Source organism: Vipera berus (assembly GCF_964194415.1).
Source record: "Vipera berus genome assembly, chromosome: 1".
In the NCBI taxonomy this organism is placed as follows: Eukaryota; Metazoa; Chordata; class Lepidosauria; order Squamata; family Viperidae; genus Vipera; species Vipera berus.
The window spans coordinates 272,113,638-272,174,585 of record NC_138202.1 but is presented as its reverse complement, the minus strand read 5'-3'; the positions used below and the strand labels follow the sequence as shown (position 1 = coordinate 272,174,585).

Here is a 60,948-nt window from a genome sequence, read left to right as displayed (position 1 = left end):
TGGAGGGTGTGTTGTCACTGTGTGTTGTGGGGAGAGAGCAGGGGGGGGGAAGGGGAGGCTCAGCTAATCTCAATGTACACATGTTGTACTTTGACAATAAAGGTTTATTATTATTATTCAGGGATCGAACGGAGAGCAAAAGAGCGAAGACAAGACGCGACAGCGTCTCTCTGCCGGCCAAGTCACGTGGCCTTCACCGGCCAATCCCGTCCACCTTCTCCCTATTCGCTCGCTAGAACGTGGCGGCGGCCGGTGACGTCACGGGCACCCCGCAGTCGAACGGGGATCTCCCTGAGCGCGTCCCTCCCTTCTTCTCTTGCCCCCCTCCCCCTCCGCTCCCCCCGTCCCAGGGTCTTTGCTCTCCGTCTCCTTTGCTCCGAGGACGCCCATGCTGCTTCGCTTCGGCGTGATTCTTCCCGCCCGTCTGGCTGAAGGCGGGACGGTGCTTTGCGTGTCGGGGTCACGGCCGGAGTTGGGTCAATGGGACCCCAAGCGGGCGCTGGCCATGAAGCCCAGCCGGCCGCTGGCTCCCTTGCCTGCTCAAGAACCAGTCTTGTGGCTCGGCGAGGTGGCGCTGCCCGAGGAAGAGGCCGCGAACACCTTTTGGTACAAATTCCTCAGGCGGCTCGAGACCGGAGACGCCGTCTGGGAAGGTAACACGCGCTCCAAATCCCGTGCGCTCCTTCTCGGCGGTGCCCAGTGACGTGCGCGCGCGCGCGCCCCCGCTTGCGGGCTAGAATCGAGGCCGCGGCCGCGTCCCCGCATTCGAACGAACCTTTATTGCCAAAAGTACAACTATGTGTACGTTGAGAGTAGCATTACCTTCTCTTGGCTCTTTCCCTCTTACTAAGAAGAGGAACGGGAACCACCTTACGCACTGCTTTTTTTGGTTTTGGTTTTTGCAACAGGGAAGGCGTCCCACCCCAGTAAGCGGTGAACGGCCGTTCTTCCTCCACTCCCGGCTCGTTTAGCGCGAGCTGACAAGAAATAGGCAAAGGAGGGATTTGGGGATTTGGGAAGTGTGCGAAAGAGAAAGCTTCCTCTACCAAGTAGAGCTGTGCCAAAGATAGCGAGCTCTGCTTCTGCCTTTTGCACAGCTTCGCGGGGCGCTGCAGTAGGAAAAACTGAGGTGTCAGTGCTCACTGGAGAGAAAAAACAGCAACTGCTCTCCTTGCTACCTGTGGCTTCTCTTTGAAGGAGCTGGTGGTGAGACCCAGAGAAGTTACAGTAGGAGGTGTCACTGCTGTCCTGCAATGGCAGGTGGCCTCAGATTTATCTATCTATCTATCTATCTATCTATCTATCTATCTATCTATCTATCTATCTATCTATCTATCTATCTATCATCTATCTATCTATCTATCTTATCTATCTATCACATTTACATAACCACCCATTTCACATACATGACATACGATGCCCTCGGAAGAGGCCCAGAGAAATTATCAAGTGATAATCTGAATAGTCACTGCTGTCCCGTACTGGCAGGTGGCCCCAGATGCCCCCAGAAGTGTATGTTCCACAGCTGCAGCTGTTTTCAAACCATGAGCAGGATGTTTTGTCTCCCATGATTATTTGTTCTGTACCCTGCCTTTCTTCCAGGAACCCATGGGGGTGGTATAGATGTCCATATATGGTATACTTCTAAAACAGCCTGCTGGATAGGTTGGTGGAGAAGGAGTTATTAACCCATCTTCATCCAGTGACTTTCCATGCCTGAAGGGTAGACTTGAACCTCTGTCTCCTGGGTCTGGGACCAACATCTTCACCATTACCCCACGCTTGGTTACCTGTCCTTCCTTTCAGGAATGTTGCACTTAGAGTATGCCCCATATCCCTTTGTGCAATACAGGAGGGAGAATTACTTATTACAATGTGCTTGTGAGCAGTTGATAGCATGCTACAATTAATAGGAGCTAGCATGTATTTTTGTAATACCATCCCACATTGTTATTTCCTTCTTTGATGGAATTACTAGCATAGTAAATCTGGAGAATTATGTAGACAGATTGTAATTGGACTCAACAAAGCCTTGGATGGAGTGCTAATTATATTCCCTTACACAAAATGCTAAAATATAAGCTAGATGATAGACTCGTATTGGGTGAACCACCACACCAAAGAATGCTCATTAATGTTTCCAGCTTCAGAGGGGATTATACCTAATGAAGGGCCAGAGGACTTTGCTGTTCAACATTTTTTTTATCAGTAGCAGCTGGGGATGCTGAAGCAATATAGACAGTCCCTGATTTATATAATGAAGTTTGGTCATAAGTCAATATTATGTCATGAATCTTGTGACCAACAAAGTTTGCAATCTTTTTTGTGGCCATCATTAAACAAACATAGCAATTGTTAAGCAAACCAATGGTTCGCTATGGATGCAGTTTTGCAGAAAACAGTAAATTCTGGGTTTTGGCAAAACCATTGTAAAACACAGTCACATGGTTGCAGGATGCTGCAAATGCCACAAATGTGATCCAGTTGCCGAGCAGTGGAAGTTTGGTCATATGACGATTGGGGAGGGGGGGTTACTGTCAGAACTTTAAATCCAGGTTGTAACTAGCCCTAAGGTAGCTTCATTATAACTTTGATCAGTCTCCAAGGAGTGATAGTAGATCAAGGGCTATCTGTATTTAAAAAGTCTGCAGATGGCCCAAAGCTGAGTGGGTTGCTAATACTTCAGATAGAAAACTGAGAAGTGAGCTGAAATGAATAGGATGGAATTTAGCAGGGAGAATGATAAAAGTTCTGAACTTGGGCAGCCTCTAGAAAACAGGAGTGAGTTGGCAGGGATCCCTGTATGTATAACACTAAATAGCACCATGGACTAAATTGACCCGGTCTGATTTTAGGCTAGGGATGGGGAGATAAGAAAAAGTACTTTCCCTAACTTAAGGCAATCTGTAGTCTTTGATCTAAATTTTAAAATCCTGTTCAATCAATCATTCGAGACATCTGGTAAGATCACTATATTCATGTCTGCTATTTAGGGAGTTGACTCAGGAAAAAGGAATTGTACGTTGTGTCTTTTGAGGCAGATGTGCTGGGTCACTGTTAGCCAGCATCATATCTTTCCATGGTTCACACTCAGTTTTCAAAGCTTCTCCTCATTGATATTAGAAAGAAAGATGCAGTTTCACAGCAAGATGGAGGAGATTGTTTCATCTGCATCATCTGGCTCTTTCCTTTGCTTGGTATATATTCACCCTTTTTCCCCCCTGGCGAGTAAGTTGAGAAACCGCAGAAGATAATGCCTTGCTTCACATCTTAAACCTTTAAAGGTAAAGGTAAAGGTTCCCCCGCACATGCGTGCTAGTCGTTTCTGACTCTAGGGGCCAGTGCTCATCTCCGTTTCAAAGCCGAAGAGCCAGCGCTTGTCCGAGGACGACGTCTCCATGGTCATGTGGCCGGCATGACTAGACGCCAAAGGCGCACGGAACGCTGTTACCTTCCCACTGTAGTGGTCCCTATTTTTCTACTTGCATTTTTATGTGCTTTCGAACTGCTAGGTGGGCAGAAGCTGGGACGAGTAACAGGCGCTCACTCTGCTACGCGGCACTCGGGATTCGACCCGCCAAACTGCTGACCTTCTGATCGACAAGCTCAGCGTCCTAACTCACTGAGCCACTGTGTCCCTCTTAAACCTTTAAAAAGGCCTAAAGCCGGGCATTGCTTCCTAGTAAGAAATATTGCTTCTCTTACCACAACCCCATGCAAAGGAAAAGAGTATGCCGGGTAGGAGAGCAAACTAACAGGTGTGCTTCACCTACCCCAAAACCATAAAAAAACTTGCTTGCTTCAGCCTTCACCATTACTCCCTCCCCCCAATACACAGAAAAGAGGGGCAAGTGTCCCAACAGGCTGAAGGAGACACATTTCCTTTGTTTTCCCCAGGCCTGCTCATTGGTCTGTTTGTTCTTTTATAACCTGTGGGGAGTGTTGCCTCTCATTCATGCCTCCAAAAAAAAAAGTATAATTATTACAGTTGGGTTGGCCAGGATACTTCACTTAGAATTTTACCCCTAAAAGGAAATCCCTCAAAAAGTGAGTTTCCTAAATACAGATATATTTAAAGCTGTCATCGTACCTTTTCTTGAATGCCCCCCTTTCCATTTTCCATTTCTCTGTTTCTTTTTCTTCCCTTTCTTATATAAGGAAATAGTCAGGAAATAAAAATTAATATCTCCTAAATCCACTAAGTGTCACTGTTCTACCAGAATTGAAAATCTCAGTTTCTCTAGTCTACAGTATATAGTGGGCCCAGCACTTGATCATTTTTGAAGAGCATTGTTATGGTGAATAGTAAAAGATAAAGATGCTTTTTCTTTTGCCTCCTTCAAATATTTATAAGAAATAAAGGGAAGCAATATATTTATAATCTGTTGTAACTTTATACTGCTGTAATTCCAAGCAAAACTGCCAGTGGAGTCACATAAAACTGATATATAAAACAGATAAAATTAAGAATTAAAACAATTATAGTAAGCATAGCCATGACCACACTATTCCATCAATGCTTTTTGGATAACTCATTGTTTAATCATTTCCTGAAGGCCAACAGTAAGGACCGTCCACCCCCACTGCAGGCACTGCAAAGAGACTCTACCCTCAAAATCAACAGAACAAGAGTCTGAAGGAGGAGAGCAGCCCTGAAGCTACCTAAAGGAAATTATACATTAACATTCCATTGGACTCGGAAGTATGTTGGCAGTCAAGTTACTACAAAATAGGATTTAAATGACTGTAGCAACTCTGCTTCACTGGACTGCTGCTTCAAAGGCAGCCCCATGGACAACAGGGGAGAGACCTTATCTTCCACACTGCTATCAGCTGGGACTCTGGTCTGGAAGGAATGGAACCACTGGAGCATAGAGTCTGCAATTCCCAACCCTTGCAGGAAGTCCAGGATGATACACTAGTCACTCCCTCCAATTGAGAACCTTACAAAAGTCATTGAACCAAATGTCCAATGCCGTTTCTCAGTGTAATTTCTCACTGTTCTTATTCCTACAGTGGAGGCTTGAATATAATGTTCCCTCTTCCTCCATTTGTGCTCCAGGTATCTCTTCTACAGCTTCATCTTCTAGAAGTTCTCATAAGCCCCAAATTAGCCCACAAATAGAAAGCAATCATGAATTTCCGAATTCCAGATACCTAGCAAAATCGCTTGCCAGTTGTTAGGGAAACTCCCCAAGTGTCTTTTGAAATCCTCTAGATCAGGGGTGTCAAACTGTCCCTTGAATGTCCCTTGAACATTCATCTCTAAGCAAGTTATCTAAATAGATGACAGAATATGGCTTCTCTCTGGTTTCACTCCGGCTCAATTTCTAAAGAGCAGTCATGTGAGAAGGAAACGTAATACTGTTGTCCATGTTCTAACTTTAGCCTGTACAAAGTAACTGGGGGAATTCCAGTACCAGCCAAGAAATCAGGTCCAGGAACTCAGGAAGAGTTGCTGCGAGGCAGCATGGTGTCTAGAATGTAAACAGACCACCAACTGTGGAGAGTGAGGCAAATCTCCTGATGTAGTCTGGAATCTTTTTAAGTTTGTGGAACTGGAGCAAATAGATAGCCTTTTCTTTACCATTTGTCAGTTTAATCCATGTCTGTCTTGGTTCCTGCAGGCTGCTAAGTAATTGGGTACGGGTAGGGTGTAGTGATACCCACTTTAAAGGTATTTGACCAATTTCCCCTGGTCTCCAATCTCCTTTAAGGAGCTGTTCCATCTATTGTGATGGAATGTAGTGTGGACTTCCAGGATGGAGGGAATGCATTCAGGAACAAGAGACAATTCAGGTTGTGTAAGAGAAAGAGGAGCAGATGGCTCTTCCCTAATAATTCCCAGAGTATATGCTTTATGAGGCTGGCAATTTGCTTTTGGATTCTGTCTATGGGTGAGGAGCAATAAAGAAATCTGCTTAGAAGAATGACACGTATCTTTCTTGGTTTTTGCAGCCTGATATTTATAGATGCCTTTAGAAAATATAGATTATATATTTGAGGGGTGTTGGCAGAGGCGACTTGGTTTGTGGTGAGCTGGTGGTGGTCAGCCGGTCACACCAAGCTGGCTGTGGTGAATTATTCTGGCTGACTACTGTCTATTTGGGCTAAGATCCTACGATGGGCAGTTTTAAGAAAGTTTGAGTTGTGTTTATTAAATTTAATCACTTACCAAATACATGTATTTATTTAGCATGTGCCACATACCAAATATAAAAGTTCAACCAACTATTAATTGCCTAATAACATATAAATAGCTAAATTTAACTTCAACTATTTGTGTTGATGAAAAGGTTTAGAGGTTTTTTTATATTTTATGTTTGTGAGTCATGTTTGTGTAATGAACAGCTATATAAATATGATAAAGAGACTTATATAAGACTTCTTGTCTTGGGTGATCAGAAAAACATTTTATATATATATATATATATATAATGTGTATATTTTATGTATTCAGAGAACATTGTAAAATTAAAACATTGCAAGTGCTACATTGCAAGTGCTAAAATCTTTAATGAATCAGTTTACTGATACAACTTGAAATTCGTCCTCATGATTACCCTACTCATAGTCAGGGGCAAAAGTGCATGTGTGTATGCCCAATGGACAGAAAGAGTTGGGGGATTAAAGGTTCCCTGCTGAGGCTGTAGCTTAAAATATTTTTAAAAAGAGGACACATTCGATATAAAAAAGACTAGGAGAAAGACTAAATCAAACACTTATATTTATTTTAAAAAAGGGTTATAAATTAGTTTGAAATTACACATGTTATTGTATAATCACTGATGTAGATGGAGTTCTTTCATCCCACATAAGAAAATATAGACAAGAAAAAAACAAAAGAGCCATATTTTTTTAATACAAAGATACACCAGGGTAATAGTACGGAAATTTATGTAATGTATGTAATCAATATATATAATCAATACAGGAATGTTCAGGTTGATTCTACGGTAATGCCCCGCCCCCCCCAACTTTTGTGCATTAGGAATGGGTTCTATGGAGATACGTTTTTCCACTGACCGGAGGGGGCATGGTTTCATGTGTTGCCTCCATCCCGTGGATGGCGCTTCGCTTGCTTGCACTGCCTAGCTTCTGGCATGCCATGGACTGGTGCCAGTCCATGGACTGGGGTTTGCGAACCCCTGTCCTAGGGAAAAATTTCTAACTATATAAGAGATTGAGAGGCAAGGCACACATGCTGTTTGAGAGATAACTCAATGATTATTTTTCAAACAGTATGTAAGTATCTGCCTCAACTAGGTCTCCCAAGAAAGCAGAACTCTTGAAACAGGCATCGGTTCAAAAGGAACCTTTATTGAGAGTTAGTGATAGCAGTAGAACAAAGCAAGGTCTGAAGAATTTGCATGGAAAAGGTTACATCATAATGCCCATTCAAGACTCCTCCCCACAGTGTCCAACCATCCAGTTGAAATCCAGCCAATCCATAGGTGCTAGATTGTTTTGAGAACCTGGATTTAGCGCCCAACTCAAGGTATCTCCCGCTTTTGTTTCTCAATGGTCCCAGGCTCCATTGTCTGGAGAAAAGGCAGATGTTTTCAGGCCACATTCCTTTTTCATGAGGGAGGACATTTCAAAGAGGACATAGCATAGCAAGGCAAATACATTCCCCAGTCAGCAGCTCCCTTCCCACCAGAATGGCCGACCCGAAAAGAATATACAGGTGAAGGAAAAATAAGCAGGCAAATACATTGGAGGGGTCTGACACAGTAGCTATGACCAAGGCAAAAGAATGGGCAGAACCATGGCAAAAATGAAATTCGATTTACCTGTATTAAAATGAAAAATTAATCAAATTCACCTTAAGGTGGCCTCATGACTATTGCAGTGTGCTGTACGTGGAGCTGTTGAGGAAGTTCCTATGTCCATTTGATACCTGAGAAGCTGCTTATTTCCAATGGTTTTCACCCACTGCATATATTTGAGCAGGGACTGGGTGCACTCCAAGTCTCCTCTATTAAATGTGGTCATCCTATGGCACCAAGGAAGCATGCCTTCTGGGCTGTGGCTCCACCTTCTGGAACACCATCTCTGCAGACATAGGGACAGCACTCTTTCTTCTGAGGTTCTGGAAAGCCTCAAAACCTCACTCAGGCCTGGGGTTAATATACTGTGGAGCCTCTGTTATGACTCTTTGTTATTGTGATGGTCAGTGCTTTTTTTGTAAAAGAAAAAGGTGCCGGAACTCACACATGTCATACAACCCTCCTTGCCTAACCTACAAGGTTCCATCCAAAAACGGTGCTGGAACTCTGTTCAGAGCATTCTATGAGAAAAAAAGCCCTGGTGATGGTTATTTTAGTTCAGGCTGTTCATGTTGTCGTATGCTCTTTAACAGCTTATAGCATTTTTAGATTTTTGTAAGCCATCCTGAGTTTATCAGAGTGGGCAGCTATAATGAATCTAAACAAATGACTATAATACCTTATGGATTTAATAATATTCCCTTTCTGCCACATTAAAGAATTCAGTTCAGTGGAAATGTTTGCAGGATTTCTAGCAGTGCACCCAGGCTTTCAGAGATTTCAACCGCTCCTGCTTTATAGGTTGTCTGTACCTCTACTCAGATGGAAACATTATTCTCCGGCTTTTCCCCAACAGAGCCTTAAACATGCAATGGTATTTTAGCAAAGTTTGCTAAGAAGTTGCGTTGTTGTGCTCCCAGTCAAAAGGGAGAGTGCCAGATTGGATGCCTAAAGTATTTTCATAGGGAGACCTGTTTTTTGAGTGCTATTTGGTATACCAGATGGTGTCACTAAAGATACCTCGTTGACACTGATTATACCCACTTGCTACAGATGCTTTCTTTGTCAGTTGAAAAGCTTCTGAGATTTAACACTATCAGAACAGTGTTAATCTAACCCAAAGTGATCTAGTAGAAAGGTGGGGAAAGGAAATTTGGATGTCTTATCTTGTGTGAGCCCAAGCACTTGCTTTTGCAAAGCGCCATTGGATTATAAAACTGATTAGCAGCAGAGCAATGCTGCTTCACATCATCCATGCTTAATTTTGGTAATTCTTCATTGTCACAAGATATGGTAATAGAGTTAAGTTAAATTAAATGCTATTAAATTTAAATTAAAAAGAGAAGTAGACAAGTTATATGGTGGACAGTTTTCTCAATGGAATTAGCTATTGTAGATAAAGATCTCTCTCTCTCTCTTTCTCTCTCTCCCAGCAAAACAATGCTGTGCGTGAGTTGTATAAGTCAAGTAGGTTCATTGTCAAGTGGTTTAAACTGTGTTAGTTCTGTACTAACAATCACTATTCAGCCGTGCTTCAATTGAAATAGACACTTTTCTAAGTAATTTGAAAGTGAATCTCGGTCAAAGTTAGACAGGTATCTATAAAAGACTCAAATACCAGTATAGAAGACAAATATTTAAAACAGCTAAAAATAATACAAGAAATGAAAATGGGTCCTTACTTAGCATTGTATGTCCCTTCATTATTATAATATTAGATAAGGAAAAGGGGGACACAACAAAAAATCTTGGGCTGTATCATGTGGTGGCTTTACTTCAGTGGAAAATGTTTCTCTGCAATTAAATTGGCCATCTGATCATTGCCAGTTTTCCCTCACTAACCATAATATTTCACATCATCTCTTATTTTATTTTGGAGGGCTCCCTGTTGCACAGGAGCTTTTCAGAGGAGAAAGAATTTTGAGTAGGTAAGATAAACACAGAGCATAAAATCACCAGGGTGGAAGGGACCACAGAGGTCTTCTAGTCCAACCCCCTGCTCCAGGCAATATACCATCCTGGTCAAATGGCTGTCTAGGTTATTTTTAAAATCTCCAGGATTGGAGCACCCACAATTCCAGGACGCAAGCCATTCTGCTCACTAGCAATAGCAATAGTAATAGCACTTAGACTTATATACTGCCCCATAATGCTTTACAGCTCTCTCTGGGTGGTTTAAATGTCAGCATATTTCCCCCAACTATCTGGGCCCTCATTAATGACCTTGGAAGGATAGAAGGCAGAGTCAACCTTGAGCCCCATCAGGATCGAAGTCTAGGCTGTAGGCAAAGTTTGCCTGTAATACTGCATCCTAACCAATGCATCATCAGGGCTCTTTAATCGTTCTCACTCTCAGAAAATTTCTCCTTACATCTAGGTTGGATTTCTGTTCAACCAGCTTCCATAAAAACAAAGTTTCTTTCAAGTTGAACTTAAATCCCAGTGTTGTTATGGTTGTACAGCAAAATCAAGATTCTTTTCTGATTCTGGGATTTCCAAGTGGTGTCCCACCCAAGTATTAACTAGGTATGACCCTGCTTGACTTTTCAAGATAAGTCATAATTGGCTGGGAAGGTTTGGAACATCAAAAATTGTGAGAAGTAAGGGAAACCAGTATTGGATTAGATGGGTTAACAAAGTTATAGCCTTCTCTGTAAGGCTCGTCATAGGTTTAGAATGAAAATAGCTGAATAGAATTGATTCTCGTCATTTATATTTGCAAATTTATCTTCTTGCTAAAATATATTTCTAATTACAAAATCAATACTCATGGAGCTTTCATGGTCATTCACAGATATGCAGAGCGGCAAAAATTTGAGTTGCCCATTGCACATGTCCCCAACTGAGGGTTCAGTATTTGTGAATTCAATGTATACAGCAACTTCATAGAAGGTAACTACCATGAACAACAAGAATTGACTGTATTTTACTAAGCTTATTTGACTTATTTCGCACCTGACTTTATAGAGGCAAATGTTAGTAATCTCTGAAGAACTGTGCTATAAGGAAATTGAAAACTGGGTTATTCTGGGACGCCTGTGATATCCCACTTGGGAGAACATCATCTTCTAAAATGCCTCCTTTCCTTGGGAGTTTACATTACTTCTTTTTCCTTTGGAAATCCATAGAAATTCTGGTTGAGTTGTCTGGACTTTGACCCACACTAGAGTTAATAAGATTTCCTAAGGGATACATGCAGAAATGTGTTAGTAGAGGTGGGATTTGCATTAATGGGGCAGAATTAAAAAGAAAAAGTCCTGAAGTAAAGTGGCAGAAAGAATGCCAACTGGCAGAGAGTGAAAGGGAAATCCATTAAGGTGAAATAAATAAATAAATAAATGAAGGAGATGTGGATTAAGTAAAGCTTAGGGAAAGAGATGCAGAATTGGCCACATGTGGACTATATAATATGATAGAACAAATGGAAGCAAGGGAAAAGTGCCAATAAATTACTTTTAAGGAAAAAGTATATCAGAATGTAAGGAATGTATGGAACGTACCAAAATATAAGGAAAAGTATATCAGATAATAAGAGGGCAGTTAGCAGTTAAAAAGCTAAGCTTCAAGACCCGAATGCCGCGTGACAGAGCGAGCTCCTGTTCTTGCCTCCGCTCCTGCCCACCTAGCAGTTTGAAAGTAGGGAAATGCGAGTAGATAAATAGGTATCACTTTGATGGGAAGATAACATTGTACCATGTTTCACCACATGCTCTGTGCTGGAGCGTGATATCATGCTGGCCACATGACTGCGGAAATGTCTTCAGAGAATGTGGACTCCCTCAACTAAGAAACGGAGATGAGCATTACCCCCTAGAGTCAGACACGGCTGGAAGGAGAAACCTTTACCTTTTATATACTGTTATGTTATATTCTTGACCGAGTTTCTTTTGACTCCCAGCTCACCCACCACCATCATATGAGAACTTACATTCTTTTTCTATGATAGATTTTGGCTACCTTGGTTGAGTTTTTTGATCATATCTTTCTTGATACATTCATGTCTTCTTTTTCTCTCCTATACGAGCTACACATTGTTCAGAGATCCTTGTTTTAATCTGCTTTGCAATAAAGCCAGTGGCTTTTTTATATATACCAGCTTGATCATCTTTCTTACGCTTCAGCTATGACTATATGAGCAATCCTTAGGCACTAAAAAGAATGCTATTTGCAAAGATTGATCTGTAAGGCAGACTTTTGTGACTCCTTTGTTCTTTAACATGTTGCTCTGCAAGCAAATGACATAGAAGAACTTTTGAACATTAGTGGAATGACAATGAAAACTTTAAAAACCAATCTCAAATGTGATGTAACTTTTGCTTTCTAATGCTTTGCCACTTTTATTTTGATCTTTTTAGGCATAAAAATAACTCTCTGTATAAGACATCCACGCGGATATTGGATGTTATCTTTCATAAGTGAAATACAGTGTTTTTATAGACATAGTGTGCACTAAGTAGATTTTAGTTTGTAAATTTAATAGAAAGTCAGTTCAATAGCTGCAATAGCGGAAACTAAAAATATTTATTTTTACCATAAATATTTACAGAAAGTAGGATTCTTGACTAACATATTCCATACTGACACTTACACTGATAAACTACAATATTCTTATAAACATAAACCTGATGGATAGGGACCTTGATGCTGTTAGTGCAACCACCTTCCATTATTAGATCCTTGTCCCATCTGGTTGGTGAAAACCACCGAGATGGTGACTAGGAGGTGGGTTCAAGTAGTGATAAATTCCTCACTGCAGGCGGGGCATTCCCAGGGCCTTTTAAGGAGGTCCTGGTTCACCACCTCCTTTAAAAAAGATCACTTGATCCTACTTGTCTGGACACTTGTCATCTGGTGTCCCATCTACCCTTCTTAAGGAAGATGGTACAAAAGGTGGTTGCTTCAAAGGATCCTGGATGAAACAGATTAGCTGGACCTCTTCCAATCAGGATTCACTCTCGATTACAGGACAGAAGTGACATTGGTTGCACTAGTCCGTGATCGGTGGTGAGAGCAGGATGGGGGTACTGCAACTATCCTTGCTCTCCTTGATCTCTCAGCAGCCTTTGATATCATCAACCATGGTATCTCTTTGGGCCGGCTGCAGAGTTTCGGACTGGTTGATGGAATTTTGCACTGGGTTTGGCTTCTTTCTCCAAGGCTAATCCCAATCAGTGTTGATGGTCAGTGAGATGTACAGCCCAGAGCTGCTTTTTTGTGGCATGCTGCAGAGCTCAGTAGTCTCTCCATTCCTTCTTAACATCTATGTGAAGCCACTGGGTGAGATCATTCACCACCAGGGGTTGAGATATCATCAGTATGCTGATGATACTCAACTTTATATCTCCACCCCTGGTGGTCCAAGGCAGGAGTCCCCAACCTGTGGGCTGCAGCCTGGTAGCTGGTCAGTGAGCGCCACACCACTCGCACTAGCATCGCAGCTGCAGGGTGTGAAAATAGGATGCTGCGGCCGCAGGGTGCAAGAATGGGCTGCCGTGGCGCCTCAGGGCATGAAAACGGGCCAATGCTGTGCCGTGGGGCACAAAAATGTGACTCCACCACACTGTGGGGTGTGAAAATGGAGCGCTGCACCACACAAGAACGGAGCAGGGCTAGTGAGTATCACGCGGGCACTAGCCCCGCCCTGCTTGCATCTGCACACGTGCGCATGTGTGCATGTGAAATGCTTCCCCCTTCCTTTCCCTCTGGTCTGCCAACCGAGAAAGGTTGGTGACCTCTGATCCAAGGGATGCTGTTGCTGTCCTCACACAGTGCCTGGAGGCTTTGGGGCCTGGTTGAGGGATAACAGGTTTCAGCTGAATTCTGGCAAGACCAAATGGTTTTGGGTGCATGGAGCTTCAAGATCCAGGATTTAAACTAACTTAGTTCTTGAATGGGGTGGCACTACCCCAAACAGACTTGTGATTCCTGCTCAAAGAGCAGGTGAGAGTTGTGACTAGGACATGCTTTGTACAGCTATGTCTTGTGTGCCACTTGCGGCCTTTCCTGGATCGGGAGTCTTTGCACTCAGTCATTTAGTCCATAAAAAACTTCTTGAGCTTACAGTGCTTGTTTCAAGTACCCCATTGTTTATCTGTGATCTACAAAAGGGTTCCCATCTAAACCTAAGAGCATAGGCTATTCAGATACTTACTGTCATAAGTGACTGAGACTCAGAAGAAAACCCTAATGCCCATCCTATTTTGGATGTGTTGCAGATGTAGTAAGCTACTTTTAAAAGAATTGCATGACATAGGCTGGATATGCATCTACACAACAGACAAGAGGAAAAAGAAACAATGCAGAGGGTTTATAGTTTGTTGAGGGATGGGCATATAATGGCAAGAAAGGAGAACAAATGTATTCAATTTATATTCATTCGATAAACATTTCAGAAAAATGCAACAATAATGTTTAAGTTTAAACTTTGAACTATTTGCCCACTACTGTTGTATGCTATCTGGACTTGCATTTTTTCCAAGTTGGTCAGCTTAATCAATTAATCAATTAATTTTAGAGTGTAGCATAGTGATGTCAAAATTGCCATCAGATCACTGGACCAATGGAACAATTCCAGGTTTTTAATATTGGAACTTTCATCTTTCCCTGCTTTTCTCTGTGTTCATGTACAGCTTGCTACTAAACAGAATACCCCAATTACAAGAAGACGTTCAAAATCACTCTGCTTATATTTTTCCAAGTTGCAGTAAGGGGATCACACATTTTAAATCAAGGAAGCTTTGGTCAAAATAGTTTCATAAATCTCTAGGAAACTGAAAGGGTTTAATGGCTTCAGCAATAGAATTTAGCGGTAAGTTTCTTCTGAACAGTAAACTTAAAGCAAAATCTCTGTTTGAGCAGAGGGGAAATTAGAAAACTTTTTCTGATCTCAGCATAAGCTTTCACAGTCAAGCCTTGAAAAGGAGGAGAGCTTTGCGATTACCTGGCTACAAGAGTCTGTAGAAAACAGAGCAGTCACCAAATTCAGCTGCATGATTATTGATCTTTTGAGGTTGCTTGAAGATCTTAACTGTTCTGTACAAAGTAACCAGCCTACATAGTTAATCAGCCTGGGAGTGGTCATTCCTACCGGCGGGAATTCCTGGACACTGGGTTGGGTGCTTGAGGTAAGGCGGGAGATTCCTGCCAGGGGGTTGGCTAGCGTCCAGCGGCTGCTGGGCATATAAAGCTACCCTGGACTGGCCAGTCCCAGTTCTCTCCACGTGCAGTACAATAAACAATGTAACCATAATCTGTCTCCCTGTTAATGTCGCTGATCCGGACACAACATTAACAGTGCACATGGGAGTGGCTTTCTGCTCAGGATACCCCATATCGTTCCCTCTTTAAAAAATCCCCTAACAGCAAAAATGAATAATAAAAGTATCCATCACTACATCATTGGAAGGCCTCTTGTGTTCCTCCAGCTGATGGGAGAATAAATTGTTTGCCTAATCCAGGGGAAATTGCTCATCTCTGAGGTAAAACAAAGGGGTCAGTCACTGAATTTTTGCAGCTTGAAAGGGAACCTCAAGGTAGCTCTACTGATTTAAAGTCAGCTACCTAAGCATTCTAATACAGGCAGTCTTTGTTGAAAGAGCATTTAAAGTTATGATGGTACTGAATGAGTGGTACTTATGACCGGTCCTTAAAGTTCCTGCCATCCCAGTATCCCCCACAGTTATGCGATTGCAGCCTAGGCACTTGGCAATCAAGCTTGCAGTGTCCCATAGTCACATGATTACCATTTGCCAGCTTCTTACAAGCAAAGTCAATTTGAAATCTGACATGGAAGGTTGCAAATTGTTTCTGTCACTCGCACCCTTCTTTACCTGCCAACAGCCATCCCTGGCCCCTTCGTGCTCAGGCCACACCTCACATTGTATCTTAACTGCCTGCTGGCCCACTTGCAAACACCTGGGGTTTATTTAACAACCACGATTTTCACTTACTGATGGCAACAAGGATTTCCAGGATTGCCATTAGTAAGCAATGTAGTCACATGTTGTCGTACTTTACTATCACATTGCACAGTGATAGAAATTCCAGCCCCAATTACCACTGATAAGCAAGGATCAGCTATAAATATGATTCCGAAGTCGAGTAAATGGAGGTTCTTAGAATGGGGGAACACACATCTCTCTTTTGACTGGAAAGCCTTTTTATGCCAGTGAAAACATAATCGGTTGGGATGGAGTTTCAAAGGCTAGGAACAGCCAGGAGGAGACCATCCGTTTCTCCTTCCCCTCTTTTGCTCCATCTAGTTGGAGACTATAAGAACTGAATCTCAAATTTCTCCTTCCTGAAAAAAACAACTCAGCAGGGTTGAAGGTTTCTCTTGAAATGTGGAATGTGGCACAAGTCGCTGTTGGGGACTAGGTAGACTTTCTGACATTTACCCAAATCCATAATTGTGTGAGTGAAGTTAGATTAAATGATACCCTGATGGTTTATTTTAATAAATAAAATCCCATTTATGCTCGCATTTGTTGAAACTGAAAAGCTAAAGCTTTTAATAGAAATGTGTTTGTCAACTGCTTTGAGCCTGCTTTGTTTAACTATTGTTTTATTTACAATTTACAATTTCATTTATTATTTAGCTGTGGGGGAAGGTCTGGCAGAACCTGAGGGAGGATTTAAAAGATGAATCAGCCTAAAATCCCTACGTGGCCACAAGTGAACTATGTGCAACCACACTGGAATTCCGTTGACTCTTATCTAACTCCAAGCAGGTGCTAACCATTAGTTGAGAATATTCCTGTGCATAGGCATGAGTAGCAATAAGTTGGATCTTCACATGTGGACCTTATCCTTTGTGTCTGACATGTTTAAGAGAAAGTAGATGAAAAGTTTGATTGATTTTTGTGGTGGGTTTTTTTAAAAAAACTCCACAGCAATCAATCAAAATTTCTGTTTACTTTTTTTAAAACATGTCAGATGCAAAAAAAAAAAAATCCTTGTCAATGGAAGTAGAGAAAAATGTGGAAATTAAAGAAACATCTATTATGTACATTTTTAAGAGTGCATGTTCAATATGTTTAAAGGGACAGAATACCTAATCATTTATCATTGATTGATCACATTAAATTTTATTTTCATGTCTTCTGAAACAAGATGTAGGAATGGGTTGGATCCATGAATAATTGGATCCATAGCTTGTGTCTAATAACAGCAGGTTTAGTATTTATTTATAGTAATCAAGGTGTACATTTTTGTCATTTTGAATTGTTATGGAGTTGGTAAATGAATTAATAATTAAATCAGAGAAGCAACTCTAACTGACTTTAGTTTTGGTAGCGACTGCCATTCTCTCGTTTGAGAATAACTAATTTTTCCTTCATTAATTGTTAGATTTTACATTTATCATTCCCTTAGTTATAATTCCTCTTATTAAAATGTACTCTAATTAAAGCTATTCCCTATAAAAAGCTGGATGCTTCAATTTGTGCAAAATGTAGGAATAGGTATTCAGATCACATAATGGTAATACTGAAAGATCTGTAGAGGTCATCAGTGGCTTAACAGGTGCAATTCTAGATGTTGGCATTAACCTTTAAAAATTTAAAATAGCTTAAGGCCTCACAGTCTGAGGGACTGCATCTGATAATCCTGATAACCTGTCTGACAATTGTGATCTGCAAGACAAACTCTTCTGAAGATGCTCTCAATATCAAAAACTTAAGCTATAGACTGAACACCCTAGGGCAGGGGTAGGCAACCTTGGCTCTTTTATGACCCGTGGACTTCAACTCCCAGAATTCCTGAGCCAGAATTCTGGGAGTTGAATTCCCCGAGTCATAAAAGAGCCAAGGTTGCCTACCCCTGCCCTAGGGATTTTATATTTGGCCTTATTGCTCACTATTAATTGTAAATATGTATCTTTTTTAATAATAATAACAATAACAATAACAAGAAGAAGAAGAAGAAGAAGAAGAAGAAGAAGAAGAAGAAGAAGAAGAAGAAGAAGAAGAAGAAGAAGAAGAAGAAGTAGTAGTTGGAAGGGACCTTGGAGGTCATCTAGTCCAACCCCCTGCTCAGGCAGGAAACCCTATACCATTTCAGGCAAATGGATGTTCAGTCTCTTCTTAAAAACTTCCAGTGTTGGAGTATTCACCACTTCTGGAGGCAGGTTGTTCCACTGGTTAATTGTTCTAACTGTCAGGAAGTTTCTCCTTAGTTCTAGGTTGCTTCTCTCCTTGACTAGTTTCCATCTGTTGCTTCTTGTCCTGCTTTCAGGTGCTTTGGAGAATAGCTTGACTCCCTCTTCTTTGTGGCAGCCCCTGAGATATTGGAACACTGCTATCATGTCACCCCTCACCCTTCTCTTTGTTAAACTATACATACCCAATTCCAGCAACCGTTCCCTATATGTTTTAGCCTCCAGTCCCCCAATCATCTTTGTTGCTCTTCTCTGTACCCTTTCTAGAGTCTCGACATCTTTTTTACATCGTGGTGACCAAAACTGGATGCAGTGTTCCAGGTGTGGCCTTTCCAAAGCATTGTAAAGTGGTATTAGTACTTCACTTGATCTTGATTCTATCCCTCTGTTAATGCAGCCTAGCACTGTGTTGGCTTTTTTGGCAGCTGCAGCACACTGCTGGCTCATATTGAAGTGATTGTCTACTAAGACTCCGAGATCCCTCTCACAGTTACTACTATTGAGCAAGGTACCACCTATACTATAGCTATGCATTTGATTTTTCCTGCCTAAATGTAGAACCTTACTTTTTTCACCATTGAATTTCATTTTGTTAGATAGTGCCCAGTGTTCGAGTCTGTCCAGATCCTTCTGTATCTTAAGCCTATCTTCTGGAGTATTGGCTATTCCTGCCAGCTTGGTGTCGTCTGCAAATTTGATGAGTTCCCCATCTATCCCCTCACCTAAATCATTAATGAAGATATTGAAGAGCACTGGGCCCAGAACAGAGCCCTGGGGCACCCCACTACACACTTCCTTCCATGTAGATGCAGTTCCATTGAGGACCGCACGCTGAGTACGGCCTGTCAGCCAGCTACAAATCCATCTGGTGGTGATGCTATCTAACCCACATTTTTCTATCTTATCAAGTAGTAGGTTGTGATCTACTTTATCAAATGCCTTACTGAAGTCCAAGTAAATTATATCTACAGCATTCCTCTGGTCCACTAAATTTGTCACTTAGTCAAAGAATGTAATAAGATTTGTCTGGCATGATCTGTTTTTGACAAACCCATGTTGACTTTTAGTGATGACTTTGTTTGCATCAAGGTGTTCGCTGATTTGTTGTTTGATTATCTTTTCCAGAATCCTCCCAGGTATTAAGGTCAGGCTGATAGGTCTGTAGTTTCCAGGATCTATTTTTTTCCCTTTTTTGAAGATGGGAACTACATCAGCTGTCTTCCAGTCCTCTGGTAGTTCCCCAGTGCTCCAGGATCTTTGAAAAATATAGTTCAGTGATTCTGAGATCACGTCTGCCAGTTCCTTGAGAACTTTGGGGTGTAATCCATCTGGTCCTGGTGATTTGAACTCGTCTGGGCTGGACAGGTGCTCACTTACCATTTTCTTGCCTATCTTAACTTGCGTTTCTATTCTGTTTTTTATGGCACTGGTTTTGGTAGGTTGGACTGTTTTTTCCCTTTGTGTAAAGACAGATGCAAAAAACGAGTTAAATAGTTCTGCTTTCTCCCTATTGCTTGTCACCTTCTTACCACTTTCCCCCACTAATGGACCAATCATTTCCTTAACTTTTTTCTTGTTTTTTATATGTTGAAAGAAGCATTTTTTGTTATTTTTGACTTTGGTTGCAAGCCTTAGTTCATTTTTGTCCAGCTTTTTACTATTAATTAACTTTAATGATATTTTTGCTAATGTTTTTAGAAATTTTGTTAGCAGCCCTGAGTCATTACTTAAGTAGAAAGGCAAGATACATATTGAATAAATATTTTTAATATTGAAATGTATGTATTTATATTTATTTAGTTAATTTTTTTATTTGGTTTATATCCCATCCTTCCTCCAAGATCTCAAGGCAAGGTACATATTACCTTCTCTTCAAATTTTTCCCCACAACAAGTCAGCATTCAGTATTAACAGATTAACCCTACATCACCTAATCAGGTTCCATGATGGAGACAGGACTTTAGCCTATGTCCAGTATCCACTTATATACAATTCAATATCTAAAGCATTATATCTGGGAAAGGAAAAATGGAAATCTGTGTAGGAATGGTAGCCTGTCCACCAGCCTCTGAAGAGCCCTAGAATAACAGATCAGTCACAATGTTTAGTAGTATGATGATGCTCTCCAGGAATTTTGACCAACAATGACAAAATCTCCAAACTATAAATTAGATTACAGTTCCAAAAGATTTATGGAAAAGCATGTTGAAAGGTTTCTTAAAAGGAGAGCCTAATGAGCTCAGGCTTAATTCCTAAGTGAACACTGGGTGAGAGATGTATTCTGCAGCAAAAGAGATTATTACTGTATCATAAATGTTTCATCTGAATTTATATTCTGTTAACGGTCCTAGATATCCTTTGGTAATCATAAAAAATGTAAAGGTTATATTGTATCTCAATATGATTCCACTCTCTTTAATCTTTATGTGTCTTTGGGTTTGTAGCACTGACTTTTTTGTACAGAATTGTGGCACAGCCTGTTTAATTGACTTTGATATTAAATCTACCTTTCTGGTATAATTAGTCATTTTTGCTACATTGCAAAAACGCAATCTATATTTTTATTGAATCTCAGCTAGTCTGCTTGGAAATTATACAATATGATTTGTTAGACTTCTGAATTTAAAAACAATAGCTTCAAAAGTAAACTGTTCCAAATCATAGCATGCACCATTTTTCATACAGCAGATGGCACTGTGAATGCTCATAAGAAAGAAATCAAGGAAAAAAAATTATGCCTGTTTACTGTGTTAAAAATTCTGGGACTGAGTTAGTGTTAGTTGCCAAAATTCAAGTTACTTTAATTCAGAACATAATTTACCAGTTATCTGCTCTAACTATATCTACTTCTTCTGGCAATGGATTTAGAATAAGAAAAATAACAATATTAAAAATGTGATAAAACATTTTAAGATATAATAGTATGGCTTTTTAAAAAGTGTATAGTAAATAAGTTATTCAGAATGCAATTTTTAGCTTATAAACAAAAATATATAGTTAAAATAGATTTTGTTTTGTATCTTCTAAAAAATGTTAAATATTTATGTACAAAAACTGGTCCCAGTAAATGCTATTTTATCATTCAGTTAAACAATCTTAATCTGGTCTGTTGTGTGCAAACCTGGAAAAAAATGACCAGCGATATACTTTTAAAAAACACACATGATGCAAGGGTGTGTGTGTGTGTGTGTGTGTGTGTGTGTGTGTGTGTGTTGTGTGTGCAAGGGGTGGCAAAATTCTGTTTTCCAAATATAATTTGTTTAATGATTTCTACTGAATTGTGTATGTTTGTTTTCTTCTTGTTTTAGGTAATGGGCCCCACCATGATCGAACAAGCATTTATAACCCATGCAATTTAGTTGATGGAGTTTACTGCCTCCCAATAGGACACTGGATTGAGGTTTCTGGGCATACAGATGAAATGAAACATACAACTGATTTCTATTTTAATATTGCTGGACATCAAGCTATTCATTGCTCCAGGTAATAAACAAAAATGTGCTGCAGGGTGAATTAGATTTTAACAGAGATGAGGTGTGCCTTAGGTGGGGACTTACATAAAAAGATGCTAAGCAAGTATAGTCTCCAGCATTTCCTGCCAGAGAGCTGTTCATACTATCCATATAAACCTTTCTGCAGTTTATATTCCAACTTTTCCTCCATATTGGAGGAAAGAAAAAAAAGAAAACTTCAGATCTCTTTTTGATTGTTGTTTGGTTCACTGGTGTCAACCCTCTCTGGAGGGATATAGGACCCATTCAGCCAGCCCACCCCCTGGTGATCCACAGAACTAAAGAGTTTCCAGAGAGAGCTTGAGGTTGAGCTTGATGAGTTTTAGCAGCTAGAGTGCCAGAAGAAATGCTTGGAGTATTTTGGGTGAAGATTCAGAGTGAGTTTGACTGAGCATAGGTAATTTGAACTCTGATTAGACAAGTCCAGTTGAGATGCCTGGGGTCAGATCTTATGGTGCAATCTGGGGTGAGATTGAACCAGTGACTCCTGAGGAAGTGGACAGGGTTATCAGTTTGGCCATCTGTTTGTTGGATCAACCAGCATTCTGGACTCTGAAAGTGGCCAGGGCAGGAACCTGAGTTTGAGTTCATGCTATGGTGTCAACCTTTTTGGGTGGTACTGCTGCCTTAAAGGAGGTTATGGTGTACCCCCTCCTCAAAAAATCATCCCTGGATGCAACACTGTTAAGTACCTGTAGTCCTTCTCCAACCTTTTCCTTTTAGAGAAAGCTGTTCAGAAGATGGTTTGTCTGCAGCTGATGGTATTCTGGGATAGGGGTTGGGAATAGGGGGCACCTTTGGGGATAGCATGCATTGTTCTTTGTTAGTTCTGTTCCTTCCTCTGGGACTGGTTTCAATCAGTATTTATTTGGGAGGAAGAGGTAGTACTCTATGCCCTTCCATTTTTGGAGTGCTGCAGGGCTCATGTATGTTCCTCCTTTATTCAATATCTATGTGAAACTGTGCGTGAGGGCATCCACTGGTTTGGCATTTGGTATCCACAGTATGTTGATGATACCCAATTATATTTTTCAACCCGAGGCCAGCCAGGGGAAGCTGTTGAGGTACTTATCACAGGGCCTATTACATGGAGGTTTGGATGGGGAGGATCTGTCTCTGACTTATCCTACCAAGACTGAGTAGCTGTGGTGGTTGGGGCATCTAGATATGGAAATATTCTACCTTTGGCCTGGATTGGGATTGCATTTCCCCATTTAAGGGGTGGTGCACAATCTGGAGTACTCCTAAACTCACAGCTCCTTCTTGATGAGCAGGTGGCAGGTATGGTTAGGAGGGCCTTTGCACAGCTTCATCTTCCACAGTTGCACTCTTTCCTAGTTTAGTAGGCCCTTCATACAGTCAATTATTCCCTAATAATTTCATGACCTGACTGTTGCAGTGCATTACATGGGCCCTTGAAGACCACTTGAAAATTTCAACTGATCCAGAATGTAGTGACATAGGTAGTGATGCCCATGTGACTGTAACCCAAGCTGTACTGGTTATTAGTAACTTCCAGGGTGCAAGTCAGAGTATTGTTTATGATTTATTAAGCCTACACAGTATAGGGCCTGATTAAGTGAAGGATCATGTATCTCCTGTGACATCAGCTGGACAGTTTTATCTAACAAAGTTGGCTCTAGGTTTACTCAAATATTTCTTCTGTGTGTGTGTGTTTCAGATCTCAGATAAATATTCTGGTTTACCAATACTAAAAAAAACTCCCTGAGGTTGAAATTTTGATGACAAGATAGTTCTGAGCAACAAAATGAATGTTGTCATCATTGTTTTATTCAAAAAGCATGTTTTTTCAGCTTCCTACCCCTATAGCTCCCGGTGGTCTCCTAGGTGCTACCATCTGCTTTGATTCTCAGTGCCTTTGGAAAAATTAATAATTGGAAAAAGTCAGTCTGAAAAACTGCCAGTAATTGACATACTTTTAACAGTACCTGACATTGTGTTGAATGATCATCTGATTAAAAACCTCAACAATGACCTTTAATATTGAGCACAGTCTTCTTTATTAGCACTATCAAGCAATCCTCCTTTCCGTATTTCGAAATTAAAATATCTATTGCCTTAGTGAACAAAGTCCTTAGCAGTTTTCTACAAATATCTGTAAGTAGATGTTGATCTTCACATTCAGCTTCTTGACTAACAGCAGCAATAGCAGTTGCCAAGCATTGAATTCTAAAGTGAATTCAGAGAGAGGCAATGATACGAGATAAGAAATTCACTGTCAAGCAGAAAGAACCAAAATAAAAAGTAGCCACAGGAATAAGGGGGTCAGAAAGCCGGGCAGTAATAGATACCAGATTAAAAGAAGCTATAGCAACCCTTGAAAATAACAAAGTTTTGTTCTCATAAAGTGATCTGTCACACAGCAGAGGCAGCTTGCTTCCTTGCAACCCTGATGTGTCCAAAGCTGACTAACATGGAACAAATTATTTTTTATTTATTTTATTTTTATTTTTATTCCATTTATATCCCGCCCTTCTCCGAAGACTCAGGGCGGCTTACAAGCTTAGCAGTAGCCTTCATTCTATGTATATGCCTGCTTATTAGGGCTTTCATACACCCCCCAAGCGGCATTATTACAAAGTCAGCTTATTGCCCCCAACAATCTGGGTCCTCATTTTACCTACCTCGGAAGGATGGAAGGCTGAGTCAACCTTGAGCCTGGTGGGACTCGAACCTGCACTAATTGCAGGCAGCTGGTGTTACTTAAGGAGGCATTAGCCCACTGCTCCACCAAGGCTCTTAGATGGAGTTATGAGAAGAGTTTACTCTTTTGTCTATTGTGAAATGTAAATTGTCTGTCTTCTGTCTATCTATCTAGTAAAGCAGTAGGAAGATTTACCTGCAAGTAGTCCTCACTTAGTGACTGCCTTGTATAGCAATTATTCACGCTTAAAGATAGTAAGGAAAAAGAGACTTTGCAACTGATCATATTTATGACATTTGGAAGTTTGTACAGCAAAAGAAAGCTGAAGTAATACCATAATAAATAATAAATGCAGTTTCACTTAGCACCTGCTTTGTTTAATGACCAAGCTGTGATCCCAATTGCAGTTGCTAAGCAAGGACTATTTGGGAAAGTTATTTTAATTTAGAATACCTTAATGTAAGTGTAGATGGCAGCATGTGAATGAAATTCTGTCAGTTTTACTAGAAAATTGTCACCCAGCTAGTGGTGGGATTCAGCTAGTTCGCCCCAGTTCAACAGAACCGGTAGCTAATTTTTGGTTGCCCAGGCCCAAAATGGACTTCCGGAAGCGGCATCCACACAGAGAACCACTTGTTCACATATTTGAATCCCACCAGTACACCCAGCCCAACATAGGCACCTGGAACTGATGGCAGTAGCAATCAAACGTATCTTGTTTTATCCACCATGCAGTACACATGCAGAACTAAATAACAGCTTTTGGGAAGCAAATCCGGGCAGCCTAGGACTAAGGTAGTCCTTTAGTTATGAGCAGTCTCTTAGTGACTGTTTGAAGTTACGCTATGGACTCCGAAAAAGGGACTTACGATCTGGATTCAAAGTTGCAACATCTACCCCCCTGCACAATCAGGTAACCGCATTTTGGGTCCTTGGCAACTGGCCTTCGTTTACAGCCATTTGTAGCATCCTGCGGTTTGATTTACTGATTTACAACATTTTGCCAGTTTCTGGCAAAAATTGCCCCATAATGAACAATGGTTTCACCTAACAACCCCCATGTTCACTTAAGGATCGCTGCAAAAAATGATAGTAAAATCAGGTCCCATCCCATGGTGACCCACTTTATAACTGTCACAGAGATTGCCTGTATAAGTACCTCAAATACAGTTCTGAAAATAAACACCAAATAATTGGAAATGCCAATGGTGTTCAAGTGGTGCTCCAGTTGTTTTGGGATTGCACCCAAGGTGCCTATTACTATTGGTATTACCCTTGCTTGCCTTTGCTACAGTCGTTCTAGTTCTATTTGTAGGTTTTTGTATTTTGCTGACTTCTTCAGTTCATCACCACCACCACCATCATCATCGTCTTTATTACTATTGTTGTTGTTGTTGTTATATGCCCTACAAGGTGAAAATCTCTTCACTGAAAGTTATGGACTGTAACCTGCAAGAGTGATCTATTGTGGGTTGGTAGATAGATTTATTTTTTTAAAAAAAGTAAATTTCTTAGTCTAAACCTGAGAAAGAATGATTGGCCTATAATTACCCAGATGGCTTCCGGATCTGAGGAAGGACTAGAACCTGGTTTTCTTCACTCTTGTTTTAAAAACTTGTCATTTTATGCTCAAATTGTATTCTCAGAAGACTGATGTTTCACTTTCCAACTGCTTAGGAGCTGTCATTTGCTCCTTCAACATAAGTTAAGGAATAAGAAGTAATTCCAATTAGAGAGCTGTAACAGCCTGCTCAGGATATATCTTCCCTCTGTGTCTTTATGGGATTAACAATATGCTGCCGAGTACTTTGCTTCAAACTTTTTTTCAACACTTGACAACAAACTGAAAAATTATGAACTCATTCTGAGTCTTATTAAAAATTCCATTACCTTGTGATATGCAAGTAAATAAAAGCAGGAAATAACATACAAATTAATAGAAGAGCCGCATAAAAAGCAGGATTCATATCAGTAAGAATGCTGCCTTGCACAATGAGCAATTTATTTTTGTATGTGACTTTTGAGAAGGTGCAGACTTGAGAAGGTTCAGACTTTTGCCTCAAGGTTGAGCCATTCAGGATGAATGTCAGGATGAAGAAGGCAAACCAAACGCATTATGACAACCCAAGATCTACCTTGTCCAAATAAATTTTAACAACCCAAAACCTGGCTTAACAGATACAATGCTCAAAGACATATACATATATATCAAAGAGAGGAAAGTATTTTGGATAGCCCACTAAGGTTGAAAATATATATCCTCCAAAGATACATGCTTTATTTAATATGTAAGTCCTAGCCAGAAGCTTCAGCGGGCGCATATTCATCGATATTCTATGAGAGTCATTAAAATTTCTGGTTGCCATTAATATATACAGTACACTGAATTATTCATTCAAAAGATAGAGGAGGGGACTAACATGCTTCGTTATCATTGCTTTTTGTTCAATTTGAATTAAGTTCAAACGTAACATTAGATGAATGTTTAAAGAAAAATGTGAATGCTAAGTTAATGGAGTGTATTTTTTTATTTCAAAATTATAACATGGCTCTGTGAAAGGGGAAAAGAACAATTTTTAACTGGAATTTAGTGAACCGTGATATGAGCAGAAAGCAGAAAGTGTGATGCTCCATAGTTAAAAGAATTGCACAGTTGTTACACTTGTTGCAGGTCCTACATTGGGAACAAAACTTTGAAATCTAGTTCTTAATCTCATACAATAGAAATTCATTACCATCTAAAATAACCATTGGGATAAAATGTGATGAGTTAGAGAACAAAAATAATTGTGATCTAACTCATCATTTTGTGTGTGTGTGTGTGTGTGTGTGTGTGTGTGTATGTGTATGTGTTCTCCCAGAAGAACGAAGCGGAAGTCACCAGGCTGAGGATGACGGATGAGATTTTGTCGAAACGTTGCCCTGATACCTCCAATTCTACGTGGGGAAAAACCCGAATGACCAAAGATCTACATACAAACACCCGCGAAAACCTCAGAAAACATATATATTCACTTCAATAAAGGTTTTGATGCTGATCAAGGCAGCCAGCCTCCACATTTTGAGAAGTGGAATACCTTACCTTTTCCATGCTAAGGCACTATTTCCCTCCAACAATTAGTGTCAAAAGTCATTTCACAAAGCAAAGCAGTGGCATTTCACCCCGATATATCATATAATTAAACACCACATGGAACTAGATGAGCTGAAATATGCAGCTGTCTTAAGATGCTTATAGATAATTTGCAGATTGATCAGAAAAATACAAATTTCTGCAGCTTCAATATTTATGTGTGTATATACATGTGCCTATAAACATACATAAACAGTCTAAACATATAAGCGCTCTCTCTCTCTCGCTGTGTGTGTTTGTATCAGATATGCACAAAATAACACTGACAAAGAGAGAAGAGTGAGTAGCACAGTGAAATTAATTATTTATCAATAGATGAGAGTGAAAATTAGCCAAAATCATTTTGCCTACCATCCTATATACATTTAATTCCCAAAGAGATTGGAAATTCTTAAATAATTGTCTTTGGTGTTTTAATATTCAGAGATATAAGTCAGGGGTGTCAAACTCAATTTCATTGAGGGCCGCATCAGCATTACAGTTGCCCTTAAGGGGGCCAGGTGGGTGTGGCCTGGGTGGGCGTGGCCTACGGGGTGGGTGTGGCTAGAGTGCGTATGGCCTACTGGGTGGGCGTGGCCAGCTCTACATCGTTCGCATCAAGGGTGCCTATGGGGGCCTGGGCAGGAGTGGGACAGATCTGAGGGTCTCTGGCAGAAGGAGGGTCTCTGGGCCAGGGCCAAGGCAGTAGGGGCCGTTCCCTCCCTGTTTCCAGGATGGCTTCGCGGGCCGCATGAAACCACTTCGCGGGCCGGATCCGGGCCTTGTGTTTGACATGTCTGATATAAGTTATATAAGGGGCAGATGCTAAAATGGAGGAGTTCTTTTGCCTCACTTTAGTGAGAACCTGGATGGCACCAATTAAAATCATTGATGGCAAAAGTAATGGCAGCAGTTTCTTGCATCAGTGTAGACATTTACTCTCTACTCATGGAACAAAGCCAGTCTAACATTGCTTAGAAATTGGAAAAAGCGTTCGTATTAATCATGCAAGCAAGAGGGAGGGGCTTCACCCTTCCCAAGTTGTGCTGATAAACATCTTCAGAGGACTCCAGGCTTCCTCAGTTCCTTCCCTTCTGTCATTTTTATTTGGTTTGTTTCTCTCTTTGTTTTTGTTTTCCCCTTCCAGATTCAGATATCCTTTCTTCAGATGGGATTCCTATTCAAGGAAATTCATCATGGAGGAAAGTCAAAGGGAGCATTAGTCCCATATCAGTATGATCCAGAGTTGTGGTGGCATGGTGGTTAGAAAGCAGCACTGCAGGCCAACTCATTGCTCACTCCAGGAGTTTGATAAATAAATAAATAAATAAGCCTTTTATTGTCAAAGTACAACATGTGTACATTGAGATTAGCTGAGCCTCCCCCCATGCTCTCCCCCCCCAACACACAGTGACAACAAACCCTCCATCCTACCACACCATGTGAACCAACTACACCACACACCGGCCTCCCAAGTCAATTCTGCATAAGATTATGTCCCATTTAAAAGCCTAACAGCCCACGGATAAAAGCTATTTTTCAGCCTGTTGGTACGGCTGGCTATACTCCTGTATCTCCTACCGGATGGTAGGAGAGTAAAGAGATACCGTCCAGGGTGTGAGTCATCCCTGAGAATCTTCCTCACTCTTCTAAGGCAACGAGCCCTGGCGATGTCATCCAGTGGTGTCAGAGGACAGCCCACAATGTCTTGTGCTGTGCTCACCACCCTCTGTAATGCTTTCCTATCCGCGGCTGTCAGACCAGCATACCAAACCACAATACAGTACGAGAGGACGCTCTCTATAGTAGACCGGTAAAAGAGGGTCATTAGCTGTTGTTCTACCCTGTTCTTCCGCAAGACCCTAAGAAAGTGAAGCCTCTGTTGGGCCTTTCTAGCCACCTGGGTTGTGTTAACTGAGCGGTGCAAGGATGTCTCAGCTTTCCATCCTTCCGAGGTTGGTAAAATGAGGACCCAGATAGTTGGGGGGGGGCAATATGCTGACTCTGTAAACCACTTAGAGAGGGCTGTAAAGCACTATGAAGTGGTATATAAGTCTAAGTGCTATTGCTATTGCTATCAAACAGTAATTGCCAGTAATGAACTGCCTGCCCTGTGAAACAGCCTCTTCCTTGAGATACAGATGGCCCTGACTCTAGTGATCTTTCAGAAGGCCTTAAAGACCTGACTTTTCCTCCAGGCATTGCAGCTTGGATGTTAATTATAGGAGCTCATTGTTGTCATCCAGGGTTTGGATAGATAGATGGATGAATAACAGAAACTATCTTACATACATACATGCATACATACATCCATACATCCGGTAAAGTAACTTAATTTTGGCAAGTATTAGCTTTAATCATAAGGAACAACCATAGAGAGCTGCATTATAAAAAAACAAGTTAAATTCATCACTTCATTATAGATAAACAAATTTATTGAAATCTGTTTACAGAGGCCTGTTTTTACACCGCTTCTTGATGTGGTTGAATTGCTTGTGAAACCAGAAGATGGTAATTTTCTAATACTTCACAGTGCAAAATGGTGTCAGAACAGCAGTGACATTTTACAACTGCAGACTTGTAATGTCTCTGTAGGTAAAAACAAATTCATATGATTAAATGAAAAAAGTTTGTTCTAGTTTTATGTGCATTCAAAGTGATTTCTCAAATTTAATTAAGAATGTGCAGAGTTGGGAAGGAAAATCATCCATTCATCCTGTGCATTGATATTGTTAAATAATTTAATGTATTGTGACAGGATAGTAATTGTAAAAGTGACTTTATAAAAACCATTTTCTTAATATCTGTTTACTGCATTTTTAAATTGAACATTTTCAGAACCAGCCTCAATCCCTTTGGTGTTGTTACATTGTGTAGAAAGTAAAGAAAATGACCTTGATGGAGATATGTTTGATTCATTGCTCAGGTGTTGAGAAACGAAAAATACTTCATTTCCACAATAAACAGATAATGTTTGTAAGCAACTCATATAGACACCTCTAATTCACTAAAATATAAGAAGGGAGATAAGGTACAACACAGTTTTACTTGCACAACTATTATTATAACCAGTCTCAATACAAGTAGTTTTAGCCTTCCCGCTGGGTTGATTTCTTGGTCTGGTCTATCTAATGGGGCTGACATGTTGCTCACAGGGCAAAGGAAATATGAAGATAGCAATAGCACTTAGACTTATATACTTATAGACTTCATAGCTCTCTCTAAATGGTTTACAGAATCAGCATATTGCCTCCAACAATTTTGGTTTTCATATCACCGACCTTGGACAGATGGAAGGTTAAATCAACCTGTCAGGATCAAACTCCTGACTGTGGGCAGAATTAGCTTACAATATTGTATTCAACCACTGTGCCACCACAGCTCTAATGAAGATAAGGAATTTGTTCTTAGATACCCTCATCTGAGGATATTTAATTGAAAATTCTTACATGCTACTCCTCATAGCACCCAAGAATGGCTATCGATTATTGCTTTGTCCTTGTTATCTCTTCAGGGCTGGCTTCCCTGTCTATTTTCCATTAGTATCATTGAACCATGGATAATGAATATTTTCAGCTAGATATAAAGTCTAAGCAACATCATTCACAATCTTTTGTATAGTCAATTTGGTCTTGTGTATGTTGTTTTTTATAAGTCTGTAGTGCCATCCAATTTACTCATTTCATGCTTTTCTTTCTCTTGTCTTCAAATATGTAAAGCGAGACTTTAGGATGAGAGTTCTAAGTTCTAGTAATTTTATGGAACTCTTGAACTTGATCATGGCATAATCTCCTAAATATCACATTTCAGGCTGCAGTACAAGAATTTTTTTTAAAGTGTGATTCATTTATAATTTCCCTTCCATCTCTCTAGTATATACTAACTTTTAATGTGAGTTTTAGAAGTAAGGACCACATCATTTGTCATGTAAAATAGCATACAGAGCTACCCTTCTGAAGATAATTGTTTGGATCATTCCACAGAAACAGTATAAAAGACAAACATGGTCTTAGGAATTGTTGTCAAGGAAGAAATGACTTATGATCAAAATCAGGCTCAGAGTATAACTTTAATAATAATAAAGTTAGAAGGGACCTTGGAGGTCATCTAGTCCAACACCCTGTTCAGGTAGGAAACCCTATACCATTTCAGACAAAAGATTGTCCGATCTCTTAAAAACCTCCAGTGTTGGAGCATTCACAGCTTCTGGAGGCAGGTTGTTCCACTGGTTAATTGTTCTAACTGTCAGGAAATTTCTCCTTAGTTCTAGGTTGCTTCTCTCTTTGGTTAGTTTCCATCCGTTGCTTCTTGTCCTACCTTCAGGCGCTTTGGAGAATAGCTTGACTCCCTCTTCTTTGTGGCAGCCCCTGAGATATTGGAACACGGCTATCATGTCACCCCTCATCCTTCTACCCTTTGTTGTACACATTGTCACATCTTGAATACCACTGTGTAATGAAATGTCTTTGTTATCTAAGAGTTAACAGACTTTGAGCACAGGGATGAAAAGCCAAAAACCTCAAGGAAAGTAAAAAATATAGTTATCCTGGTGATCTACTTTCTGATGTGAATCAATTTCTCTGTATAGTCAAACACTCACTAGCTTAGATACAGATGAAACAGAGAATTATTTTATTCAAGAAGCTGAATTTTTAGACAGAAATATAAGAAGCATACAAGGCTCATATGTCATATAAATGGCCCTCTAGTTAAAATTGCATCATCCAGTGTTTAGTATATTAGTTACCACTATGGGAAAACAAAACCATTACAGAGAAGCACATTTCTGGAAGACTTAAACTAACATCGTTAAAATGCAATTAAATGTGACAAGCCTTGTATCTATGGAAGAATGATAGAATTTGTTATCATAATGTATAGTGACAGTCCCCACAAGAATGAGGTAATTTGACAAATAGGTTACTCTCTGAGGATTTCTTAAGTCGATATTAAGAACATTGTCTTCTGAGTAAATTGCTAGAATGTGAATGATAATGCAATACAAGTGATAAATAACTTGTTTCATAATGCCCAAACTAAATCACTGGCAGTCTAATTTAGAAGTCCAAGTAACTGAACTCAGTATCAATAACAAGATTATTCAACTAAATGTTTTTGTAGGCCAAATATTGGTCCGTTACTTGATTTCCCCGTGCAAGATTTGACAGCAGATTTTTTTATGTACAGTGTTATATTTTATATCCAGTAAGAAATAGTTGTTGTAATGTATGAGTAATTATCTGGCCAAATTATGAAGTGAACTTCTTAGGATGTTAGAAAGTATTATCAAAAAATACATTTTTCTTTGTCCTTCATGAAAACCTTGAATTTGGCTTGAGGGGGTTCATTCTAGTCTGTACAAATAATTCTTTATTTCCTTCATTTCTTTCTTGAATTTCAAGTTCCTAGTGATATTTGGCAAGTTTTTATTTAAACATGAATTGTAGAAAATGACTACCCCACAATTAATCATGTTGCTGACTTAGATAAATCAATGAAGTCTTTTAACATTCATTAGTTCAATATTTTTCTCTTTGAACAGGATTTTGCCAAATCTGTGGTTAGGAAGTTGCCCTCGTCAAGTGGAACATGTGACTGTCAAACTTAAACATGAGTTGGGCATTACAGCTGTAATGAATTTCCAGACTGAATGGGACGTGGTTCAGAATTCCTGGGGATGCAACCGCTATCCAGAACCAATGAGCCCAGAAGTTCTTATGAAATTGTACAAAGAGGAAAGCCTTGCTTATGTCTGGATGCCAACACCAGACATGAGTACTGAAGGTAATATTCACATTCCATCTCTAGGAAAGCATCATTCAATGATATAATTGTATAATGTAACTACAAATTTACTTGGATGCTTGCATTATGGTTCTCATAGCTAATTATGTATTGTTTATTCTTAGAATATACTAAATATTCAGCAATATTCAAAGGAAATACCTGTTTTTATGCTAGAGGTTAATAATATGATGGTGCTGTTTATAAAGATAAGAAAACCATGTTTACTCAATAGGCTATAATTAATTTCTATCAGTGCTACTAAAAGTGTATAATTATTTAATTTATAAATATAAATGTGTGGAGCGGCATGGTTTCCTAGTGGTAAAGATGCTCGTCTCCCACTCAGAAAGTTGAGAGTTCAATTCTGGGTAGTGACAGATGTTTCTCTTTTAGGGCACAAAGAGAAAATATCTGCTGCAAATTCCACGTAGGTGTCAGGAAGAGCATCCGTCCAGTAAACGCTCAATTCCATTCAGTCGCCCTGACTCTACCCTGAATTAAGGGATTACAAGCTCATAAAAATATAAATGTAAATATAAATAAATGTGGCAGCAAGATGGATCTCAAAAGTAAAATGATTTGTTTCAACACATATATTTTCTTTGGCCCGGGATATTGTCCATAAAACTATCATATAATCATAATTAATTAAGATCATTAAAGTAAGGTCATTTTTGTGCATATGAATTATGTATTCAAAACTGCATGCTGTAATAAATGCTCTGAAACACTATAATTCTGGGTGTTTGTTAGTCAGCCAATTAATAGGGTCATAACTACTCCTTTAAAGTTTGTAAAATGCTACACAATTAATCAATTTCACTGTACTTTGCTAAAATAGCTTTTAAACTAGATCAATATTTTTCCAATAACACTTCTCATGTTTGCAATATTCCAGATAGCAGGATCAAGAAAGATGTTTATCTATTACTTAGCAGAAAAGTTGTGCCTCACATTGTTGAATTAAAGTTAGAAAGTAACAAAACAGTTAAAATTTAAGTGACAGAATAGCCAGGCAATAATTAATAAGATCCCAATAATCAAGAGTAATAAAAAAATCAAAATCAGCAAAATAACTCCATAAAAAAGCCCCAAAAGATAATCAGATGCCCAACTTGCCTTCTGGAAAAGTATAGCCTTTATCTGACTATCAAGCTGGAAACTTTCCCTGAAGAATTTAACATTTAATGCCTCTGTTGTAAACCTCTTGTTCATATCTCAATTGAGAAAGAAGAATTGGAGCACTCCTGAAGTGACAGTATTAAGCTGGAGAAAGCTTACATATGGCCAGTTTTAGGGTGGAAAGTATATTCCCTCTATGTTTGTTGAATGTTTATCATTTTAAATTAATTAGGCTAGTAGTGTAACCTTTAGACAGCACTTTTTCAACATACCTTTACCTTCTGAAGTTCCTTGTCCTTGTCTTCAATTAGCTTTATTAAAGTCATGTTTTACAGCCATGTCTGATCATGTCTTAAATGAACTATGAAGAACACAATTTTTGCTGAAACCGCTTCAGTACAAATAACAATACTCCTTTGAAGCTCTATATAAACAGAATTTGAGATTTTATATTTTTCATCAATAGTTTTATAGGAGCAAATAATGTGAGGTCCTTTTAGTTCACCACACATTCCTACAGTATTCAAATTCCTCTTTGGGCCAGACTAGATGTTGTGCAAAGTTAGAATTGATATTGTTTTGTGTGTATTTAAAGACATTTGAAAAGCAGACTTTAGAAGTTGTACTAAGCAAAACAACATGGGTGGGAGACTGAACCTTTTTCTTGATCAACTTTTTATTTTGGCTTTGAATTGTTCCTATTGCTTGGAACTGTGGTTTTAAGTTGATAAAGAGTAAACATGGAAAGCATTACGTGCTATACATTTCCTGCTTTTTCACCATGCGTGTAACCTTTGTTTATGTCACATAACTGATTACAATATCTAGATTGGGCCTCTTTGGAGGAGATGGTGGTTTAGAAATATGAAATATAAAATAAATAAATAATACATAAATAAACATGGGAATGGCTAGCATAGGGGAAAGGTGAGACAAAAAAATGCACAAAGCAGAGATGTTTTCTATAAAACTTGCAGAGGTATTCTGATCCTGCCCCTGCACATAATACATTATTTTTTTACCTCCTTCAACTTTGCCAGGCGTAATCATTTTTTTAGTCCATCATCTGCTTGCATCACATGTCAAAAATATATGGGCTTCTGCTTCCTAATAATCAGGTTCAAGGGAGCAGTCACTTTACTTCTTCAAAGACCAATTGATTGGTAATTCTTCTTGAACTCATGTTAGTCTAGGTAACTGTTTTCAGATCCATAATTCTTGAATGATCAGCATAGTCAAAAACTTGCTTTACTGCGTAAAGAAAAAAACTCATTCATTTAGCTCACTGTGATAAAGTCTGCATCTTATATTAGCAATGTGATCTTATGTGTCTCTGTCTTTTCTGAAATTTGCCTATTCATTTATCTTTTCTGTTTCCATATATGACTCTATTTTTCTTTCTAAGATTTTTAGTAAAACTTTCATTCTTGAAGAATTAGTTCAGTGGATGAATAATACGCACTTTCTCTTGCATCTTTCTTGTTCTATATAGGTGTGCACACCAGTCTTTTCCAAGCACCAGGCTACATCATGTTTTCTATAAGTATTGACCTATAGCTGTTGGCAAGCTTTAAAAATTTCACTAATCTTTAAAATATCTTTCATTTTTCTTTTCTTGTTAATTTTTCTGTGTTTGATTTTTTTTCCAAGTTACTTCTTGTTTGATGTTGAAAATCTGCATTCAGTCAAATTCTTCTTATTTATCAAAGCCTTTTGATCAATAAGAATTTAAAATGATTTAATAAGAAAATAACAACAACAATAGTAATAATAATGTAAGAACAATAAGAAGATGATCAAAGGTCTGGAGACTAAAACATATGAAGAACGGTTGCAGGATTTGCGTTTGGCTAGTCTAGAGAAAAGAAGAAATAGGGGGGACATGATAGCAGTATTCCAGTATTTGAGAGGCTGCTACAAAGAGGAGAGGGTGTGTGTCAACTAATTTTCCAAAGCACCAGAGGGCAGGACAAGAAACAATGGTTGGAAACTAATCAAGGAGAGAAGCAACCTGGAATTAAGCAGAAATTTCCTAACAGCTAGGACAATTGACCTAGTGCAGGGGTGTCAAACTCAATTTCATTGAGGGCCGCATCAGCATTGTGGTTGCCCTCAAGGGGCCGGGTGGGTGTGGCCAGGGTGGGCGTGGCCTACTGGGTGGGCGTGGCTAGAGTGCGTATGGCCTACTGGGTGGGCATGGCCTGCTCTACATCGTTCGCATCAAGGGTGCCTATGGGGGCCTGGGCAGGAGTGGGACAGATCTGAGGGTCTCTGGCAGGAGGAGGGTCTCTGGGCCAGGGCCAAGGCAGTGGGGGCCGTTCCCTCACTGTTTCCAGGATGGCTTCGCGGGCCACATGAAACCACTTTGCGGGCCGGATCTGGCCCCCGGGCCTTGTGTTTGACATGTCTGACCTAGTGGAACAGCTTGCCTTCAGACGTTGTGGGTGCTTCATCACTGGAGGTTTTTAAGAAAAGACTGAACAGTCACTTGTCTGAAATGGTATAGGCCAGGATCTCCGGCTTGAGCAGGCGGCTAGACTAGAAGACCTCCAAGGTCCCTATCAGCTCTATTCTGATTCTGATTCTTTGCCTTCTGTCTTTCCTTGGTCGTATGAAAGGTCATTCTGAAAGTCATTTGAATTTCTTTTTTTTTTAATTTTGGGGAATATTTTTGTCTGCTTTGTTTTTCATGTGATGCCTCTTGCTTCTTTCCATAGCCATATCCATTGCTTTCAATCCTGCACGAAAGGCAGATATAAATCCAGTACATCAAAATAAATATTGCATTCAGACTGAGTGTCCCCCAGCTGCTAGTATATGTATATCCTTTATTTCTTTGTAAAACTTAACCTTTATTTTGGACACCAAAATTCATTCTGCACTTAGAAGTGTTGTGGCTATTTGGATTGCATTTATCCATCTTCAGTTTCCATTAAGTAACTTGACTGTGACGTTGTCCATCTGGTGATGTCAATTCATAAAGCTTGTATTTATGTTGGCTAAAGCAGGTTTGGACAAAATGAACAAAGAATTCTCTCTGTAAAATTCTATTAACCTTTTTACTATTCTGATGCATTTTCCAATTCAAATCCTCCTAATTCCAAGTATCTCTTTTTCTCCAACTTTGTCCATCCAGTCACCCCATTACTGGATTACATTCTTTCTGTCATTTTGTTTATCACTTCCTACATTTTTCCATATAATTTGTGTCCTCTGCCATTATAGCCATATTAGGTGCATGAAACTTATTTAAAGCTGATACTCATTGAATAGTCACTAATTCTAATAGATATAGTTCTCTTTATTAGTTTATAGGCAACTATATACTTAGCATTGTACTTTTGGAAAATTATTGCCACTCCAACTGTTTTACATATGCTCTTGCTCTGAATATCACATAAACTTCTGATTTAAAATAACCCATTCTGGTCCACTTAAACTTCATTTATTCCAAAAATACTGCATGTAATATGTTAACATACCTGCTTCAATATTTCTAGAATTCCTTGATTTAGGCATTTACAATTCCATATTCTCATTGTTTTTTGCTTTGGAAAAATCACTTCTTTTTCAACACCAATAACATTAGTGACCAGATTTCCATGTAGCTTTGTGCTGTGTGCATTTTATCACTTCATTATCATTTTTCCTCATTAGCTACAGGAAAGTTTTTTAGCCTAGGAGGAATCTCAGCATTTGACATCCAACTTGTTGAGACGTTTATACAAATACAATGCAACAAGATAAAAGTATCTTGCTATCTTTAAAAAAAAATGGAGTTTTTACCCTAACTTTCATTATAGGTATACAGCCCCACCTTCCACCTCCTTTGGTGTGGACTATTCTTTGTTCCACCCCTCCCCTCTTGATGTTACTCCAACAAGTGTTAAGCTTGAGTTAGACTGATGTGGACGTAGGTATTGAGACATACTTACACTGCAAAGTGGTTGATGGGTAGCATAGGTTACAGATGGTTGCAGACGGGCTGGTATGCACACCTCCCAAATTTCAACTATGCATTGTGTGGAGATGCACGTCCTGCATGTTGATTGGTTGATCTGACTGTTGGTAAGTTTTCTGTGCTTGTTTTAGCACTCCTTAGCTTAAAACATTAACATTCACAGAAGTATAAATGCAACAACTATGTTGTTGTTGTTGTTAGCTGCGAAGTCATGTCCGACCCATCGCGACCCCATGGACAATGTTCCTGCAGGCCTTCCTGTCCTCTACCATCTTCTGGAGTCCATTTAAGCTCACACCTACTGCTTCAGTGACTTCATCCAGCCACCTCATTCTCTGTCGTCCCCTTCTTCTTTTGCCCTCAACCTTTCCCAGCATTAGGCTCTTCTCCAGTGAGTCAACAATTATGTAACCATCTCCAAAGACAGGCGTGTACATTTCTTGTCATGCAGTGACACAGAAGTCAAATTCCCACCTTATCCTATCAGGAGAATGCACTTCCACCAGCATATGCTCCCAAGGTCATTGTTGCTGTTGAATTTTCCTTAAAGAAGTAATATCCTGGGAAGAAAGTAGAATACATCTTTATTTAAAGAACTGAAAAGCTGTTGGTCCTACTTCATGTTTCTTGTGGAGTGGGAATCATTGACATTGTGACCCCTCTGTCTGCTTGTTTCATTCTTCCTTGTGGGTTAATGAATTCATGTTATTCACTGAGGAAAGAAGAGAGGTCAACTTTACTCCGTTTTGCACCTCACCATAATCAATCTGTCAAGCCCCGCCGGCCTCCCGTCCGCTCGGCCTCGACAATGCCCGTGCCGCCGCGGTCGCAGCCCCGCCGAGCAGCCGGCCGGTCCCCAGCTGATCGGCGCGCCCGGGCAGCACCTTCCCCGAACCCCGGACGCTTGTTTAGAGGGCGTGGCCTCGTCTTCTGCCGCAGCGTGCTGCCGCAGCCCCGCCGAGCAGCCGGCCGGTACCCAGCTGATCGGCGCGCCCGGGCAGCACCTTCCCCGGACCCCGGACGCTTGTATGGAGGGCGTGGCTTCGCCCGGACTTCGTAGAGCGCGCTGCCGCAATCCCGCCGAGCAGCTGGCCGGCGCTCAGCTGTTTGGCGCGCCCGCTCCCGGACGGCCAGCGGGCGCGCGCTCGCCTCGACACCGGGGACGGCGCCGGGCGCCCACCAGTCTGGCACTAATGTTTGCTTCTCGGCGGCTGGACCCTGGACTGCGGATGGCGCCCGGGCGGCAACGGGCTGAACCCAGCGAACAGTTAGACTCGCCCCAGCAGTTGGACACGGCCCAGCAAACTGTGGAGGGGTGTGTGGCTGTGCCACCCTCTGTTACTGGACTCGGGGGGAGCTTAACGTCCGTAACGCCGGCACGGACTGGGGCGCGCGAGGGAGCGGAAAAACAGAACTCACCTGGGAGGGGGCCTGACAGGCTGCAGCAGAGCACACGATGGGTGGTGGCTTTGCACGGTGATGGGTGGGGTGTTTATGGGGAGGCGGGCGGATGCCGGTTTGCTTTGAAGGGGTGGGGTTAGGGTGTGGTAACATGATAAAAGAGCGTTGAGGCTAGGTGCCTCACCGCTGACTTTACCGCGGTTTGATTTGTGGAAGAAATAAACCTGGTCACCCGTTCCTTTTGGAGTGCTTTTGTTTCCTGGCAAAGGACGTCGTGACAGTAAGTCAGCGTTGTTCCAGGATACCTACTGCTGTTACTCACGCTTTGGGCATGGCAGAGGATCCAACGGGGCTTGATTTGGCAGCCGAGGAGGAAGGGGCTGTTGGGGCTGCAGTTGCAACTCCACCTGATCCTGGCGTGACAGAGGGGCCAGCAGTGCGGCCGAAGACCAAGGGGGTTGTGGCCTCGGCTGTGGCTGGTGATAGTTGGGAGGAAGGGTCTTTGGCTCAGAGTGGGGAGGGGTGGCAGAGCCCTCCCTTGGAGCGTTTGGACCAAGTTCATGGAGAGGGCCGTTCACGGGCCTCAGTGTCGGCTTGGAGGGAGCGGCGGCTGACGGAGGAGGAAGGCGAGGAGTGGAGCTACTCTACGGCCCCAGGGGCCTATACTATGGATGTGTTGCGGGACCGTTTTGGGGAGTTTGGGTATCAGGACACCGCACCTTGGTCGCCTTCGGGACCGGCTCAGGAGACGCGGCGATGGTCGCTACAGAGGTTGACGCCTGGCCAGTCGGACCAGCCCAGTTTCCGCTTGGCAGGCCCAAGGTTTCGGGGCCCGTCATCACGGCTGACGGAGATGGGAGCTGCTCAGGCCGACCGACAACACCCTGGGGCGTCAGACCAGGCAGAGGCCACCAGGTGGGCAACAACGGCCGGGGCGTCCGCCAGGCCATGGAGCGGGCGGCACCAAGCGCCAGGTATAAGGGGGCCCAGGGCCCAGGGGGGCCCCTGGGGCCCGGGGTTTTTCTGGGGCCCTCCACCACTGCCAGTTACGTACGACGGCCACCCTGACCGGCTCGCCATGTTCCTAAGCCACACTATTCACCACCTGGACCAGTACGGTGCTGCCTATGCTTCCCAATGGGCCATGGTGGTGGCCATCACAGCAAGCCTGCAGGGAGAGGCCGCAGCTTGGGCGGCTGACCTGTATGGCGAGCATGCTCGGGAGCTGGCTGACGTCGGATTGTTCCTGGAGTCACTGCGGACGCAGTTTGAGGATGTGGCCCGCACCCACAGGGCTGAGGCGGAGGTGGTGGGGCTGCGACAACAAGGCAGGCCCGCGGCAGAGTATGTCGCTGAGTTCCGCCGAGTGGCCCGTAAACTCCGCTCTTGGCCGGAACGCTTGCTGGTACACCACTTCCAGTCGGGATTGGACGGCGCGCTGCGGAGGGCGTGTGTGGTGCGTGGAGTGCCCGAGCGACTGCTGGAGTGGTACCGGGTCACTGTAGAACTCGACGTCCGGCTGCGCGAATGCAGGGGTAAGTCAGAGGGGGTGGTCGGGACCCGTAGAACCCCTGAGAGGCCAAAGGAGGAGGATCGGAAGGCCTCCAACGGCAAACCCCCCTGTGCCGCTTCCGAGACCAGCTATAAGATGTTTCCGGTGCGATCAGCCGGGGCACCGAGTGGCCACCTGCCCCTTGCTGGCACCTCGTGCTGCCGCAGCAACTCCCGCCGGAAAGGGCCCCACAGCACGAAAGTCAGTGGAGCATTCAAGGGCTGCTCACCAGCTGGCGACCCTGTTGACGACATCAGCAATCGGCGCGGAAACACCCGAGGCCCACGACCCAGAGCCCTACGAGAGCCTGGAGGAGGAGGAGGACCCTATGGTGAGTGACCCAGTGGTACCTTTCACAGTTCCAGTCGTGCTCATCAACCTGCGAACGGGACATAGGGAGGCTTGCCCAGCACTGATCGACACAGGCAGCACCCGGTGCCTCATCAGCCAAGCGGTGGTTGCCCGGCTGGGAGTGGAGGTGCGCCGCCTGCCAACTCCCCTTCGTTTCCAGCAGGTGGACGGATCCCTTTTGGGGGGGGCTCCAGTCACCCGGGTGACGAGACCTATTCGATTGGAGATAGGGACCCACTGGGAGACTTTACGATTCCTTGTCGTTCCATCAATGACGGAGACAGTGATTCTGGGGTTGACGTGGCTCGACAAGTGGGGGCCCACGATCTGGTGGGGGGAGGGCTGTCGGCACCTACGGTTGGGGACAGGGCCACAACCACCACCACACGCATACGTGGGTCCTTCTGAGCAGCTTGGTGGTGAACGGGTTCAAGGGGCAGAGGGGGAGGCGGAAGCCTGCTTCCCACAGGTGTACGCCGACCTAGCAGAGGTTTTTGACGAGAAAGAGTGTGACGCTCTGCCTCCTCACCGTGCGACGGACTGCGCCATCGAGCTCGAGCCGGGTGTAAAGCTGCCAAAACCGCGCATGTACGCTTTGACGCCTCGCGAGATGCAGGAGCTACGCCGTTATATCGACAAAAACCTCGCGAGGGGGTTCATCCAACCTGCCCGATCCAAGATAGCAGCGCCAATACTGTTCCGGGAGAAGAAGGATGGCACGCTTCGCATGTGTGTCGACTTCCGAGGCGTCAACGCGGTCTGCGTCGAACACCTATATCCGCTGCCACTCATGAAAGATCTTCTGGCACACTTGTCGACGGGACGCATCTTCACGAGGCTAGATTTACGGGAGGCGTATTATCGGGTGCGGATTAGAGCTGGGGATGAGTGGAAAACAGCGTTTAACTGTCCGTTGGGCAGTTTCCAATTCTGAGTTATGCCGTTTGGACTTCAGGGGGCCCCAGCCGTCTTTATGCAGATGATAAACCAGGTGCTCCACAAGTACCTGTACCGCGGGGTGCTAGTGTACCTGGATGACATTTTGATATATACTAAGACTATGAAGGAGCATATCGCCCTCGTGCGCCAGGTGCTACGGAAGCTGCTGGCTGCCCGCCTCTATGTGAAGCTCACTAAATGCGAGTTCCACAAGACGAGGCTGGATTATCTGGGGTATCGAGTGTCTGCGAGTGGCATAGAGATGGACCCTCGCAAAGTGGAAGCCGTCCTGCAATGGCAGGCGCCGCGGACGTGGCGACAGCTGCAGAGTTTCTTGGGGTTCATGAACTTTTACCGCCAGTTCATCCCAGGTTTTGCAGCAACAGCCCTGCCGCTGACGGACCTGTTGCGGACGCGACAATCCGGGGAGAAACCACGTCCAGGGTTGAAGCTGGCATGGACCACCACGTGTCAACGGGCGTTCGAGACTTTGAAGGCCCTGTTTGCTAAGGAGCCGGTGTTGGTACATCCCGATCCTGACCGTCCGTATGTGGTCCAAGTCGACGCCAGTGATGTCGCGGTAGGGGCTGTGCTGTTGCAACGGAATACGGAGGGCGTGCTGCAACCATGTGCCTACTCCTCCAAAAAACTGTCGTCGACGGAACGCTCATGGGCAATTTGGGAGAAGGAGGCGTTCGCCGTGCGCGCGGCTTTGGAGATGTGGCGACATTTACTGGAGGGGGCTGTCCATCCCTTCGAGGTCTGGACAGACCACAAAAACTTGGAGGTCCTGCAATCCCCGAGGAAACTGGCGCCCAAGCACGTCAGATGGGCTCTCTTTTTCCGGTGATTTAATTTCGTCCTGAAGTACGTACCGGGGGGGCGGAACTTTCTTGCTGATGCACTCTCACGGCTGCCGCAATACGACACCAAACGAGAAGCAGTTGTACAAGAGCTCATCCCGCCTAGTGCATCCCCGAGTGCGACCCAGACAATCTGCAGCGTGGGGGACGATTTGACCCGTGCCATGGACGAGGCCTTAGCTACAGACACTTGGCTGAAGGAGCATCCCGGTCTACTAACTATGCGCGACGGCTTGGCCTGGCACGGGGATAGGCTGTATGTGCCTCAGGCACTACGCCCCGCCATTCTGCGCCGATGTCACGATGCCAGGCAGGCTGGTCACTTCGGCTTCCTGAAAACTTTACACTTGGCACGCCGTCAATTCTGGTGGCCGTGCATGAAGGCGGACGTGGAACACCACGTCCGGGCCTGTCACGTATGCGCCACAGCAAAACCCCGTGTCGGGAAGCCGTTAGGTCTACTACAGACAGTTTCGGACCCTGTACGACCATGGCAAGACATTGCCATGGACTTCATCGTCGGGTTGCCCGAAAGCAGGGGTTACATGGTAATCTGGACAGTCATCGACCTTTTTTCCAGACAGGCGCACTTCGTCCCCTGCAAGGGGCTGCCGTCCGCCAAACGGCTGGCACGACTGTTTCTGGCCCATATCTATCGACTGCACGGGGTCCCTCGACGGATTATTTCGGACCGCGGGGTCCAGTTTACAGCACAGTTTTGGCGAGAGTTTCTACGACACATCGGCTCTACCCAAGGCCTCAGCTCCGGTTACCACCCAAGCACTAATGGGGCCGCTGAAAGGGCCAACGCCACGGTGGAAAGGTTCCTCAGGAGTTATGTGTCGTATCAGCAAACAGACTGGGCGGACCTCCTGGTATTTGCTGAAGTCGCCCACAATAACGCCGTGCATAGCAGCACGGGTTTGACACCATTCCAGGTGGTGGCGGGGTATGATTTCGTCCCTGTCCCGGAGTGTGGACAGGGATCGGCGACACCCACCAGGCCTGGGGAGTGGATGCACCAATTAGGGGCCGCCTGGAAAACCGCTAGGGAGGCGATGGTGAAAGCCCAAGCACGGGTGAAGGAGCAGGCAGACAGGAAAAGGGAGCCCTTCGACACCCCCAAGGTCGGGGAGTGGGTGTATCTGTCAACCAAATATCTGCACTTACGGGTACCGAGCAGGAAGCTAGGCCCCAAGTTCCTTGGCCCTTTCCAAGTGATTCAAATGATCAACCCCGTGACCGTCCGTTTACGGTTACCAAAGTTCCTAGGGAAGATCCACCCGGTCTTCCATAGTAGCCTACTAAAGCCCGCTAGGGGAATAACAGAGAAGGCGGGTGGGAACGCTCCGGGGCCTGTTCACGGGGACCGGTACGAAATACAGGCAATCTTAGATTCCCGGGTACGGAGGGGGCAGGTACAGTATCTCGTGATGTGGAAAGGATATCCATTGGCCGAAGCTTCATGGGTGAGGAAAGGGGATGTTCAAGCAGGTCGTTTGGTCACGGCTTTTCACCGTACACATCCCTCCAAACCGGGGGGTAGCACTGGGGACTCAGCGGCTTGTCTTCGTGGAGGTCTATCCTGTCGTTCTTCTTTTGCAGGAGGGCAGATGGTAGGGGGAGCCGACTGTCAAGCCCCGCCGGCCTCCCGTCCGCTCGGGCCTCGACAATGCCCGTGCCGCCGCGGTCGCAGCCCCGCCGAGCAGCCGGCCGGTCCCCAGCTGATCGGCGCGCCCGGGCAGCACCTTCCCCGAACCCCGGACGCTTGTTTAGAGGGCGTGGCCTCATCTTCTGCCGCAGCGTGCCGCCGCAGCCCCGCCGAGCAGCCGGCCGGTCCCCAGCTGATCGGCGCGCCCGGGCAGCACCTTCCCCGGACCCCGGACGCTTGTATGGAGGGCGTGGCTTCGCCCGGACTTCGTAGAGCGCGCCGCCGCAATCCCGCCGAGCAGCTGGCCGGCGCTCAGCTGTTTGGCGCGCCCGCTCCCGGACGGCCGGCGGGCGCGCACTCGCCTCGACACCGGGGACGGCGCCGGGCGCCCACCAGTCTGGCGCTAACGTTTGCTTCTCGGCGGCTGGACCCTGGACTGCGGATGGCGCCCGGGCGGCAACGGGCTGAACCCAGCGAACAGTTAGACTCGCCCCAGCAGTTGGACACGGCCCAGCAAACTGTGGAGGGGTGTGTGGCTGTGCCACCCTCTGTTACTGGACTCGGGGGGAGCTTAACGTCCGTAACGCCGGCACGGACTGGGGCGCGCGAGGGAGCGGAAAAACAGAACTCACCTGGGAGGGGGCCTTACAGGCTGCAGCAGAGCACACGATGGGTGGTGGCTTTGCATGGTGATGGGTGGGGTGTTTATGGGGAGGCGGGCGGATGCCGGTTTGCTTTGAAGGGGTGGGGTTAGGGTGTGGTAACATGATAAAAGAGCGTTGAGGCTAGGTGCCTCAACGCTGACTTTACCGCGGTTTGATTTGTGGAAGAAATAAACCTGGTCACCCGTTCCTTTTGGAGTGCTTTTGTTTCCTGGCAGAGGACGTCGTGACACAATCCTTACAGAGTATTTACCTTTTGTAAAAGGTTTTCAGTAGATAAAATTTGAGTGCAGTTCTATTTTTGAAAAAAACAACAACTGCTTGTAGTAGTTTTTCAGTAAGATAGGATGTGAATATGAGACCTCACTTCTTGCAAAATCAGAAGAAATATAAGCATTGAATATGCTCCAGTCCTCCCCACATTCTTATTATTAGACCTCAGATATTTGCCAAGGGACACACTCTGCTTAGGTTTGCCTTTTCATTTAGGTCCTCTTGCTTATTCCATTTCCTTTCTCTTGCTGGCAGGGATGTTGAATTTTTACATTCTTCCTAGTTGAATGGGATTCTTTTATTAAAAAATGAGGTATACAAAAGAATGCAGGGGACAAAAGAGTTGTAGTTGTGGAAACATTGCATTTTAGTTAGGATTATGCCTGGAACAGAATTGCTTTGTTTTGGAACGATGTATGTGAATTAGAAAAATATGTACTTTGTGTACATTGAATTATTTTCTATTGCCTCATGAGCATTAGTTCTTTTTTACATTTTTCTCTGTTGAACCCCATCTGCTTAATCCAGGGGTCTTCAAACTTGGCCCTTTTATGACTTGTAGACTTCAACTCCCAGAGTCATAAAAGGGCCAAGTTTGAAGTTCTCTGGCTTAAGATGGAACCTTTTGCTTATAAATCAAGTAAAAGACATCTGATTTAGTAACAACCTCATTCTTCCCTCCTTTCCAGGCTTGCCATAAGAAAACACCCTGTAGGTGTTGGGTTAGATTCTCTCTGTGCTTGAAAGGTAAAATAAATTCACGTTCTCCAAAGTTCTTATTCCTGAATTCTTGACTATATATATTCTATGACAATTTCTGCAAAGGGCCTTTATTTATTTTCATTGGGAAGACCTGTTCAGGAAGCCCTACCTGTAATTCAAGACTATGATTCATAAGCAACTTCAGGCAATATTGTGAACAGAATGCTACATTTGTTGGTGAAAAACTAAGATGAGAAAGACATAAAAATATAAGAATGCTATGATGCATTCTTAACTTATTCTAATTCAGTAATTTACAAAATAGACAAAGAGCAGCAAATCAAATTGAATCATTAGCTGATCTGCAGGCTGCCAATAAAAAAACTAAGCACTACGTGTACATTTATCAGTTGATCTGCTTCTTAGCTTATTAAAATACAGATTTTTTTACAACATACTGGAGAGGTAGGACATTTCCTTGGTAACATCACAGATACCATCCAGTTAGCATTATGGATAATAGGTAGAATAGATTAATTACTGAAACTACTCCTAAATTCAGCCTTTCCAAAATATTACACTTGTCATCGATCTGAAATCTGTACTTCTTTCATTAGCTCGCCACACCATAGTTATTATGATAGAACAACCTGTTACTGTATAAATTCCTTTTTTTTAATTGAAAAGTTTTATAAAAGTTACAAAAAATCCCCAAAACCAACCCACCCCCAACCCGCCCCCTCTCCCTCCCCCACTTCCCAGAGCTGAGTACAGGGTTACAAATATAATAATCATAATCTAACTAACATTAACCAACTATATAAATAACCAAGTTCATAATGCGCTTTAACTCCCCTTTAACATAAATACAAGCAAAATAAAAGTATACATAATAATAATAAAAAACATAAACAAATTAAAATCCAAATTATTAAACAATACAATATCCAAATTATTAAACCATACTAATACTAAAAATAGTAATAATACCATAAACTTAAAACTAATAAAAATTCCACTATAATAAACTATTAATAATAATAACAATCTAAAATTTACTCATAGGCTAAATGGAACTTTTTAGTCCCATAATAGGTAGAATAGATTAATTACTGAAACTACTCCTAAATTCAGCCTTTCCAAAATATTACACTTGTCATCAATCTGAAATCTGTACTTCTTTCGTTAGCTCGCCACACCATAGTTATTCTGATAGAACAACCTGTTACTGTATAAAGTCCTTATTTAGTACACTTTTTCTGTTTTTCTTAGTTCTTGTGTCCCAAAGCAGTTCTCTTTCCCTGTCTCTCACACAGACAGAGAGATAGGTAAATAAATCCTGTCATCAAGCTTATAAATTGAAAAGGACAAGGTACACAAGAGAAGGGGTGGGGGGGTAAGAGTTTTTGCAAGGTCAAAATAAACTGCTAATGCTGTTAGCAAGTATTTCTATCTAATACTGGCAAGTCTTCCCTTGGCGATTTTCTTGCTCTACTAGTTCATGATTCTTATTTATTTGGCTGATAGGGAGGACCAGAACGTCCTTTCCTCTTGTTTCTGCAGTGCCAGGATAACTAACAATTGGGTTGAGGCTTTGTGGCAGGAAGGGCAAAACAAGCTCCAGCTAGCTGTTTTTTGTGACACGTTAGTCCCTCTCTTGCAATTGTGTGTCAACCTTCCAGGCAAATGTAATGGTATGTGGGAATGATCTTGGACATGAGGAAGATTTGCAGCCAGGGCAACAACGGTTGGATAAATGGCAGCTTAGCCTGCAGAAGGAAATGTGGGCATGGGACTCGGAAGGGACTCTTCTTGGTTCCATATAAAGGCAGTGGGAGAGAAATGTACTTTCAGACTTGCAAGATTCTGTTCATGTAACCTTAGTTCTTCTGGGTGTACTTCCTGTCTGGACTGTCTTGCAAGGCCAACATCTGTCTTGCAAGTCTGAAAGTACACCTTTCCTCCATCACCTTTAAAGCCCAAGAATCTAGGGAGGATCCCTTCTGAGGCATATGCCACGCTTACATTCTTGCTGGAGGCTAAGCTGCCTCTTACCCAACTATTGCCTTGGCTGCAGCAATTCTCCCTGTCTCCCAAGCTCAGCCCCACATACCATTAAATAATATGACAATAGTGTTATACAATACAAAAGACTATAAAGCCTATGACAATTTAACAGCTTTTGTAGATCCAACTGTTGTAATAATGATGTGAGCATTAATTATGCCACAGAATTTGATATGGAGTAAGAAAGTGCATTTACTATATCATTTGAAATAGGGAAAATAGAATTCACAGTTGTTGAAAAGCATTTGATAGGTACATCAGACATTTTTAAAAAATACAAAATAATAAGAACTTCAACCGTATGTATCATAAGTCACATATACATTATTTAAAACAAATTCCACAATTTTCTCACCTTCATTTATTATATGAAAGATAATGTAGGAGTTGATCATGGTTAATTTAGCATTTCAGGATTTGCACTAAGCACCCAGAGTGTCTAATGTATAATTGAACAGGAAGAAAGCTTTCTCTGTGCAGAGTCTTGATAATGAATTAATGTGTTAACACATTAGCAAAATTTTTATTTTATATTTTGGTCTCCACACTATAAAAATGATGTTGAGATTCTAGAAAAAGTACAGAGAAGAGCAAAAAGATGATTAGGGGACTGGAGGCTAAAACAAATGAAGGATGGTTACAGGAACTGGGCATGGCTAGTCTAGTGAAGAGAAGGACCAGGGGAGACACAATAGCAGTGTTCCAATATTTGAGGGGTGTCACAGGCAGGAGGAGGTCAACCTATTTTCCAAAGCACCTGAAGGCCGGACTAGGAATAACAGGTGGAAACAAGGTCCCTTCCAACTCTGTTATTCAAAGTCTAGTTCTGTTTTACGCACTAAATCAGCTGAGAGGTCTTGGGTCAATCACTCTCTTTCAGCCCTAGGAAGAAGACAAGGGCAAATCATTTCTGAAATCTTGCCAAGAAAACTACAGGGACTTGTCCAGTCTTCACTGAGTCAAGGGCACCAAAAAAACCCACAGATGTTTATATAGATATTTGGAGTATTTTTACACTGCTGTTCTTCCACTTGGACTAATTTCTTTTAGAATGGCTTGTTGCTTGATTAGCTTTCTTTCTGCAAATCATGTGAACAACAGTTCTTTCAAGCTAGCATAGACTGTTTCTAACCTGTGTATAGGACAATTCTGTCTATATTTTTTATTCTGTAGGCAAGGCGAGGCGTGAGAGGGACAGTTGGAAGGCTGCTAAAGTCCTCTATGTGGCGAATCATTGATAATAGTGGATAACAATTGCTAACAGAAGTAAAATAATGAGGCCACTCTTAGCTGTTTGGCTCCAACATGCAATGTTTTTAAAGTCACCCTAGCTGATGGATAATCATGAAACTAGGTTATTTGACTGGATCTGGTTGTTACTATTCATTCAAGAAACAAAGCAAACAAAACAAAAAAAACCACTTTTATCCCTGAAATCATAATAAGGATGTAATGGGGCAGCTCATGGGTGATTAGGAAGAGACATTCAAATAATTGTGCCAATGGAGTATCAGAAATGATTGAAACAAAATAAAATTACAATTTTCTCATTTCACTTAAATAAAAACACAACTCTTTTAAAAAGTTAGTGGAAATGTTTAAGAGCACAGAACATTATTTAAATGAATGTTTTCTAATCTGGTGACTTTAAGATGTGTGGACTTCAACTCCCAGAGTTTCCCAGCCATTGATACTATTATTGGCATGTAGAGGTCCCTCACTTTTTTAAATTTATGCTTATGAAATACTCAGCTGATACACATGAGGGAGACAGATATATTATTTCAGATAGTTTGAAGTGGTTGTCACTTATTTATTTTTCAATAAGGCAATGCAATACTTCAGATTTATCTCCAAAAAGATGCTCCAGGATGCAAAGGAACACAATTGTAGCATTTGTTTATAACACATGAAAGCCACTACATCTTTTCCTGGGATCGCAAAGCAGATGCAGAAGATAGGCATGTGAACCTAGGAAATGACATGGCTGCTTTAAAGAGTTGTAGGTAAGTACCACATTTGTGGTTCTTTTTAAGCAGACACACAGAGACACATATCAAAAAGTTTGAGAGCAATAATTAGAGCTAATACAAATGAAATTAGAACAGAAAAAAATGAAAAAAAAACCTAAAAACTAAAAACGCAATAAGAAAAGAAAATGAAAAAAAGAGGATATAACGATATAAGGAATTAGCTTCTGATATTCTTCACAGCAGTTATAATTCTATTTTCTCTCTCTCTCTCTCTCAAGTTATATTGTGACTCTCTTCTTTCTATAATATATCCCATCTAATCATCATAAACATAAATCACAAGTTCATTTTTCTATATTTTTATGAAAAAAGTCTATAAAGGTTTTCCAGATTCTAGTGCTACATTTGTACTCCATTGTGCTTCAAAACATGCTTTCTGGAATGGAATCAGACCTGTTGCATAGCCTTGTTGCTCACAATCCTTCTCTGTTTGATTTAGGAGGGATTCACAGAAAATAAAGATGGTCTGAAGTTGGAGGCCCCACTGTGTTGTTTGAAATGCCCTGCTACTCAGAAAAATAAAAATAAAAATGTATTGCCTAATAGGAAATAGGAAGTTTTGCAACTAACATCAGACCAACTGGGGTGATCTAAGAGAGAGTTGAGGGAAAGCATGCCTTTGACAGTGATCTTTGTTTCTAATCCTAGGAAGAGTCCAGATGCTGCCTCAGGCTGTCTATCTCCTTCATGGGCTGCTGGAGAATGGGCACACTGTCTACGTTCACTGCAACGCAGGTGTTGGTAGGTCCACTGCTGCCATTTGCGGCTGGTTAAAATATGTGCTGGGATGGAATTTGAGAAAAGTGCAGTACTTTGTAGCCTCCAGAAGAGCAGCCATCTACATTGATGAAGAAGCTCTGGTCCGTGCCGAGGAGGATTTCTTCCAGAAATTTGGGCCACTCCGTTCCTCATTCAAGCCCTAGCAGCAGCAGAAGAAGAAAATGCTAGCAGCGTAGTCAGGCTCAAACTTCTCAGAAATCGTGGCTTTATCTCCAGAAATGCTACTACCACTGCCTGAGGAAATAGTAAGATGAAAATGTGAGTGAATGTGTCGGTAGCAGTCAGGATACATAAAGATTATGTAGCCATTTTAAAGAAGGAGAATTCACATTGATTACTGATAACACTGACTACTATTTGAGAAGGCGACTAATTTTAATTTGCCCACTCCTTCATGTCTAATCATTTGGCAGGTCCTGATTTAGGTAGCTAAGTAGGGTCAGGCCCTCTTAGTACTTTGATGAAAGACCTCTGGGGAATGTATCTAAAAGAAGGTGGTAGCCCATCATTTCCATACTGTGCCAAGGAAACGACATGGACTACCTGAAATAAGTTCATGTTACTGCCTTTCCCAAGCATTATTATATATTTCATTTTTACGGAGCTGCACATATGCATATGCAAACATGATCCTGGGGGCTAGAGTAGGAAAAAAACTGCAGGTTTCTGGTTATGGCTAGGGAGGCGTATGAAACTTGGTAAACCTCCTAGCCCAGACAGCAGATATGATAGAGATATCCAATGTCTCCAATGTAGATTTTAAAATCTAGATTTGTTATAAGCCTCAGCTTGGCTAACCTTGGAATCTGGGCATGATAAGAGTCGTAGTATAACAGTTGTGTAAAGGAAAAGAAACAACCTTGTCTACTTCACAGCGTGGGAGGAGAGCTATGATCATCCAAAAATCAGAAGGGTTTTGGTATTACATTTTCCACTTAACAAATGTTATTAAAAGGTATAGGTTTGGGAAGTTGAATTATGTTTTGCAGTTGTTAATTGATAAGGAACTTGTAATCTGTCTTACACGTATCCTCTATCTGCATAGTTAACCTGTCTTCCCCTCTCTTCCCTCCTCTGGCCTCACCCCAATTTAAATCCTGCATCAGTTTAGCCTCTCTGTGCATTTGATGAAGTGAGCTGCAATTCATGAGAGCTTATGCCCTTTAATAAAATTTATTTGTCAGAAAAGGTGCTACCAAGCTCCTCCTGATTGTGTGCTTCGGCAATAGAAGCTGTCACTAAATAATAAATCAGAAATATTTTTTCTCACATATCCACATGCATAGGTGTTGGTGTCAGTGGAATAAACTATTGTAATCCAGGTGACAAATTAAGTATGTGTAGGACCAAAGGCTATGCATTGTTTAAAACAAATGATTATGACTTAAATGGAAAAGTTAAACTCAGACAATACCTATGGGCATTGTGCAACAATCTAGATAAATTTGTGAAATCTCAGCTGGAATAATTGCCAGTTGCTACCATCACATCTGGAAGAATACTTAGGTGCTGATAATCACCTTACAGAGAAGATGGCATAAAAGTTTAATAAATAAATAGTGCCGCTGGGAGAAAAATCCAGAAGCATTACAGGGTTTAATAAACATGTGTGATAGCTTGTGAAAGGACAATTCTTCTATATAAATATTTTTATTTATTAACTATCCATACTTTGGTCTGTTTAAAACTATGTATCTTGTTCTTTATTTTTTTGTTAAAGTCATCTTGTACACAAAAATAGCACTGAATATGTTTTTAACTGCATATTTGACTTTATTTCTGAATTTGGATTTTAGCTAGCGTGTGCCAATAAATATTTGAAACACACAATATTACTGTGAACAAGTTCTTCTGTTGGACATCAATATCTGTGCAAGAATGACTTGCAGATCTTATGCTGCAATTGAATTATAATAATTTACAATGCATAACATAAATAAAGGGTTAAAAGTATTTGCTGATAAAATGCATGATAATACATGGAGAATAATTTTGACAATAGGAAGGTTCCATGTGGTCTATTTTAATTTTAATTATGTTTGTATGACACAGGACAAATTATAAGGCCAAATGGAAGCCAATTCATGCTAACCAGTAGCAAATTTACATCATAGAAACTTCATCTACTTCTCAAAGAGGTTTGTTAAAAGTAGCAATTAACAGCCCATATTTTAAACCAAGAACTATGTAAAGTCTAACAATTCAAAAAGCCAGAATAATCATTGTCATCACATCAGCAGCAGCATGATTGATACTTGAAAAATGATGGAATTCAGATAGAATAGCCCTCCAGTTGAAAGACAATCAATTGGGATAGAGAAGGGTAGCTACAGAAATCTATAAATATGCAAATATTTAAAACCAATTGTTCAGAAGTTGGGCAATTGTTGAATGCTGACTAAATGGGTTATAAATAAAACATTTACCAGATGAACGTGGACCTTGTGTGTTAATGTTGTATGAACATCTGGAATGTTTTGGTAAGTTCTTTTACTTGCTGACCACAAGAATCTTGCAAAGAAGTACAGCATATTAATCTGAGGGGGTTTTTCTGTTAACTGTACTTTTGAAGTAGAGGTGTGCATAAAACACATTCTGCCTGAGCTACTTTCTATGTGATAGTACCTTTTGAGACTATATCTCTGGAGAAAAACAGAGCCTTAAGCTTGGGCAGATCATATTAATGGCCTCATCGCAGCTTAATATTATTCTAACAAGAGAGGCACGATGTTTTTGCAAATAATTCCTGTTCCAACTTAATATGAGAGATGAAATCCCGTTCTTTCTCACTCCAAGCCAGGACAAGTTTGGAACTGGCATCAAAGTGACAAAATATGTCAGGTTGCCTCATAAAATGTGTGCAGGTACTCCTTGGCTTACAACCATTCATTTAGTGACTGTTCAAAGTTACAACGGCACTTGTAACTTAATGACTGTTGTAGCATCCCCCTGATCACATGATCAAAATTCCGATACTTGGCAACTGGTTCACATTTATGACAGTTGTAGAGTCCCAGGGTCATGTGACCACCTTTTGCAACCTGACAAGCAAAGTCAATGGGGAAGCCAGATTCACTTAACAACTGTGTTACTAATTGAATAACCGAAGGGATTTACTTAACAACTGTGCCAAGAAAGATCATAAAGTGGAGCAAAACTCACTTAACAAATGTCTCACTTAGCAACAGAAATTTTGTGGTCAGTTGTGGTCATAAGTCAAGGACTATCTGTACATGTATACACAATTCCCATAGAAAGCTATTTTGTGCAACAAAATATTACCACATTAATTTAGCATATAATTTAGTGGGACATGTTTTGTAACTTGCTTGGAAGCCCCCTCCCAAAAAAAAGCTTTATATGGAAATAATCACTGCTCTAAGAGAAAAAATCAGGACCTAATTCTAATGGGCAAGAAGTTAAAGATGACTGGGGCTTCATTAACTACACTTACTGGAAGCCTATAACCAGATTCTATAACACAAAACAATTGTGCACAATTATGCCTTAATATTTTGTTTCAACTGCCAGGTTTTACCTGGGTTTGAGACACACTGGGGAGTGAGGGTGAAAAAAAATGAGCCATTTAATAACTTCCCTAGAATTAAAAGTTGGTGGTTGCAGCTCTTTTGATGGAACAGTTAATCAATGGAACACGCAATCCTGATCAGTATTTCAATTCCTTCCATTCCTTTTCATGTGTATATATGTCACTAGTGTGCAGTTTTGTGCCTGGTATGTGTCAGTGGTGTTGCCATGGTTTCAGGAGGAACGGCTGTCATCACTTGTATATTTTCAATTTTGCCAGACTGCTCCATTTTTTCACTGAAAGCTCTTTGGATCCTAAGATTTCTTGACATTACTTTGGAACTTACATTTCTTGACGTGATTTGGGTGCTAGGAAAAGGACCGCCACTGCATTCCCTGCCAAGAGAAAAAAAAAGGTAGAAATAATGAAAACATAATTTTAAGAAAACTGACTGGCAGAAGAGTTTGGAAGTAGAACAGATGAGTTTTCAAACAAAAAAAAATGTAGGGAAAGAGCAGGCATAGACCTTTAAAAAGAACTTGAGCAGTTGGAGGAAAGATAAGATGAGTTCAGACAGCTTAAAGAATTCACGCAGAGCTGTAAACTGCAGGAGAGCAGTTTTGACTGGAACTAAGAAATGGATAATGATGTTTTGGAGCATGGTTTTTGCTTCCTGGCAAGCGGGCGTAGTGACTGGCAGAATACTGGCTAACTCAACCGTTTATATGGGAAGAATAAATTCCATCCATTGAAAGTTTAGAAGGGATGTTCATTAAAAATGGAAATAGCATTGAAATCTTTGCATGGTTGTTGCACAGAAACAACGAGAAAAACAAAGCACGTTATATAATCGGAACTACTTCTGATTTTTATTCATGAACTCACTCATTTATTCAGGTTAAAATTATTTCTAAAACAAAGTTTGGGGTGTTTTCTACATCTGATTTTTTTTTTTTAAAAAAATGTCCAAAAGACAATTATGGTAGAACTCTGGTCTCTTCAATTTAAAACTATACCAAAGGGGGTTGGGGGGAAATATACAGGAGTACAGACTGGATGTCTTCATTGCAGCATACGCTGCAGTTCCATCTTGTCTTGGAATTTCTCAGATAATGCCAAGCACATTCCTTGAAGTCCTTCCTGAGAGCAAAGAGAACTTTAGATGTTTTGTGGTCTATGGCTATCTATCAGTGCTTATGGTGCAGGATGCTGGCAGCTATGTATTTAATATTTTCTGAGGGAGCTGTAGGCTTGCATATCTCCCAAGTGTGTGTGGCTGGCATTTCTTTTTTTTTTATTTAAAAAGTTTTACAATACATTTTTACTTTAATCCCCCCTCCCCCACCCCCACCCAACCCTCCCTATCCCTTCCCCCCATTCCCTCCTCCCCCCCCCCCCGACTTCCCAGAGCTAAATACAGGGTATAAAATCAAAAAACAAACATAAGCACCCCTATGTTATCAGCAATAAACTATTAGTTCTATCTCCCTCTAGCTCATGTAAAATGAATACAAACAATATTAATATTACAAATAAAGTAAAAAAGAAAAAGAGAAAAACAGAAAAGAGCTTTACTCAGAATAGATTTTCTTAATCCCAGTCCTTATTCATATTAATTTCAAAAAAAAGAAATAAACAAATTCTCAGTTACGCGCCAAAAGCGCCTATCTATTAACCTTAATAATCTCCAACCAAACTAAACCATAATCAAAAATAATTCTTGCATGTATCACACCAAATGTCTCGCAGTTCCAAGTCATCCTTGAGTTCAAATAAAAAGAGTAAAAAAAAAAAAGGTTTAAGCAGTCTGTAAGACAACTTGTTGTTAATTAGGAGCTTGCATACCCATTCTTAGTTCAACATACTTTTAGTCACATACTGATTAAATTTTTAAATTAGTATCTTAATGGATTAAATTTATCATAGAGGAGAAAGAAAGTTTTTTTTTAATATTTAACACAATTTAAGATGGATGTTATTTGCTTGTTAGAAAAGTATATTAGGGTTATGGACTAAAAGTATGTGGCTGGCATTTCTGTTACGTGGGAATATGGTTCACTTTAATGCTGCCTCCCTTCCTGCAACAGTCTGACTGATCCTTGTCTATACTGTCAATCAATCAATCAATCAATCAATCAATCAATCAATCAGAGCTTCTAGTCCAACCTCCTGCACAAGCAGAGACCCCATACCATTTCAGACAAGTGGTTGTCCGGTCTTCTTAAAAACCTCTAGTGATTATTAATTGTTAATTGTCCTTACTGTTAGGAAGTTTCTCCTTAATTCCAGGTTGCTTCTCTCCTTCATTAGTTTCCATCCATTGTTTCTTGTCTTGCCTTCTGGTGCTTTGGAAAACAAGCTGATCCCTCTTCCTTCTCTTTGTGGCAGCCCCAGAAATATAAATCAGTTAGTTCAGATGATCTGCTCTGTTTTCCAGGAAACCCTTCAAAAGACCCCCCCTCTTTTTTTAAAAAAAAAAGCTATGTTCTCTTGTCCCATTAGGTAAATAAAATTTCCTTGTTTTCACTGGAGCAGATCCTTAATTCTTATCCCAAAATTAGTTTGTGGGGGGTGGGGAGAGATTTGAGGACTCTGGATGAATCTGGAGGGATTGTGGTCCAATTCAGAACCAGACCTAATATTTATGGTCCAACAACTATTGTCATTTAATCATAGAATAAGGTCCGCATTCCTCTTTCCTTCTTTAGTCTTGAGGTCTGTATACTATCTGAAACTCAACTGGGCAAATCTCAGATGCAGAGGATCTAGTCTGTCTATTCTTATCTATATCATGAAAGTGTAGGGATGTATTTAACAAAGTGAACAAGTGTTCAAAAGAATCAGTCTACAGCTAAAAGACTCCAATCCAAAGCCTTCAGCACTTCAGCACTCAGGATCGCAGGGAGGAGGTGGCTGGAAGGTGAGCTTGGAACCAAATTTTCTGTTCTCTTTTCCCCAAAACTGCCTGACTCTTCATCATACCTTTACTATTCATCAGTACAACAATTCCTCACAACTCACCAGCCCTGAAACTTCTTCTCCACACCACCCCAGCCCACAATACTTTCATTCTCCTTCTTCCTTCTTCCTCTTGTCTAGCTGGGGCATTGCTGCTACAGCATATTCTTGACGAGGCACCTAAAGTCACAGAAGCTGCATGTTTGGCTTCATTGAGGTGTGGGGATAATAATGCTCCTCTTTGCAGAGGGATTGCACTTCCAGCGTCTCTTCCAGCCTTTTCCTTAGTCAGAAATGAGCTTTTGAGCTGAACTCTGTATGGTGCCCTTTCCTTCCAGCCACGCAGTGCAACCAAGCCTTTAAGGTCTTCTCTTTAGAAAGAGTGAGCCATGTAGCTTCTCCAAGTTCTTTAAATCTTCATCAAAGTGAACATCTCCCAGCCCTGAAAATTGCACAGACCTAATATAGTGTGTGCGCATACACACGCGCACACACATACACACTGGATGAAATTAATTAGATGAACACTAACAAGTCGACATACAAAGTGATTATTGAACTGTGGCCATGTAATTTCCCAGCTAGATTAGAGGCAATTGATGTAACAGTAGGACTTAGATAAGTAATCTAAGCTCTAATAGGGATTAAGCAGCTGAAATGCAAGATGCAAAATTGTATATGTATGGCGTAAACAAAATGAAATAGAATAAGGTCTCAATGGTTGCAACAATCTGAAAACAATGAGGAAGACAATTATAAGTAAAACAGGTAAAGTTAATGCAAATTTACTTGCATTATATTTAAGGACATGGAATTCATCCAGGTTACAAGAGAAGGGGGAAATGTCATACTTAGGAAGATAATAATATCAACAACAACAACAACAACAACAACAACAACAACAACAACAACAATAATAATAATAATAATAATAATAAAGTTGGAAGGAACCTTGAAGGTCATCTAGCCCAACACCCTGCTCAGGCAGGAAACCCTATACCATTTCAGACAAATGCCTGTCCAGACTTTTCTTAAAAAATTCCAGTGTTGGAGCATTCACAACTTCTGGAGGCAGGTTGTTCCACTGGTTAATTGTTCTAACTGTCAGGAAGTTTCTCCTTAGTTCTAGGTTGCTTCTTTCCTTGATTAGTTTCCATCCATTGCTTCTTGTCCTGCCTTCAGGTGCTTTGGAGAATAGCTTGACTCCCTCTTTTTTGTGGCAGCCCCTGAGATATTGGAATACTGCTATCATGTCACCCCTCGTCCTTCTCTTCATTAAACTAGACATACCCAATTCCAGCAGCTGTTCCTTATATGTTTTAGCCTCCAGTACCCCTGCCAAGAAATGTTTTACAGATGATGGGGGTATAAACAAAACCAGATTAAAAAATCATTCATGAGTCACTTCTCTTCCAAGTAGCTCTGGAAATATTTATATGAACCAATCACATTTTACCTCTTTAATCCAGTAATTTCAGTTCCCATGTTTCTAATGACAGAAGGACAGGGTGATATGTATACAAAATTTCAATTGTTTTCAGATATCCTGGAGATCCAACTAAGTATAAGTAGCCATCAATGGCCAGACTTGAGCAGCACACGGCTTTCTATTTGTATGCCCTACCAAATAAGGTATGACTTTGTGCTATTTATTTTGCAGCTTTCTATTTGACTCTTGCACTTCAAGGAAAACCGGAAAGATTGTCAGAAGACACAAGTTAGATAAATAATTCTGTGCCCAAAGGTATGCTGAGAGTAATGGATGTCCCTAGCTTGAATATCATGCAATTGCCCTGAGTGAGTAGGTCTACAAATTATGGAGGGGGATGAAGTGGGTGGGTTTTTCCCCCCACAGTTTAAATTAATGCAGTGTTCACACACTTCACTTTCAGTAAACAGATTTCTTCTTGACCAAAAGAACCAGCTGTGGCAGTAAGATAAAGCAAATACCTCAGCAATGAGGTGGGATGGTGAGAGAGCGGAGTATGTTTCTTGAAGGATCACTTTTGCTGCAGGGCTTCAGTCTTTGCCTTTTTGAGTTCTAGAGGTAACAGGTATTTTTTTAAGCTGCCTTGAAAATAATCATTTGTCTTCCTCCCCTTTCCCATGGTGAAAGATGGAAGGACTGCAATATTTTGGCTGGTTTTTAAGCAGGAAAAAAATTGGTTCTTACCACTACCACGCTTCACAGTTATATCTATTTTTTCACGTTCGTTGTGGTGCATATATAGGCCTGATCTTTTAAAAAATTCCTAAGAAACAATTTAGGACTCAGCCTAAACCATCTTTCAGCTTTCTTTTCTTCACTAAGGCTTCTTTGCATCTTATAACCTCACTCCAACAGTCTCTGCAGTGTATTAGAGCCTATCTCCATTACTGCTATATTGACACAACAGTGTTGGATGATAGTAGAAGATGTTATAAATCACTAATGTGAAAATGGTTTTTAATTTGTCACTGGGAAAACAGCAGAAGCGGGGGAGCTGAGCAGAAGTAGGGGACAAATATGCAATTACTCTAGTGGCATGTGTTTAGGCTTGATTACAAGCCAAGTTGCAGCAGGGTAGCCTTCTCCAATGAATGCTCCGAAACTATTTTAACTTATAACAACAATCAATCCTTGACTGAAGATGTGGTGCATTTAATCTGAAGGGTGTCAAGCTGGAGAAGAGTGTATCAGATGTAGAATCCAGAGGGAAAGATGAAAATGTTTCTAAATTAAAGGAAGTTCCTGAATGAGGATTTGAAATAGGTAAGAACATTGAAATCAGTAAGAATATTGAAATAGGTAAGAGTATTAGTCAGTGTTCTGAGAGCTAATGGGAAGTGTCTAAAGTGGCAAGAAGAAGAAAGTCTTTTAAAGCAAATTATAGGGATTTGATGAAAGAGGAACTGGAGAAGAAAGAAGATACATGTGGCCATCACAAAATACCAAGATAATTGAAGCTTATCAATTATCCTCCTCCTCCTCCTCCTCCTCCTCCTCCTCCTTCTCCTCCTCCTCCTCCTCCTCCTCCTCTTTCATTTTCCCACAATGTAAAGTTCACTTTTCAGATCAACGAATGCTATTTCACATGATTGAACATAGCAGCCAGGTCCAAGT

The 60,948-nt window shown here is 41.6% G+C and overlaps 1 protein-coding gene across 2 annotated transcripts; it reads left to right on the top strand.

Moving 5' to 3' along the window:
- Positions 1 to 280: 280 nt before the first annotated feature.
- On the top strand, positions 281 to 53,172 carry EPM2A (EPM2A glucan phosphatase, laforin). 2 transcript variants are annotated; one of them, XM_081312811.1, is made up of 4 exons: positions 281 to 653; positions 21,234 to 21,408; positions 32,757 to 32,998; positions 51,227 to 53,172. In XM_081312811.1, exons 1-4 carry the CDS (start codon positions 389 to 391, stop codon positions 51,499 to 51,501), a joined length of 957 nt encoding a protein of 318 aa, XP_081168937.1. In that variant the 5' UTR covers positions 281 to 388; the 3' UTR covers positions 51,502 to 53,172. The 2 variants fall into 2 exon arrangements, with proteins under 2 accessions (XP_081168937.1, XP_081168938.1); XM_081312812.1 differs by lacking the exon at positions 281 to 653 and adding an exon at positions 16,405 to 16,498.
- Positions 53,173 to 60,948: the final 7,776 nt, after the last annotated feature.

Bases quoted from the DNA above. Each gene is read 5' to 3' on its own strand.
- EPM2A (XM_081312811.1), top strand. From the start codon at position 389: ATGCTGCTTCGCTTCGGCGTGATTCTTCCCGCCCGTCTGGCTGAAGGC. The intron at 21,409-32,756 runs GTAATAAACAAA...CTCTTTGAACAG, and splicing joins CAAGCTATTCATTGCTCCAG to GATTTTGCCAAATCTGTGGT. The intron at 32,999-51,226 runs GTAATATTCACA...TTCTAATCCTAG, and splicing joins ACCAGACATGAGTACTGAAG to GAAGAGTCCAGATGCTGCCT.